The 72,089-nt window shown below is 41.9% G+C and overlaps 1 protein-coding gene across 2 annotated transcripts; it reads right to left on the bottom strand.

The window, feature by feature from the left end:
- Positions 1-8,292: 8,292 nt before the first annotated feature.
- Positions 8,293-43,545, bottom strand: WDR35 (WD repeat domain 35). Of its 2 annotated transcripts, XM_060272431.1 has the most exons (28): positions 43,430-43,545; positions 41,227-41,344; positions 40,491-40,562; positions 39,038-39,130; positions 37,420-37,548; positions 36,172-36,302; positions 35,410-35,575; positions 35,105-35,250; positions 34,495-34,620; positions 33,510-33,695; positions 31,846-31,878; positions 31,135-31,195; positions 28,099-28,243; positions 27,104-27,173; positions 26,788-26,841; positions 24,785-24,894; positions 23,129-23,339; positions 20,976-21,056; positions 20,726-20,862; positions 18,661-18,864; positions 17,510-17,656; positions 16,631-16,763; positions 15,239-15,349; positions 14,234-14,398; positions 12,355-12,495; positions 11,433-11,589; positions 10,822-11,062; positions 8,293-10,027 (listed from the first exon to the last, which is right to left on the bottom strand). In XM_060272431.1, exons 1-28 carry the CDS (start codon positions 43,451-43,453, stop codon positions 9,874-9,876), a joined length of 3,546 nt encoding a protein of 1,181 aa, XP_060128414.1. In that variant the 5' UTR covers positions 43,454-43,545; the 3' UTR covers positions 8,293-9,873. The 2 variants fall into 2 exon arrangements, with proteins under 2 accessions (XP_060128414.1, XP_060128415.1); XM_060272432.1 differs by lacking the exon at positions 31,846-31,878.
- Positions 43,546-72,089: the final 28,544 nt, after the last annotated feature.

Genomic DNA, 72,089 nt, shown 5'->3' on the forward strand with positions numbered 1-72,089 from the left:
TTCCCAGAGGGGATTTCCTTCTTTTTCAAAGGTAAAAGAAGAAGTTTTAATACCTGGGCAGACGCTGACAAGTACTGGAGAAAATATAAAGAACAACGAGGAGGTAAAAAGCAAGTGGGTGGAGGGGCAGAGGAGAATGAAAACCATCTAGAACCAGAAGAGGAAGAGTAAAGAAGGAAGTAGATGTAACAAATTATAAGGGACTTAACCATCTGTCCAATTAACCATCTGTCTAATTAACCTGCCAATTATAAGAGAGATTTTAACCAGTATATGAAAAATTTTCAATAAACGCAGATAATAAAAATTAATTATGAGTTTAAAAACAATTACGTGGAATGTTAATGGTTTAAATGAAAAGACTAAACGCAACAAGATCGCACACGTATTGAAAAAACAAAAACTTGATTTGGTGTGTCTCCAAGAAACACATGTTGCTAAAAAACATACGAGAATTCTGTCCAATAAAACTTTGGGAATAGAATTTGTATCCTCAGATGAGAGTAAAAAAAGAGGGGTGGTCATTTATGCCAAACCTTATTTGGAACCCAAATTGATATACAAAGATACACAAGGTAGAGTGATTGTGATCGAAATAACGATACAAGGGGAGAGGATAATTGTAATTGGCATATATGCACCAAATGAAAAAAAAACATGAATTTTATCAAAATCTGGAGGATAAACTAATAGAAAATGTGGGAGAAAAAGTAATTTTATTAGGTGACCTAAATGGAGTTGTAGCACCGGAATTGGACAGATCAGGGAAAATTTCTAAGAAATACAAACAAATTAAATTGCCAACAACCTTCTTTAGGTTGGTGGAGACATTAAACCTAGAAGATGCGTGGAGACACCAAAATCCATTTAAAAAAGAATTTACATATTTTTCCTTTCCAAAAAAGTCAGCAGGAAGAATTGACGCAATTTGGTTATCTAAAGACTTGACTCTAAAAATATCTAAATCAGAAATTCAACCCAAAACATTGTCGGACCACAATGCAGTTATGGTCTCACTACAATGGAATAGAAAAATAAGGAGATGGAGGCTGAATGAGTCTCTCCTAAAAGACGAAACTATAGTAGAAAAAGCAAAGGGAACCTTAAAAGAATACTTTGAATTAAATAACACAGAGGGAATGGATATAAAAACCATATGGGACGCCAGCAAAGCAGTCCTCAGAGGTTTCTTTATACAACAAAACTCGCTCCAAAGGAAAGAAAAAGAAAAAACGAAACAAGAGGTGATAAAAAAAATTAGAGAAGCTGAGAAAGATCTATACAATAACCCAGACAACGTAGAAAACAAAAGAAATCTTAAAATATTGCAATCACAATATTCAATACTAATCTCTGGAGAAATAGAATGGAAGCTAAAATTAATGAGGCAAAGAAATTTCGAATCTGCTAACAAACCAGGGAGAGTCTTAGCTTGGCAACTAAAGAAAAAGGAAAGTGAAAAATTAATAAACAAGTTGAGAATAGACGATAAAATAGTATCAGATCCAAAGGAAATTGAAAGTAAGTTTGGGGAATATTATACTATACAAAGAAGGGAAAGAAACCTCAGAGGAGATAAAAGAATACCTAGAGAAAAATGGCCTCCCAAGGCTTGAAGAAAGGCAAAGAGAAATATTAAATGCCCCTATCACAATAATCGAAATTCAGGATGCTATTAAAAAAGCTAAACTAGGAAAGTCGCCAGGACCAGATGGTCTCTCGGGACTTTACTATAAAAAACTCGAAGAGGTACTTTTGGAACCTTTGCAGGAAATTATGAACAGTATACAGACCCAGGGAGTAATGCCCAAATCTTGGAGAGACTCCTATATTACGATTATACCAAAACAAGGGAAAGACAAACAGGAAATAACAAATTATAGACCTATTGCTCTTTTAAACAATGATTATAAACTATATACAACCATATTGGCAGATCGAACAAAAAAGGTCCTCAAAGACATTATCCATGGGGACCAGGCAGGTTTCTTGCCAGGTAGACACATCCAAAACAATACAAGGACATTAATAAACATCTTGGAATACCTGGATTTACGCATTGATAAACCGGCTGCCATAATGGCAGTCGATGCAGAAAAGGCATTTGATAGGGTCTCGTGGAGGTTTATGAACAGCATTTTTCACCAAATGGACTTTGGGATACGATACAGAAACAGCGTGCAAGCGATTTATACAGAACAAAAAGCAAAAATTTTGATTAATGGTTCAATAACGCAAGAATGTGATATTCAGAAGGGGGTGAGACAGGGCTGCCCGCTATCCCCCCTGATTTTTATATTGGTTTTGGAAGTGCTCTGCAATAGAATTAGAGAGGAAAAGAACATTAAAGGTGTCCAGCTGGGGGAAAATAAGTACAAATTGAGATCTTTCGCAGACGACCTTATCATTGTTACAGAACAGCCAAAGGAAAGTTTAATTAGAGCAATAGAAATTATAGATGAATTTGGGAAAGTTTCGGGTTTTAAATTAAATATAGACAAAACAAATTTATTAGTGAAAAACCTAACAAGTGTGGAGCAACAAGATTTGGAGAAAGTAACAAAATTAAAAATACATACCAAAATTAAATACCTCGGGATCTGGATCACCTCAAGAAATATAAATCTCTTCGAGAACAATTATATAAAAGTCTGGGGAGAGATTAAAAGAGATATGGAGGTGTGGACCAGACTGCAATTGTCTTTTTTGGGACGGATAGCGACGGTAAAACAAAACATCTTACCTAGGTTTCTCTTTCTATTCCAAACGATACCTATTATAAGAAAATTGGATTGTATAGAAAAATGGCAAAAAGAAATATCGAAATTCGTATGGGCTGGAAAGAGACCCAGAATAAAACATAAGGTCTTAATAGACACCAAGGAAAGAGGTGGATTTGGTCTGCCGGACCTGAAAACATATTATGAAGCTGCTTGTATGTCCTGGCTAAGGGATTGGTTCCGTTTAGATAATTCGACCCTATTAGATTTGGAAGGGCACGACACCCGCTTTGGATGGCACGCCTACCTTGCGTATGGGAAGAAACAATCTCATGGGGGCTTCACAAACCATATAATAAGACATTCACTATACAAAGTGTGGGAAAAATATAAGAGGTTCTTGGAACCTAAGACACCAAAATGGATATCCCCTTTAGAAGCGCTCGCGGTAAAAAGGAGAAATACGAAGAGACTGGGCGACATACAATACTTTATTGTCAGTATCTGAGGGCCAAATGAAAATAAAAAAATATGAAGAAGTGAAAGCTCACTTCACAACGTGGTTGGAATATCATCAAACATATGATTTGTATAAAAAAGATAAAGAAATAGGGTTTGACGAAAAACCATCAAAATTAGAAAGTGAGTTGATCAACAATAAGGTTAAATTGATATCAAAAATGTATAGGCTCTTACTAGAAATCGTAGTAATGGAAGAAGCTACCAAAGTGAATATGATAAGATGGGCCCAGGATATTGGTCGGCCCATCCTGATGGAGGAATGGGAACATCTTTGGAAAGTGGAAATAAACTTTACGGCGAGCTACGCTATTAGGGAAAACATGCTAAAGATGCAACACCGATGGTACCTTACTCCCTCCAGACTATCTAAGATTTATAAGAACTTATCAAGTCTGTGCTGGAGGTGTGGGGGGAGTAGGGGTGACCTATAGCACATGTGGTGGACGTGCGAGAAAATAAAAAAATTCTGGGGACTAATATATGAGGAAATAAAGAAAATGCTAGGAATAACATTTCAAAAAAGGCCAGAGACGTTATTGTTAAGCATAATAGGGAAGGATATACCAAATCCAGTAAAGGAATTATTTTTGTATACTACTGCAGCGGCCAGGATTCTGGTCGCCAAGAGTTGGAAAGAAACAGATGTCCCCACAATTTGGGAATGGCAGTGCAAAGTACAAGAACTGGCGGAGATGGCCATTCTGACTAACAACATACGAGGCAAATCAAAACAAAATTTTGCGGCAAAGTGGGAAAAATATAAGATATATATGGAAAAACATTGTAAAGGAATATCACCTGTATTAATATTGGATTAAAATCGAATAGGGCGGGGGGGGGGAACAAATTTTTCGAGAGCAAAATATTGGTGCACTAAGAAATAAGAACGAATTTGATAATTGATACAGATAAAGGTATTGTGTTATGTACGTTCAAGGTTAAGACGAATAAATGCATCGGGGAAAGGCAGGAAGTCTGAAGATTAAATTAAAATTAAATATAAGAAATATCCATTAGGCCCATCTTCCCAACCCATTTCTTACCCAATAATGATATAAAGAAAGAAAAGAATATAAATCTTAATAACAAACAATAACAAAACGACTTGACCAAAAGATTACTTTATTGAGGTGGATGACATTAAAATAGCAAAGACTATGGAATAAAAGGTAAAATAAGGAACTATGGATGAATTAGGTGAGAGAGGGAAGGGTAGACGGGCGGGGAGGGGGGAGGGAAAGTGAGGGATGGGGGTAACAATTATCTTTCATTGGACTGATGGCTGAGCTTTTTTCTTCTTTTTTCTTCTTTTTGCACTTTTTCTGTTCTTTAGTCTTTTCAATTGTGGTGATTTGTATTAACGTTGTAATTTTGTACTGTTCTATGTGTTGCTTCTGATCTGCGAAATTTCAATAAAGTCTATTTAAAAAATAACCAGGGCATGCACAGGCTAACAGAACCCTGGAGATGGGGGCGCAGAAGAAACCTAATGAAAAGGGCATTCAGGGAGCGTGCACAAAAAGGAGGTTTCAGCTCTCCTGCATTGACAGTTGTCTAGCTTACGGCGATACTGCAGAGGTGATATGAGGAGTCTCTGCAGAGACGTAAGCAGAATGCATGTAGACACCTATGCAAGTTTTTTAAAAATAAAAATAAAAGGAGCAGTCAAAAGGTGATGATAGGAAAGTTGGAATGCGAGGAGGTGTCCTTGTGGCAAGGTGAAGCAAGGTGAGGGAAACTTTAAAGCATAGGCTTCAGCCTGGGCATCTGTTGGGAATTTTAATCTTGGTTTACTTCAGATATAGGCACAAAACTGGAAGACTTCAGGATGAAGGCAAGATGAAAAACCAATTGAGCAAAATTGCAAATAGCTGTCTGCCAAGACACCATTAGAAACGGATTATTTAATACATGATGACTCTCCTGATTAAACAATAAGACGGGTTTCTAAGATACGTCTGTTCATTAATAGTCAGAATATTAAATCACCGGGGAAGAAAGTGATTGAAATTAGGATGTTATCCCCACAAAGGATGCATAATAAAGCACCCATTTAAAGCACTCCCCAACCGTAGAATCATGGAAATTGTAGTTTCTGCAGAGCTAGAATTCCTAGCACCCCTGGCAATCTACTGGATTCTTTTTTGGGTGGTGGTGGTGCTTCAATTACATGTTTTAAATATGTGGTGTGTGCAGGCAAAGCCTGTAGTAGGCTTTATAATTCAGTTACGAGTCCTTCCAACATTTTTTGTCACTGGCTGGGGGTTGCGGGAAAGGGTAAAGGTGACGCTCTCATAAGGCAGAATGAGGTAGCTGACTTGGCAGCAGATTTTGAATGCCATTATGGGCAGTAAAATGGTCCATTGGATGCGATTTATGGTTTTATATATGTATCTCCATGGTGTGGCTGCTCTTCAGATATTCTTCCTAATGCCCAGAGATTTCTTGGGCCATCCCTGGGCAGGGATTGTTCCCCTTTCTCAAAAATGTTTGCCTTAAATTTAGCTGTGTTGCCACAAAATATTGTTTCATCTCTCGATTTACAGTTCAGCTAACTAAAACAAAATGGATCAAACATGTGCATACGCATTAATGGTCACAATGTTCAATCTCTTATTGAAATTGGTGCTTGGAGAGTAGTTCATGAATAAGTCATTAAGAATCATAAAAATGAAACTTAGGTAATAATGGATCTTAAGACTGCAAACCTGACCCACTTGCCTGGAAATAAGTGATGCCGAGTTTAATGAGCTGTACTTCTAAATAGGCACTACCTCTTTCCCTGGAGGTGAAAAGAAAAAGAAAAATCTGGAATGTGGAAGAATTTTCCATTCCAGCATTTTCTTTTTTTCCTGCCTCTGAGGTAGCTCCCACCCCATCAGCTTCCCCCTGAAATTATTCCTCTAATCTCCACTCCAGTAAGAGAGCAACTTTAATCTGTACTGATACCAGGTGGGGTCCACCATAGAACTGTTGTAGGCAAGGGGGCAAGGACCATAATAGGGCCTGCAAGACCCACCTGACCTACACCCAACATCATATATGCAAAGTGCCCTGTGTGGCTCTTTGCAAACTGACTGCTGATTTGCAGTGCTTGAGAAGAGCAGCTTGTGGCGTTTTGAAGCCCCAGTAGCCAAGCTGATTGTCGGGCCTTCAAAGCACCATGGACAGTCTAATTTCAAAGTCTGGGTGAAAATGGGTCTCCTGAATTCAAAAGTGATGTCAAGTGATTGACAGGCGAGTATCCCTCCATACCTTTCAAGCTTGGCCCACAGAAGTGGGGGAAGATAAGGATTTAATCTGCTGCCAGGACCCAACCCACTGTCTTATTTCAGATGCATGCCCATAGCCTTGTTTAATTGAACACATTTGGTATATAGAGCCAAGATTCAGCGTTGATTATTTGCCATCGTGTTTCTTTAATAAGGCTCCTGGAATGGGTATATCAACTGTGAGCTGAAAGTCAGCACAACTAACGATAGGGTTTTGTGATTTAGTGGCTCTGAGCCTGTGTTTTATTTTGGTGGAGACCGTCAAGTTTAACAAGTAGAAAATCTATTCACTCTTCCTGAGGCCAGGGAAGGGAGAGTAATGACTCCTTTACTGTCTCAGAATTTAATTGGCGCTTTTAAACTAAAGCTTAATTCAACTTTTTCTATTAAAGGATGAATAACCTATGCAATTAATGGCTGCCCGTTCAACAAGCCGACGGTTATATTTTGGCTCCTTATTTATTGTGGGTGAGTGTTTAGCTACTGACAGACGGCCTCCAACAGCTTAATTTCAGGATGCAGGCCAATTTGAAGATAGCAGATGACAAGAGTTTTGCCATAAATTACGGAAAGCAAAAAATATTTCTCCTCTTTCATGGAGTAGGGGGGAAAGGAATTGCGGCTTAGGTAGCCTGTATATCACATTTCCTGCTGATGCAGTTTTTTAATGGCTTAAGTTATTGACCTCTGGGAGGTGTGTGGGTGGGGGGGTGTAATGGAAATGCTGACAGACTGGAAACCAAATGTGTATGGCTTGGGTGGTGAGGACTGTAATTAGGGATACATAAATGTGCTTTAGCTATTACTTGGCAAGAGCAAACAAACTGCCAGGGAATTGTCTATCGAGGAAGAGTGACCTACCCTTGAATTCTGCACGATGCCCCTCCTTTAGTTTTTGAATATTCTCCAAAAACATTTTAGAAGTAAAGAAATTCACCACTATTACAGAACTACAACATGTTACCAAAGAGGATGATGATGATAGCAACAACAGCAAACAGAGGTGGAGCAATACAAATCCCTGATCCGCCATGCTGGAGAGGCAAGAAGGTAAAGGACCCCTGGACGGTTCAGTCAAAGGCGACTATGGGGTTTCAGGCGGAGGGAGCCGGCGTTTGTCCAGACAGCTTTCTGGGTCATGTGGCCAGCATGACTAAACCGCTTCTAGTGCAACAGGACACCCTGACGGAAAGCAGAGCGCACGGAAATGCCGTTTACCTTCCCACCGCAGCGGTACCTATTCATCTACTTGCACTTCGTGTTTTCAAACTGGAGGTGGGACGGAGCAATGGGAGCTCACCCTGTTGTGGGGATTCAAATCACTGACCTTCTGATCGGCAATCCCAAGAGGCTCAGTGGTTTAGACCACAGTGCCACCCTTTGCTCAGCCCTGCCTGACTCTGATAGCGGGGAATATTTGCTATTGGCAGAGAAATCAAGCCTGCAAGGAGTATCCCAATACAGTCAAGTGTTGGGTGGGCAGAAGCTACTCGCAGGGGCACCCCCACTAGCAAAATGGCTACTGCTGGGGGCATGCATGGGGGGAGGGAATAAAAAATGGCACAAAAAAGACATGCATGGGATAAAACAGCCATCAATCCCAGCAGCCATTGAGAGTGTTTGGGAGCAGAAGAGATGGGAGGAACTTGGAAGGTGGAAGAGGAGGCTGGAGAAGGTGCTTGGAGGAGGCCAGAGACTTGCAGAGGAGTTTGGAGAGACAACCTTTGGCTGAAACTATCTTGACCACATGCTGGCAAAAAGGCAATATGCTGCAGGAATATTAAAGAAATACAATAATTTATTTCCTTAAGAAACAAATAACCATATTGGCGTTATCCATAACCATTTTAGTCCACAAAGTGGTTCACTGTTACAAAATAATACACGTTTTCCCATACAGAAGCAGAACGCTAAAAAGAACTGCTACACCTGCATATATATAATTAAATGTCCAGGTAAATATGTTTTTTATTGACCTCTAAAGTGATAAAGTCGGTTGACGCACGTGGTTTCTTCTCGGTACATTTTTTGCCACTTCTGTATTTCCCATAGCTCTTTGCAACTGCTGCCGCTGGTGCTGCAGAAGGAATTGGTCCAGGAGGAATTGAGATTGCATTCCTATACTCAAAGATACACTTGCCGGAGAACTGCAGGATTAATTGCAAGCAGCGCTGAAACTTGAGGTATGGCCCATGTAACTCTGCAGAGGAGGAGGTGCAATTTCATGCACATGTGGATTGGGTGCAGTGGTGGATGGGGCCGTCAGTTTGTGGGGAAGGAACAGACAATGAAGTCCGCTGAATGATAACCTATCAGGTGAAAGGGGTGGGATGGTCGCCACAGGCTGGCAGGGAGAAGGGTCTATGCAGCATTCTCTGATTGGCTCCTGCAAGCCTGCCTGGGTGCATGGGAGATCACATGCTATTTGAAATGGCAAAGGGTTGCACGCAGAACCTGAGCTTTTGCACAGAACTAAGGTCCCTCCTCCAGCAATTGTGGTCCTGGCATATCCGACTGAGTTTTAAGGTGCTGATAGAGCATATGATTTGACTAAGCTGTGCCAAGGCTGCAGTAGCATATGTTGTCTCTTGGCACAGACTGGATCACTGAAGTTTTTTTAGATGGACACAGCCTACCAATTGCTTTTTAACTGTTTAGATCAGTCATAGGCAAACTCCGGCCCTCCAGATGTTTTGGGACTAACAGGACCAGTGGTCATGGATGATGGGAATTGTAGTCTCAAACATCTGGAGGGCCGGAGTTTGCCGATGCCTGGTTTAGATAACAAACTTCCGTAAGTTCATGGTGTGGGTCACAGCAATAATTGATCCATGCATGCTCCTTTGGATAAACATGATACCCATGTTTAAATCTCAGTAATCTTTTCAGTATTGTGCTTAGAAAGGGACATCTGTGCAATAATTTTATGTGAAATGTAATTGGATTAGGACATTTTTACCAAAGTGCGAAAGTCATGCTAGATTTTTGTTGTTATTGTCATTGTCATAAAATCAATGCTATTTTTTACATTGGTTCCCCATCACAAAATCCTTTCCTTTAAGACTTCACCTCCACCGACCCCCTACAAATCTTTTTGGAAGCTATTCAGCTACACTAAAATAATAATAATAATAATAATAACAACAACAACAATAAAATCCACTGTTTTCCCAGGCTGAGGCTATTTTAAAGAAAGGATTTGGAATAGTTCAACTCTGCAGAGGATGGGCGAAATATTAGATAGCTTTTGTTTCTCTGTTTATTCCCACCATAACAACCTCAACAGGGTTTCTAAGCATTTCATACTGCATACATTTGCACTTGTGCATACCGATAACAGTGCAGACATTTCCCTATGATTAATAGGCCACTGAGCTGTGGCAGAGAGGGCAGAAGTTGTAATTGCTGATTTCTTGGGCTTGTACACAGTGCTTGCAAATATTGCACATCCAAAACTGATACTCTGTGATGGCCCTTCCTGTAGCAACACAGGTTGGGAGCTTCCCTTCTCCCCTGTTAAAAGAAACACAAAGTGGAATTTTATTTTTATCTTTTTGAATGAGCGTCCCTCATATTCAACAGTGATATTGCTAGTAAAATATGATCAGTTCCATTCAAAGCTATGTTTGTTCACAGCACCAGTGTACAGCTATTTATTTTTTAATTTAGAAAAATTACAGTATAAAACTTATTCGATTTGTAAAACATTGTAAATATCTTAAGCAAGCAAGGATAAAGAATGAAAAAGAAGAAAACAGAAGGGAAATAGATAAAGCAAAAATATAAGGGAATGAAAGAAGAAGAGAAAGTTTGCATCTACATGGAAAAAAATATGTGCATATTCTCCTGGTGCATAGCTGGTTATCATAAGACAGATATATGATAACTATTAGCAGATTTAGTCATGATATGTCAGAAACATCTTATTAGTGAGAACAACACAAAGGGCTGAGTATTGTATTGAAATTTCCAGTGGTTTATGAATCAACTTCAATACTCAGTGGTCAAATTTGAACATCCTTGAAGCTCATGCCTTGTTACTTTTATACTAAGCAAACTAAGCTAAAAAGAGAGATTCCCAAACCAGTTGCACTATTGCATTTTGTCATGTGGTTTAGCAAATTTCCAATTAAAAGCGACCACTTGTCCAGGTGCTACTAATGAAAAGGAATGAATTCGAGTTTCAGCCTCTATCAAAAATTAAACATGAATTGCAACATACAGCATAGCTACTTTTAGCAACATTCGGCTCAGAGACAACATAAATTCTATTTTAGCCACAATGGGAATAAAAGCAGGAATCTTACTCTTCAAGAAGACCCTCCAACTCTGACTTCTTGTTATCTTTAGGAAAGTGTTTTGTGAATATCTGCAGGGCAAGCTCTTCATACTGATGCTTCTGGTCTGGGAGAGAGTTTTCCAAAGATTCCAGTTTAACAAAAGCTTTTGAACAGATAGAAAAGGCTCTATTGGCACATGCGCAAAGAGCCAACAGGGAATAGATCTCTACTGCAGGAATGATGTCTTCATAATCCCTCAAGTGAAGGGCTGCAAAAAAGAGAACGAGATCTCAGCATACTTGCTTGCTACACTAAAATAGGCAGTAGTACGGTAGTACATAAATCCTGTTATTTTAATTCATTCACCCTGATCCACACTCTTTGTACAGAAAGTTCCCTTTGTGCTAATGGGAATGGTTTGGTGCAAACAAAATGGAGCTGCATGCATGGATCGGCTCCTCCAGTTAAACAAGAAAATGCTTTAGTAGGTGGGAGCTTCTGAGAACATTAGAGCTGTCGTAGTGGCATTGAACTGCAAGACCGAAGTATGTCTAATCCATTCAAAAGCTTTTGGAATCCCACAAATGATGGATCTTAAACCAAACTACCCAGCGATCCATAAAAACAAGTAATCCTACCAGTCTTCATTGCTGTATCTACATAACCCTCATAAAGCTGCCTTTGGGCAAGTATAAAAAAATGGTAAGCCTCAGCTCCTCGCCAAGCGTTATCGATCAGGCGACTGTCTGAAGAGAGAACATCTTCCTCGAGCAAACCAGCTAATGCTGAAGTAGCCTGGAAGCAAAGACAGAAGAGAGAGAAGAAAGCATGAAGGCAAAATAGTTGTCGATGCTATTAATTTATAATGCCCATTTTCAGTTTTCACTAGTGAAGATGGCTGCTTCAAAGTGAATTTCAAACAATGTACGCAATACCATTGTCAATGTCTTTTGAATATAGCAGCAAAGCATGAAGTGCAGAGAGCTCTTAAATAACAATTAAGTTACCTCCTCCAAACTCACACTCACTGAATAGAGGTATTATGTGTATCCTAAAACCAAACACATTTGTTTGGATGTGGAGCTCTGATGCAGAGATTGGCTTTCCCATATTCCACAGGTGAGAAACTAGATGTGGCCAGTGGCCTTTAATCCCCTCTGACCCTCAGTGAGCCAATTCTGACAGGTGTGTGGGGCCTGTTCAACAAGAGGAGGAGGCGCTGTGCACAATGAAATGGCAGCAAAGGTTGCCCTTTCTCCTGCTTGCTAAGTGAGATGTGTCGCTGGGATTTTTTCGGGTGAGCTCTTCTACCGGAGTTGTTAGCAGAGGAAATGACAGCATGGGGCTTCTGCGGCTATCCTTCCTGTAACCCTTAAAACCCTTTTCTGGATCTTTTACCTTTGCGAAACTATTCTCTACATACTGTTGTGAACAGCAATTTTTAAAAAATATATGAGAAAGATCGATTTGTTGCCATCTGTCCTAGAGATATTTTTCAAAAACGTCGTCTTGAAAAGGTACGACTTGCTTTCATGTTTGGTGGGCGATCAGGCACCATACCTCTGAAACTTTCCCCTTGACTTTCCCTCTCTGCGCGTTTTTCATTTGTTCGTGATATTGTTCTACGAGTAAAGCTGACATCACATAGAGCTTTTTAACACGCAAAGGCTTGGTCCTCTTTTTAGCCTCTTCATCTGCAATCTTTTTAAAGAGAAATTTCAAAAGAAATGCACCATTAAAAAATAATAATGATTTTATTTTTGTTTTCTCTCTACAGTTTGAAAGTGAAAGCCTAAGGCTCATGAAATAGAAAGTATGACACAATATGCAATTTATACCTTATTTATAATCCCCAGCCAATCTTGCTACTGATCGTCTTCCCCTTTACCCTGCTGGAAAAAGGCAAGAGCAGCTGCATCACCACTTTTGGAAGCAGCCGATATGGTGGAAGAGTAATGCTCTGTTGCCCATCCAACAATGGTGTTGCTGCTGCTTCCTGGGGAGATGCAATTTCCTGGGGGTGAAGTTGGATGTGTGCAAGCGCACTGACAGAACCAATCTATCACTCCTGTTGGTGCTCCCTGGCAGCCCAACCTCGCCACTGCCCTGGTAAGTGGCAGCAATGCCGCTGTTGGAAGTGCGGTGGAGTGGCATCGCTCCACCATGCCTGACCACTGCGCTGTACTTCCCATGGCAGCTGGCTACCCCACAAGAGGAGAGGAAACAGGACAGGATCAAAGTTTCTTCTGTCACTTTTGGTTGAGGAGGCTCTCCAGTCCAAGAGGCACCTTTGACATTTAGCCAGCTGCAGTTCTTCCAAAGAACTGATGGAGCCCGCAAAGCCCTTTTATAAAGCTGATTGACCCTCTCCTGGGCTCTTCAGGGATGATCCCTCCCACTGGCCAATAGTATCAAGGTAAATCCCCATGACGGGGTGGGCTCCCGTTGTTCGGTCCCAGCTCCTGCCAACCTAGCAATTCAAAAGCACATCAAAGTGCAAGTAGATAAATAAGTATCGCTCCAGTGGGAAGGTAAACAGCGTTTCCGTGTGCTGCTCTGGTTCTCTAGAAGCGGCTTAGTCATGCTGGCCACATGACCTGGAAGCTGTACGCCGGCTCCCTCGGCCAGTAAAGTGAGATGAGCGCCGCAACCCCAGAGTCGTCCATGACTGGACCTAATGGTCAGCGGTCCCTTTACCTTTACCTTAAGCTTCAGCTGGTTTAAAGATGTCAACTGATGGGTAGTAGCTAATTTTGAGCAATGCAGCAGCCGTGAATGCCCCATCCCACTCTGTTGTTGTGGGTCTGCTGGCATTCAATAGGAGGGAACAGGGTGGATAGGAAGGAACCTACCTAACCCTTACACTTGGTTGGATGCAACCCATGTTTTCACCCCAAATGCAAAATACCACTCCCTTTTAAATATGAACAGGATATAAACTCCATTTTTTACAACAGCAACAACAACAAAACCTGAAACAAAAAAGTAACAAACATATTAGATACAAGCTGCAGTTCTGTGCAGCTTTCCTTCGGTAAGAGGCCAAAGTAGTAATCTTCACTTGAAACTTAAATGTATTGAGCTACTGATGTATTGCTGAAAATATTGAAGCCTTAGTATACCGATTATGTGTTTGTAAGTTCTCATCTAGAGAAGTGTGTGGCTAAAGTCTCTCACACACAGTGAGGAGCTGCTGTTCAGAAAATACATGCCATGCACACCTGTGTGCTTGAAAGCCCAGATAAAATGCTTCACTGGATAAAAGCTACAGCATACAATTAGAAATGAATACATTTATTCCCAGAAACAGAAGCAGCATCGTTGTGCAAAGTTAAACCAAAAGCTCCTATATAAAAAGTAAATCGTCTTAATTAATTAGCATTGCATATTATCAAAAAATGCATGCATATATTGGACAGTTCATCCACAATAACCGTACCTTGAACATGAGCTTAGCAGCGTCAAAGAAATAGTTGGCTTTACGATACAACTCAACAGCATCAAGGGGCTTGTTCTTTTCTAATAATTGAGATGCATATCTAGCTAGCAGAGAGCCAATCTCTTTCATATTGTGTTGCTTAGCCAGTTCAACAGCTTTACTCCACTAGAAGCAAAGGTAACAAATGTTAAGTCAATTAAATACAATTTTAAATATATATATCAAAGGTCCACTCTCTCAAGCAAAAGAGCTCTGCTGCTGGAGAAAATTGGTTCAGGCCTTAGGGCTTTGAGGCCACTGGTAAAACCTATTGTGGTGGAATATTGGGACACAACTCAGGGACAGAATCAATGTAGCTTCTGTTGGTACTCTCAGTGGCAAAACAGTGCTAGATAAAGGTGTTGCACTGCCCAAGTTTCTGAAAGACTCTATGCATCAGGGTGAGGAACCACTTTTGGGCAGAGAGCCACATCTAGCACTGGGCAATATCTGGTTTTCAACATCAGGATATAATAATATATCACATTGTTTGAAATCAAGAGGGAGCTATGTAGAGGCTGGTCTAATCCCTTCGCCTGTGCTAATTACCAAAATACCTGCCTAGATTCCAAGGCAGATAATAGCAGCGTGGGGAGTCTGCATAAGGGAATTGGAACTGGCACAAGGGAAAGTAGAAACACCTTCCATCGCAACATCTACATTGTTGTAAGTCCTGATCTGAATTGTGTTCCTCCACTCTGCCAGCTGCTTTTAGGAAAATTAAAAGGCTGCTGGGAGTTCTGATTTCAAATCTCTTATGCAATTTGTGGCTTGGCCCTCAGACACAGAGCATAGGAGGATGTAAGCAGCTGGTCAGTACAAATCAGTTGATTATTAGAGGTTATTATGTAAAAGCAATTCTGGCTATTGGGGGGAAATGATATTAGAATGAACCACTATTAGGTATTAGAATGAAATTAATGTGCAAACAACCTTCCAGTTCAGCAACTGGGCTTATATTGTTACCTGGTTGAGATTTACACAGATATCTACTGCATCCTTGGGTCTGTTACACTTGAGAAAGGCTGCTACAGCTTGTTCACACATACCCACAGTAACGAACTTGTGGGCTATGTCCTGCAGGAGACACCAAAAGCATAATTATACTGCAGAGCATTATTAGGGTGATTGCCAATTCAGTTGCACTCAAGAGTATATCCTGACTTTAATGGATCTGCTCTGAGCATGACTAAATTGGCTATCACCCCATGTCTGTATTGTCTAAACTACAGATACCAACTGCAGATACTTCAACACTAATAAATTCACCATGACATATGCTAACAAGGAGACTACTTTGTCAGATGCATCTGTTCATTTGATGGATGCAGAAGCACAATATCGTTACCATATGTAGTAACTTGCAGAAACTCTAACGTCCTTACCATCTTCTCCATATTTTAGGCACATCAATAAAATTTAATTCAGCGATCAGCTGGGATATACTCCCCCCCCCCTTATGATAACAATGTGCCACTTTTCTTCTTGTGTCTGTTTTAAAAAATTTTTTTACAGCTGACATTCTTTCTACCGGGGTTTGGTATTAGAAAATTTAGAGCTCTGAAGAGTGTTGAGAAAGAACATGACCAAGGATACTTTTGTGTTAAATATCATTCTCTCTCTCTCTCTCTCTCTCTCTCTCTCTCTCTCTCTCTCTCTCTCTCACACACACACACACACACACACACACACACACACACACGACACTCTATCAAAGATGTGTGTGTTGTTACAGTCTTCTAAAACTCAAAATGTGGTTTAGGATGAATAACATAAAGGATCTGATTTGTGTAAACCAGTGGTTAGTTGCTGGATGAAGTCAGGTTGTTCTGACAAGCAGAACCGTAGGCCTACATTGAACTAACCTGGCATGCTAGCAGAAACCAGCACAAACATTCCTGCTGGTGCAACAGGGCTTTCCACCCCCCTCTCTCCCCCCAAAATCCACCTTGGAGGGTTGGGGAGAACCCCCAGAACACTATGAAGGGGGGAGGAGAGGAGGGGTTGTTCCATCTGGCTAGCAAAAATGCTTGTGCTACTGGAACAAGCAGAGATGAGCGATGCTGTAGCCCTCCCACAAAACGTCATCTTTTGCATGTTTACTCAGATGGCTATGCTTTGCTTCCAGTTGGAGGCAGCAATGCTTCTGAACACCAGCTGCTGGAAGCCACAGGAGAGGAGAGTGCTTGTGGGTTTCCGACAGGTGCCTGGCTGTCAACTGCGAGAACAGGAAACTGGACTAGATGGGCCACTGGCCTGATCCAGCAGGCTCTTCGTATGTTCTTAAGTCCCAGGTAGTCATGTACAGGATTACAGCCTGAGGATGTGAATTCGCAATAAGTAGCTTTCCATACTTACAGGAAGCAATTTGTTGTTTTCTGGAAGTGAGTTAGCTAAATCCTCTAGCGCTTGATAGTCTTCCAGCATATAGTAACATTCAGCCAAACGTTCATGGTTTCTGCCTTGTACATAATATGGCACGGCATTGGTCCTATAAGAAGTTGGGCATGGGTGGGAGAGAAACCACATCTCTGATTATCTGTTAACATTACCTGCTTGCTGTTGTCAGATTGTCAATGTGTTTAATTTCCTAAGGTCAGTGCTACAAAAGGATCAATAATTGCACCAGCAACGAAGTAGGGAAACCACAGAATATATCTTATGCTTAAGTTTTCAAAACGGAATGCTTTTTGTGTCTCTTTCAAATAAATTCACTCTACACACACACACACACACACATTTACATTTCAAAATATTCATTTAAACAACCTTAAATCACTGATTTCCCTTCTCTTTTTGCGGTTCATTTTGCATACCACACATCCCTGCATATTTTAAATGAACTAAACCATTCAGTAATCCATTGTTACATCCATCAAAACTTATTGACACTGCTGAATTTTTCTTAATGCTAACAGCATTTTTTTTATAAACACAATTTTCACCCATACTTTCAGTAAACAGTTTCCAGTCTTCTTTAAACATACATTCAAAACCATTTTTTCCTGTCTGTTTTTAACATTTCATATAACTGATGATACTGTACAATATCATCAAATAAATTCATTAATTAATGTAACTAATTCATCAATCAGAGAGTTACATGGAGGTTAAACGTTGTTCGATATCCATTCCCTGCATAAGGCAATTAAAAAAAACTATAAAAGAAACTAATTAAGTCCCCAGTTTGGACAGGAGGCAGCAATTGTCACTTATAGTGTCAAGTTATGAACATACCATTTCTGTCTATCAGCAAAGTAGTCCCCAATTTCATTGTGTGCCATTTCAAGGAGACTGTCATCTCCGTGTCCCGAGCCCGTTTGCAAAAGCTGCACCACTCGAAATCCGTTCCCTAGTTTCATTCGCAAATCAACGGCAAGGTCTCTGCAAATATAAAACCAAAAATGCAGCTTCATGAAATACAGAGAGCCAATTCTAAAATCCTTTATTCATTTAAAAGTACATTTAGATCACCTTTAAAAGGCAGAAGCGTCTCAAGGTGGCTTATGAAACAAAAACATTCTACATTCAATGGTCCCTGGGAGGACATTCTGTGGGCGGAAAGGTATCACAGAACTCCTTCTCCACAGGGGACAGCACTTTCTGCCACCATGCTGGGATGGTGACGAAGATTTCCACTGCCATGGTTGTCCTGCTGGCGCTCCTCCTTTGGTGGCAGGGCCAAAGATGGGGTGATTCAGGTGTGTGTCAAGGATGGCCAAGGGTCTGCACCCTCTCAAACAGAGCCAGAAACTATGTCAGCCTGAGAGTTGGCATAGTTAATTCCCTCCCACTGCCTTCAAAAAGAAAGAAAAAAACTCACTCTTCTCACTCCAAATTCACTCCATTATACTCACTCCTTTCACATTCTTTCTCCCCCCAGCCCTGTAGGTTTCTTAAAGTACAGAGCTGTGGACCAAAATGTTCAAATCGTATCTCAACCATGAAGTGAACGGGTGGCTTTTGGCGAGTTATTCTTGCTAAACCTCAGCCCGTACCTGGAACAATACTGGCCTGCCTCATATCAGGTTGCTATAAAGATGAGGAAGAGCATGTTTGGAATTGCTTTGAACACTGTAAAGTGTTACATAAATGCACAGCATCACCCCCAAGGCAGCTTACTAGGCCTCAAACAGATGTTTTAGTCTGTACCTGCATCACTTCTCAGTTCTGTCCCCATGCCTAGTATTTTCTTTTTTCATTGGTCTTCCCCCTTTTGAGTTATGTGGATTTGAAATTTAGAAACGCAATATGGCTTGTGCGGCGCTCACAATTCCTAAATTGACTCACTCAAGAGAAACAGCTCTAAACAGCTCTCCCACGATCAATTGTGCTGTTGTGCACTCAGGGGATTCTCTTGTCAATTCAAATTTATCCTAGAAAATTACCTTCTGTCCATGTCCAAATACATCCTTTCAGCTTCTTCAAATTTGCCGAAGTAAACTGCCACTTCGGCTTGCCTCAGTAATTCACTCTGGAGGTTGAGAAGACGCTTGACAAACTTGATACCTTGGTAATTTTTGTAGCGCACAAATGCTTGCTCAGCAGTGTCAAGATCCAATCTCTGGAGAGCTGTTTCAGCCAACAGTCGCCTGTATAAAGAACACAGATGTCTTACCTGGAAAAAACAGCTTCATAAGGAACAGGCTTAACAAATATTCTTGGCCGAATTGCAGAAGGAGCCAAAGCAGTATATGGAAGAGAAGAGGAGAAGGTGGATGCGACGCCCAAAAGATCTCGTGGTTTGGGGGGGGGGGGTGAGAAAAGCTTTGGGTGTGCAGATGAAGGGTCTCTGCAATACCCAGAAACCTCCAAAGGTTTCACATCATCCCTGATGGAAAAATCTAAGCTTATTTGAGAAGGACATCTAAAACCCTGAGAGGACAGTGATATATCCAATTCGGGAGAAGTTGCTGTGTGAACACCTTTGCTTGTCTGTATCTCTAGATGGGTTATGGGAGAGAGACTGAGGCCTCCTGAATTCCTGGAACGAGTGCCAATCTCTTGGAATCCTGGGAGGGCAAAAGAGGAAGGGAAGTGATGTGAAATATGTATCATTCAAGGGTAAATATGGAAACCGTGGAAGGGGAGGACAGGAGGTCAAATGTTCGTAGCTTGGGGGTACTTCTGAATCCTTTGCTGTCACTCGAGGCTCAGCTATGCCACTATCTGGACAGCGATAGCCTAACTACTGTTGTCTATGCTCTGGTAACCCCAAGGTTAGATTATGGCAATGTGTTACACATAAGGCTGCCTCTGAAGACGGATTGGAAACTTCAGCTGGTGCAGAATTCAGCCAGACGGTTTGAGCCTATTACACCGATCCTGGTCCAACTGCACTGGCTACCAATTAGTTTCCGGGCCCAACTCAAAGTGCTGGTTTTGACCTATAAAGCCTTAAACGGTTCAGGACCGCAGTACTTCAAGGACTGCCTCTTTCCATATGAACCTGCTTTTGGACGTGCCAGGCGTTTCTGTGGTTGGCATCTGTCCAGGCAGGGCAGAGGTATGGCTTGGGGCTCTTTGGAGCTTTAATTGGAGTTGCATCTCCAGTGACGGCCCAAATGTTCCTCTGACCTCCTGCTGCCTTTTGCTTGGTGGGAATGTCCTCTGTCTTTCAGCAAAAGGTTGCCTCAGCTATCGCCTAGATGGGCTGCTCCTTTCTGAAGGTTCCCCATCTAACTTCTCCATTGCTCTCTGGTTCTTTTCTATCTCTCCCTTAAAATAGGCTACCTGGGCTTGCTGAAACAGCTTACCTACCCATGTTGCAGGCCAAAAGCCGCCTGAGGATTGAGAAGGAAAATGTATCACATGATCTTCAGTGTCCTTTTGCATGCACCAATTCTTACACGACCTATTTACACTTTTGACATATCATGAGCAGCAAATGTTTATATTTGACCTTCAAAGGGGGTCAAATTTAGCCAGCAGATCTTATTACTATTGGATGTTTTCACATCAAACTGAGATGAAAGGTAAAGACCATTAGGTCCAGTCGTGACCAACTCTGGTGTTGTGGCGCTCATCTCACGTTATTGGCCGAGGGAGCCGGCGTACAGCTTCCAGGTCATGTGGCCAGCATGACAAAGCCGCTTCTGGCAAACCAGAGAAGTGCACAGAAACGCTGTTTACCTTCCCGCTGTAGGGGTACCTATTTATCTACTTGCACTTTGACATGCTTTCGAACTGCTAGGTTGGCGGAGCTGGGACCAAGCAACGGGAGCTCACCCTGTTGCGGGGATTCAAACCTCCGACGTTCTGATTGGCAAGCCCTATGCTCTGTGGTTTAACCCAGAGTGCCACCCGCTGAGATTATTTTCCTATATAACAGATACCAGTCCAAATCCTCAGCTAATAAAACCTGTTTTATTAACCTAGATTTAACCCTGAAAAGCCATAAGAATATAATCCCTCTAACTAGGAAAGAAAACCTAGAAAAAAATGGAATTTTACCAAAGCCTTGGATGCGAATTTTCTTCAATGAACTGGGCAGACTCTGCAATGCCTGCATTATTTACAATCGCTTGTGCATCTCGTAGTGATCTAATCTCAAAATTAAGAATGCAATCCTTATTAGGATGTTCAGGATTCTGTAAAATACACAAAAAAATAAGTTTAGTGGCTGCTCATTTCCATTGAAAACCACTGTTTTGTAAATCGTATACATGGAATGTTTTTAGAAGGGGGGGAATCTAAAATTTACCTTTAATATTTCATCCAGTAAAACAGATTTAATTTCTAAATCTTCAAAGTTGCAAATGTATCCGGACGTTTGAAGGGGTTCCTTAAAATACAAGTTACCATATAATCAGCAAATCAAAATTATCCGGCAGCATTTCAGGCACAAATTTCAATGCCATTTAGGACGCAATCTTATGTACACTTCCTAGGAAACAAATCCCACTAAAATCAGAGACTTAATTGTGCTGTTAATTGTGCACAGGATTGTAGACTTTGGCAATATTATCACCGGTTTTCCTGCCTACTTTATTTATCTTACTCACGCAACCTCATATCTGTGCTCCCTCTGTATTTGCGAAATGCAGAGGGAAGCCTGTGGAGCTCCTTGCAGCTTTCAGAAAGCGTCAACCTATTATTGCTGTTGTTTCTGCATTTGCAGTTTAAATCCTCAAGGGGCCGGAACACCATTCCTACAGAGAACAGCTACATCATTTGAAGCTTTTAGACTTAACAGCAGGGACTACAGAGAGGCTTGTAACATTTTCTAAACTCTAATTAACCAAGGTGTGACATCTTTTAAGGTTAAGATGACTTTAAGCAACTCTCAGATAAATTCATGGAAGATATCTCAATTTTCAGAGAACTGCAAGTACAAAGGCACTTCATCTAGCGGCAGCTAGGCTGGTGACCGTAAAACACCGGTCCTAAAGGACCCACTTGCCAGAGTGGTGTATGCCCTGGTTATCTCCCGCTTGGACTACTGCAATGCGCTCTACGTGGGGCTACCTTTGAAGGTGACTCGGAAACAACAACTAATCCAGAATGCGGCTGCCAGATTGGTGACAGGGAGTGTCCGCCGAGACCATTAACACCGGTCCTGAAAGACCTACATTGGCTCACAGTATGTTTCCAAGCACAATTCAAAGTGCTGGTGCTGACCTTTAAAGCTCTAAATGGCCTCGGCCTTGTATACCTGAAGGAGTGTCTCCACCTCAATTGTCTAGCCTGGACACTGAGGTCCACCTCTGAGGGCCTTCTGGCAGTTCCTTCCCTGCGAGAAGTGAAGCTACAGTGAATCAGGCAGAGGGCCTTCTCAGTAGAGGCAACCGCCCTGTGGAACACCCTCCCACCAGATGACAAGGAGATAAATAACTATACAACTTTCAGAAAACATTTGAAGGCAGTCATGTATAGGGATTTTTTTTTTAATTTTTAATGTTTGATGTTTTATTGTGTTCTTGTATCTGTTGGAAGCTGACCAGAGTGGCTGGGGGAAATCAGTCAGATGAGTAGGGTTCAAATAAAATACTAATAATAACAACATTTAAATATTAGGTGCTTGCGATCAGTAATAGGGATCTTCATCACCTTCATTATAAGTGGTTTCCCCAGGGACCAGAAGCATAACATGGGTCAGTGAGAAGTCATGCTTTCAGTGTTGTGGGCCCAACTCTCCCACTAGTAAGAAGTAGGATATTCACTGTCTGTGATGAGTTTCAGATGCCTGGCTAAACCCATTTTATTTAAGGAAGTCTTCACATCAGGAATGCTTCTTTGAGGTTTTAAAATTTTCTGATTTTCTTTTGTTTTCATTTCTGAGGTTTAATTTACATTTTAAGTTTTGTATGTTTTTTTAAAAAAATCGTTGTAAGCTGATTTGAGACTGGGATGGTGAGAAGTCCGATCATTTTGTAAAAATATTGATGATGATAATTAAATAGTAAATATATAATACTCTGCTTGAAAGCTTCCAGAGGATCCTGTCTAGCCACTCTCAGAGACAGAATGTTGGACTAGATGAAACTTTGGTGTGACCCAGTATTTTTACTACTACTTATGTAGTTGTTCCACCGTAATGATCCAAGAGCTCCACGAGGAGCAAGGTGGGGTGGAGGGAAGGGGGAGAGGCATCCCACCCCAAAATCACTTTGTTCCCTTAATCCCTGTTGAATTTCCACCTATTTTCACTTTGCTTCCAGCTTGACAAAAACTCCTAGTCAATCAACCAAGGAATATATGTGACAAACAATGTGCTAGAAGAACATATGATCTCAAAGTGGATCTGCAGAGAACTTCGCCAACTGTCTTCCTCCTATTCCAGCCCCCCAAAATGCAATGGGAGGTCGCAGACTCCCAATTAAAATATTTGTATTTAATTATTGCTTATTGCTGTACCTCAGGATCCAAGTTTCTGAACACATACATTCTTGTTTTCTCCATCATGGCAAAAAGCTCTGGATTATCTCTGGCCCATTTCATATCCCAAACATCTTTGCGTTCCAGTTTGAGTTGTTCACCTACTGCTTGGCTTCCTGAACTGTCTGTTATTCGGGTGTCCAAGTCAAAGAAAATCAGCATTCCTAACATGTCTATGATAGCAAGACGGCTGAAAATGAAGGGAGAATGAATGAAAACAAAAACAGTCCTTCTTTATCAAATTTCTGTCTCATATTTGAAATGGTTTACCGTGAAGGTACAGTAGACCCTTGGGTTATGTTACTCTTGAGTAACGTAAACTTCAGGTTGCAAAAGCGGCAAACCCGGAAGTATTTTTCGCGGTTTCGCTGCTCGTGCATGCGCAGAAGCGCTTTATCATGCCACCTATGTGCGCAGAAGCGGCGCCCTGGATATGGATTTTTCAGGGGGGGTGCACAGACCCCTGGAACGAATTAAATTCATATCCAGAGGGTCCACTGTATTTCTTAAACCAGAATTTCAGCCACAAATAGCACAGGTAGAACTACATATTAACAGGTAAACAATGAATTCCCAAATTGGCGTTTCTTTCAACATCATAGTAATAATTAAAATAATTAAAATTTATAATACACCTTTCTCCAGCAGATCCCAGGACAGGTTAGAGCAATTTAAAATTCAGAATTACAAACCAGTTATCAGCTATTATATTTACAAAAAGAGGATGAGCCCTGAAGACACACATCTCAGGTGTCAAAGGCCAGGGTAAAGAGGCAAATCGTCACCATTCCCTGAAAGTTGTAGAATATAGAGAATTCCACAATTTAGGGGCTGCCGCAGAAAATGCCCTCTCCCACCCCACCCCACCTTTTGAGGGGGGTAGAACTACCCTTAACACCTGGGAGGATCTGTCAGGAATGAGGTGGTCTTTCAGATCTTTGCATCCAAAGTCTTTAGGGCTTTGAATGCTAACATGAGCACCGTGAATTGGGCCTGGAAACAAACTGGCAGCTGAGGCATCTGTTTTAGAATGAATAATCTGGCTGCTGCGTTTTGGACCACTTGGAAGCTTCCAAATCATCTTCAAGGGCAACATGGAGTAGAACACACTGTAATGATCCAATCTGGAAGTTACTAGAGCAGAATGCTAATATGAGGAAGGGAAGCCCTTCTCTCAACACCATTATCTGCCGGAACCTGCCCCCCACCCCACTTCAGTTAATTTTTCACCTTTCCCCCCCAGTCTATTAAAAGCCTTGGGTTGTACCCAACATAGTGCTCTGTGAACATTCCATCAGTGCAAGAATTTCTGCCTGTGCAATGGAATGTTCTCCCCCTTCCTCTTCCTGTTCACCCCCAATTCTATTCTAAGGGATTCCCCCCAACCCTTTGGAGCAGATTTGGGTAGGCATGGGTGGAGGAGGGGGGAGATGGCCCATTGCACAAGCAGAAATCCTTGCATTGATGGGATGAAATGGTTGAATGCTACCTCTTGTCTCCAATATAATATGTAATCTAATCTACAAAAAAATTCAGCCCCCTAGAATAATGTTTCAGCTAACAGAATGTATCCGAATTGGTAAAGATTGCGCCTCAAAGTTAAGAATATATTTTACAACCAAACTTCTATCTTACCTGGAGGTGCAATTCAGAGACATTTGATAAGGCCGACAGTTGAGGAGATACTTCCGAATCAAACCAACGTTGGGGAGCCTATAGCTCTGAATGGTGCCAGATTCTCGTCCCTAGAGAAAAACAACTTTTGAGAAGCGAGGAAAAATAAGCATAACACACATTTCTTTATGTGCTGATCTACGCCACGGGTAGGCAACCAGTAGTCTTATCAAATGAATGAGCCAAAGGCTTGGGAGAATAATAAAACTGTAGAGTTGGAAGGGACCATGAGGGTTCTCTAGTCCAACCCCCATTTCTGCTACTTCCTCTTCCCTTCAGTCCATTTGAAATTGCTGCGGCTGAGCAGGAATCGCTGAGCAGTGGAGAGAAAGGGGACTTAGGCACACCCCCTTTATTGGCAGCCCCACCCCTTTTCCCTCACTGCTCAGCTGTTCCTATAGTTCAGGGTGCATGAGAGAAGCTGGTGGAGGAGGAACAGAGTGATCTGTCTCCCTCTCGCAGGTTATTGTTGAGGTTTGCCCTTTCAAAAAACAGCAAAAAAATCCTTTGTAGGCACTCACTTCCCCAGTGTTGCATGAGGTTTCGTGTCCATATGTGAACAACCGAACCTTCACTTTCATGCTTGAAGCCCTTTGCTTCATTTTTTTAAAAAAAGTTTTTATTTATACTTTTCAAATTTATACATTTAATTAATTTTACAATCACTTTAACACAGGCATAGGCATAGGCAAACTCGGCCCTCCAGATGTTTTTGTAGTCCCAAAACATCTGGAGGGCTGAGTTTGCCCATGCCTGCTTTAACATTTCAAAGTTTGACTTCCCCCTTTCTGCAGTTTAAATTTATTTTTTAATATCTTCTGCATATCCAAATTCATTTAATTTGCTCATTTAATTATCTACTCTAAATATATACTCTTATGAAACTGCAAGTTATTACAATAATCCTGCCAATGTTTTTATGTTTGCAATTTATCTGTAAATAGTCAATAAACCATTTCCATTCTTTTATAAAAAGTTTGTTATCTTGAGTTCTTATTCTTCCGGTACGTTTTGCCATTTCTGCATATTCCATAAGCTTTTGTATCCATTCTTCCTTTGCTGGGACTTCTGCTTCTTTCCATTTTTGGGCGAGTAGCAGTCTTGTTGCTGTAGTCGCATACATAAATAAATTTCTATACAATTTAGGTAGTTCTGTCCCTATAATTCCCCAAAGAAAAGCTTCTGGATTATTATTTTACAAGGTTATTTTAAACATCCTTTTCAATTCATTATATATCATTTCCCAGTAAGCTTTAACCTTACTACAAGAAGACAGCAGCTGCGGCTGCTGTTTGTATATAATCTTTTGTGCCTGAGACTCGGATCAGCTTATCTCCTGTTTGCCACCTTCTCATGTATGCCCTGAGGCATAGTCAGTAGTGGACAGTGTAGTGAGACAGTGACACTCACCTGACCTCCAGTAGGTCATATCACTGCTGTTTACCAGCAGATAGCAGAGAGGGAAGCATACAGTGGTATCTTGGTTTTCGAACAGAATGTGTTCCAGGAGTCCGTTCGACTCCTGGAACCATTCAAAATCCAAAGCTGCGGAAGCCGCGCTAGATGTTCGGCTTCCGAAAATCGTTCAAAAACTGGAACACTCACTTCCAGGTTTCAATCGTTCAGGAGCTGATTTGTTTGGGAGCTAAGGCGTTCGGCTTCCAAGGTATGACTGTATTGGAAATACATTGGTGGGAGCACCAATTGGCTCTGCTGGCGCACTTGTACCACAACGACCTCCCTGCTCCCTCTCTACCTCCCAGTGAACAGCAGCAGCAAGACTGGCCAGAGGTGTACTAGTATACTGGTACAGCCTTTTAGATTCAGCATGGCAAGGGCAATATCGCCCAGCTATAAATTTATTCTTGTGCAGTGTTAAGAGAACCATGTGTGCTTGGAAAAGAATATGCAAATATTGTTAAATAAATGAATGAATTAAAATAAACAGCACATTTGGTACTTACAATAATAAGTGTCTTATCAGATGCTGTTATTGCACAAATCGGATCCCTCGTTCCCTGAAACCATATCAGATGTCAAGTTTAATCACCAAAAGCAGTTTTATTCTTTGAAACAGAGGTACAGAGCAAAATCGCTAGCAAGAATATGGTAACATTTAGAAGGGAAAATATTTCTTTTGAGTTGTATGACCGAGCAATTTTCTAAAAAAAATAAAAAACACAGAAGAAATCTAATGCACTTTCAGATTATAAACATCAACTCAAAACGGCTTTCCTTACAGACTGGCCAAACAAGATTCTGGTAAGAACTAGAACTTACTTGTAAAGCTTTCGCATAATCAAGTACTCCATCCCCTGCTCCAGAAGGGGTATCATCTACATGATAAATCCTGAAAGGAAAAATGGAAAAAGGAAATTGGTACTCTCTGATGTACAGGGATATTTTTTAGGGCTTGCACATGATGTTTCGTTTCCCGAATGTGTGTGTGTTTTCCTGTGGTTGTTCTTAATGCAGGAAGGTTTTTTAAAAAGTGGTTATAGGGTTGAGGAAGGCAAAAGGTTCTGAAGAACCTGTCTATAAGAATAAAACCCAGCGTGGGGAGTCATTCTGTCTAGAGCACGTCCTCCAGTGCACTCTTGCAAGCAGGAAAATACTGCACAGAAGGAGGATTGGATTTTGGAGGGAGCGGGGTGCCAGACTGAAATGAAATATGGCAATTTGATTGGGAGAAATTCTCAAAGCAAAATAATCCAAACTTCCCATTATTATTCCAGGTATGACACAAAAAATTAGGCTTGGGTCCTAAGTCAACTTAAGGAGCTTGACAGAAGCAGAACTCTTCCCTTTCTTGCCCCCTGCATCGCCCAAAATGCTTCTCTGGACACTCAGTGGGGGCCTGCCCATACAATGCAGAAAGGGAACAGAAGGGAGGTAGAGGAACAAGAAAATGGGAAACTTTCCTTCTATGAACTTCATTAAGCTAACTTATCTTAGGATCCAATACACAGCACTATAGAAACAGATATAAGAGGTGGGCCATGAAAGATCTGAATGACATCAAAGAAGAGAATCCATTGGTGTAAATAAGGGTCCCAGAAGGAGTTATAGTGAATTAGCTATGAAGACTATTTGGCATGATGAATAAGAGATGTTAGTCCCTTCCTGCCTGGAATATAGGCAGATATTATTTACAAATTAATTATTCACAAAGCAACTATTTTATGAATTTGCTTGCAAATCAAATGTCACAGAGATAATGCTAGGTGTTAAACAACATAGCACAGGAAAAGAAGCTGCAAAATTGGAGAACAAACCTCTCTTTGCCCTCTTTTCTAGTTCGTGAGACCTGATTAATTTCCATCGCAGTGAGCTTCTTGTCCACACGATACTGCCAGATATAAAATGCTTCTTTTGAAGCTGCTATCACCTGGGTTTTGGTCATGATAACGAACAGTGGTGCTATTATAAAATCCAAACAAGAAGCACAAATTGAATAGGCCTGTTGAATGTTTTGGTGCAATCTTATTTAGACCAAGATAAGAAGTAGGTTGTGTACATGGCATGGGTAGCCAACATGCAGGTAAGTCAACCTGAAGGTGTTGTTGTAGTAAAACTCCAATCAGCCTCAGTGAGCAGGGCCAATGGTCAGGGATGATAGGAGCTGTAGTCCGGAAACAATTGAAACTGGCTACCCTTGGGTGTCATTGCCAGGTATAAGAAAAACAACACAAATCTCATGGCCTGGTTCAAAGAGCTATATGTGCTGAACACAAAATGTGCCGGGAATTTCTAGAGAATAGATGCTGGCACACCCAAGTATACATTTCTCATTTATTTCATAATACATGTGCTTCGTATAGATAATTGTCTTTAAAAACTTTGATTTTAGAGTTATCATTATATCCATTTCCATTCCCCTACTTGACTTGTATTCATTATGCTATCAGTTTTACAAAACAATGCATTCCTAATAATGAAAAGTTTTCTGCAGAAAAAAGGTAGCAGTGGAAGTCTCCACCCCACTCCACTGGATTTGGGGCACAAGTGGAGAGTCTATGGCCTTCCTAGATGTTGTTGGACTGCAACTCCCAGAATCCCTGATCCCTGGCCATGCTAGCTGGGACTGATGGGAGTTGTAGTCAAATGGCATCTGGAGGGCCAACCATATCCCCCATTCCATAACAGTGTATGTGCTCTTTTGGGCTGTTTTGGAAGGAACAGTGGGCTATAAATTTTCTAATAACAATAAATAACAGCAACAAAAACAAATGAAAGGTAAGATCAATAATACCTGTACCACAGTATGTAACAAGGTACTTTGAAGTGTGATTCTTTCTGTTGTGCTGATCTAACATCTACCACCAACTATAAACAGTGCAATCAACAATCTCTATTGAGCTTTATCTATCAGTCGTTTTGATAGTTTAATATCTATGGCAGAAATAACCAATGAGCAATAGAACACTGAAATTGAGAAACGTTAAGTGGGAACTATGCTTCTACTCTGCCTACCAAGCTCTGTTGTTAGAAGCAGCGAGCATGGTAAATACATTTTAAAAGCCTCCCATTGAAACCTGGCAAATATTAGCCTTTGATGAACCTGCATGCAAATGCATAATTAAAAATAATTGGAACTTGATAAGGAAAGGCAGTTGCAAATTGGGCTCAAGTACTTGACTGAAACCTGGAAATTAAACAGTTTTTGAAGATTGGAATTGCATGAATAAAGTGCACATGCTTTAGTGATATTTGCAAAAGTCAGAACGATTGACAATATCCCCAATAAAACAGCAGATGTGTGGGTCCTTTGAAAAGTGAGCATGATCGGCACTTTTGAAAAGAGCAAATATGTTTAAATCACATGCACAGATGTTCTGATGTGGTGTGGGAATGAGGAACCTGTGGCCTTCCAGATGTTGTTGGACTCCAACTCACATCAGCCTCAGACAGCATGGCCAGTGATTACCAGTAGGGATACTGTAGTCTAGCAACATCTGGAGAATCACAAGTTTCCTGAGATGGAATCCAGAAGTTCAACATTTCAGTTCTCAGCCCAGCCACAAATGCACTGAGTGGCCTTGTAAAAATCCTTCATCTGCAATAAGATCCACCTTACCTATTTGAAAGGACAATATATGTGAAGCACCTTGAAATGTCAAGCATTACTCATTATTATTGTATTATTAGGTTGCATCCAATGCTGCATCTCTGCTGATGGAAAAGAGGGGAAGGCAATTTTCAGTGATTCCTCCTCCTTAATGGAGTCTTCCAAATCACCCAAATCTCCTCCAGAGGATTGGGCAATAGGGCGGTTCATAAAAAAAACTTCTTCTTTTTTTTTTAAAAAAATGCCTGCTCCAAAGGTCTTATCTTACTACACTAGGGATTATATAGCTATATTTGAAATTTCATGCATATCAGCTAATATCTTGACCCTGCTCCACTGAATTGAAATTTCAGCCTTCACGGAAAATGGCCAAGTAAACAGCTATTTTTGTGGAGATGGGTCAAGATATTAACTGATATGCATGAAATTTCAGATATAGCTGTATAATCCCTAGCGTAGTGGGATAAGACCTTTGGAGCAGGCTTTTTTTTTTTTAAAAAAAAGTTTTTTTAATGAACCGCCCTATTGGGCAACCTTTTGGAACGTAATGGAAGCTGGTGCTGGTGGCTTCAAGGGGTAGGGGGTGGGAATCACAAAATCACCTCCCTCCACATTCTGGTGACAGAAGCTCTTCTGGATCAAATAGCCTTTGTCTGCACTGGGCAGCACTGGCTACAAAACACTATGCTTTGTCAATAAAATAATATTGGCTTAAAATCCCATTCCTACCTGATGCAGCTGGCATTCTGAACAGAAATATCAATTAACAAGGAACTGGATTTAGACTAAACATGAGCACAGTTCCACTTATGGGATGCTCCCATGGGCAGAAAGTGGGACACACAGCCCCGAAACCCCCATAAAGGCTGAAGGATGCCCTAGAACAGTGTGGGAGGTAGTGGGGGGGGGGCTTCCTGGGGAATTTTTGTGGATGTTTCTGCTGCATCAGAATCCCTTCTGCAATCAAAGGGAGGGACATATGTCTGTATCCAGCCCACAGTCACTTTTGCAATTAGTTTCAAAAGAAGTGGACCTAGTAGGCCATACTAAAATGGCAGTAGTAGGTAGACCTACTTCTATTACATTTTGCTAATGTTTCAAGACACTAAACAGCAAAGAGTTTGCCAGCTCTGTCGCATAAGTAGTAGTTAGCCATTTTGGATTGCCATTGCAATCTGAAATGATTTGGGGCAAAGGCTCAAGAAGCATAATGAATACAATAAAACTCTGAACATCTGCTTACCAATGTCAATATATTTTGGATCCAGAGGAGTACCAATGGAATTGCAGAGAACAAGTACATACTATGGAAAAATTAAAAACAGATAACTGCCAAAGCAAAACACATAAACCACTATATTCGGCAATTCAAATTATATATTATTATTATTTAAATCTGTATCCTCCCAAGGGAGCCCATATAGATTAGGCAAGGAAATACATCCAAGATTTATGATTGCATAACAAGTTAATATTTTTAAATCATTTTTAAGGGGAGAAGAAAGTATCAAGCTAAATTCCTTTCCACTAAAACCACCCCCACAACAAGGAAACCACCCCTTTGCAACAAAATGTCACTGCTTATGAAAGGGCAAAGCACAAAATATTATGTTAGAAAGCACTACTGAATCCCTTTGACTAATCAATGAGTTGAGTCTAGATTACTTGAACTTGGATCCCACTGAAAACAATATGAAAAGTTAATCACAACTAAGTAAAATTCATGTTGCCTGTTTAGTGAGGTTTCTGAAGCCAAGATAGTATTTTTTGGGTTTATACGTCACTCAAAGGTCAAATATACTATCACTCTCTGTGAAACAGTACAGATCTAAAGAGGCAGTTCCAGAAATTATAATTCAATGAAATGGGTGCTGATTACATATACCTAAATGGTAAATCACATCATACCCATATAAGCCACCCATTAAAGCAGCATATAAAAGAATTGTTTTACCATTGCACCAAGAGAGTCAGTTTCGTGCTCCTCCTTTGTAAGCATTGTACAAGAGATATGGGAAATAATTAATTCTTTTGGCAAAGAAAAGAATACCAATTAAACTAAGTATATTGTATGTAACAGCAAAAAGAAAAAGTGAGGCTGTTGGATTTCTTCCATATAGCTTCCAAATTATTAACAGTGATGTAGAAAAATTTACTTGCACCATAGCATTTTGCTCTATGTCCTTCCCAGTGCCTTTTTTCTGGAGGGACGCAGGGGTACGCATAGCACTAAACATTTTGAGAATCTTTCTACTTTTGTCCATTTACTGTATTTACTTCCCCCTGATTTGAACTATAAAATGGTGATTTTCTTGAGTCAAAATGAGAGTAACCCTAAACATTCTAAAGAAAAAAGCACTGGTCCTTTCTAACTGCATCTCATTTCAAAATACAAAGCCATGTTCTCAACATCAAAGGAGGACTGTTCCTTGGGTTTAGTAATGTTAGAGAGAGTTGGTTTACATAATCAAGCAGACTCAATGGAAAGCTAAAAAGCAGGTGCTCCATAAGTACAGTATTCAGCGTGACATTAAGGCTGCAAAATAAACTTAGGTACATATCCAAACTCTTGATTGTTCCTTTGCTGGAGCAAGGCACACTCCCAACTGCCCATCAGCAGAGAGGTTGCAGGATCATGGCTTGCTCAAGGAGTGGGGAGGCAATTTTCAAGTAATGGAAATTGCTTCTGCCCCCCAGCACAGTTTTGGAATCACCTAGGGGAAGGGAAGGCTTGCAAAGCCCTTTCCTGTGCTGCTCTCTGTTCCAACCTCTGATGTTGCAGGTTGAAAGGCTCATAGTGGGGAGAGCTTTGCAAGCCTTCCTATGCTCCTCATTTCAACGTCTAACACTGCAGGTTGAAAGGAGGAGCGAAAGAAAGAAAGAGCTCTGTAAGCTTCCCTGCACCACCACAAGTTGAAAGGATCAGCGCAGGAAGGCTTGCAAAGCACAGGGCTTGTCAACACTCCTTGCATTGTGCTTCTCATTCTTGAGAACTCTGTACAATGGATTGTGACTGGTGGGTTGGCCAACGAATTGGGAGCCAAAAACATTCCCCACCTGTTTTGAATATAAGCCTGCTGGGAGGGTTTTACTGTTGTTTAGTTCGAACGCACATCAAAGTGCAAGTAGATAAATAGGAACCGCTACGGCGGGAAGGTAAACGGCGTTTCCATGTGCTGCTCTGGTTTGCCAGAAGCGGCTTTGTCATGCTGGCCACATGACCTGGAAGCTATACACCGGCTCCCTCGGCCAATAATGCGAGATGAGCGCGCAACCCCAGAGTCGGTCACGACTGGACCTAATGGTCAGGGGTCCCTTTACCTTTACCTTATTTTATGTTCTAGGCAGCACCTCCTGATGTTATTGACACTTCAGAAATAACAACAACAACAACAACAACAACAACAAATCAGTGCTTTGAAGATTTACAACTTGCAGCAGAGCTTTCAACTACAGCTTCTAACTAGTTCTTGCCACAAGGATGTTAAGCTCCTATATCTTTGAAGGGAACTGAATTGGTAATGAGTGGACCTTCTATCAGGGCTCTGCAAACAAATTAACTGTCCCATTTTCTAATTCAAAGTGATTCATCAAGAGTTATAAGGTAACTAGGGATACCTGAAGTTGATTTTCATCGGCTTTGGTTGCCAAAATGCAGAAGTCTCCACAGGTTGTAATGGAAATCAGACTCTTGACATATTTCAGATACTTTTCATTGTTTTTTATGTCCCAGAAGACCACACAGTACTCTGGACGGTCAGGTCGGGTATATGCATAAACCACTGTATTAGTGCAGTAACCCCACTGTCAACAAAGAAAACATTATTTGTTATTCATAGTAGAGAGTAACATAGAGAGAGATTATTCATAGTGTAGAGCAGGGTTTCCCAAACTTGGGTCTTCAGACTTTTGGGGGGGACTAGAATTCCCATCATCCCTGACCACTGGTCCTGCTAGCTAGGGATGATGGGAGTTGTAGTCCAAAAACAGCTGGAGACCCAAGTTTGGGGAACCCTGGTATATCTACCACTCATCATTACTATTCTCCTCAAGAGAATATAACTAACTCTAATGAACATGGTGAAGAGCTGCTGCTATTTATTATTATTATCATTATAATATACCAATATATATACCGCCCTTCATCCTAGACCATGGGGCAGTTTACAATACAAATACAATACAATACAAAAACACAAAAATACCACAATAACAAAAAAAACCCAACCAATTACACCTCACCCACCTCGGTTTAAATGGCCATAGGTTGCTTAATTAGCCAAAGCCCTGGGAGAAGAGGAATGTTTTTCCTTGGCACCTAAAGATATGTAATGAGGGTGCCAGGCGAGCCTCTCTGGGAGAGCATTCCACAAGTGGGGAGCCACTGCAGAAAAGGCCCATTCTCATGTTGCCACTCTCTGGACTTCTCATGGAAGAGGCAAATGAAAAGGGGCCTCAGATGGGGAGAGGCGGTCTTCGAGGTGTTGTGATATCACAGAGAGATGATTAATTTTAATATCATAATTTCCGGCTTCTCCTTCTGTAATGCTTGCAAATGGCGCTGTAAGCCTTCCAGTGAAAGTGGCATTCTGCAGCTACTTACCTTATAGTCTGGTCGGATATTTGCAAAATAAATACATTGGTCAACGGCTAGTGATATTTTTAAGCCTCCTCCTTCCCAAGACAGAGCTGAAACTTGTTTGCCTGGAACCTTCAGGGTACGCAAATGCTGAAACGACACCATCCATTCATTGGTTACACGTTATCTGTAGGAATTCCAATCCTACTGCAGAATATATTTTGCAGGTAAGACTGGAAGAAAGGTGTACATGAACTCAAGAAGGCCTGGGCCTTCTTGCCAATCTAATAGGTTGACTTGAGAGAGGTAATTTGTGTGCAATAAGGGTTAAGGTATAACTGTGATAAAGAGCTTGGCATCCCCCCCTCTTTTCTTTTTGTTTTCTCTTTTCTCCTCTTCTTTTTTGGCTTCTCTCTCTCTCTCTTAGCTTAGCTTGTCTTTTATTGTATATTATGTTGAAAACTTTCAATTAAAAATGATTACGTAAAGAGAGAGGTAATTTGTGATACTGTATCTCCTGAAATTAAATTCTTAAAAAACAGGAACAGACAACATTTATGGAGAGAGCTACTATTTAATTTTAGCCAACCAGAGTACACCACATCAAATAGGAAAATGAAATAAATGCATTTACCTCACCAAATGGAGAGTAGAACTGTACCACGTTTATATCTTTATCTTGTCCAGCTATTTTCTGGAAGCCTGCAATAGCCAGGACATTTCCACAGTGGTTCCACTGGAGAGTCACAACATTCAGAGCAGCGTCAATTAAGACAGGATCTGGTTGTTGTAAGTTTGGAAAAGAAACGTTATAGACAGAGCTCTTACAAATAGCTTGTCTGAAAAAAAAAAGATCTGAGTTACATCCCCCTCCAGCAAGACCTCCAAGCCTTAAATTCACAGTGCTTCTTTCAATGAGTAATCAGAAGTTGTGCTTACTTTGATCATTCTCATGTCTCATTATTTGGCATCTTCCATTGTCAAAACAAATAGCAAGGCAAGGACAATCTGGTTCAATGTAGCCCTCCGTTCCAGGGTACCAGTGGATTCCAGCAATACTGAATGCTCCAGTTACATTCACCAAACAGTTCATTTTCATTTTCATCTAAAGTGACCATTTAACATATGTAAGTAAAAATGAACTTGACAAAACTATCACCAGTGGCTTAAACAGATGTGCAGGTTGATGCTGTGCAAGTTTATTTGAAAGAAAGACCCACTGCATTAAATTAGTTTTACTCCCAAGTAAGTTTGCTGAATGGAAGAACCAATCTTAGCTTAAATATAAACCAATGCAAACCAAGATATTTTTTTTTTCAAAAGTGAAGTACATAAACGAATGAAAGAATAAATAGGCAGCTAACTCTGGCTGGAATCCACATATCAATTAAGTCAAAGTGCTGGCATTCCGTCCAAGTTGATGGCACTGGCTTCAGTAAAATCACCTTCATTGGTTGCTGTAACCAGCTGCCTCTGTATTTGTGCTCTATTAAACACCATTACATGTTCCTGTTTTCAATTCCTGTGGTGATTGCAGAACAGTTTTTAAGCACATCATTACAGAAGGATAAGCACCAGTGACTTTATGCAGCACCAGTGTAGATCAGGCAGAAAAAAATCTTCCCTACTGTGAAAACAACCAGACAGTGAAGGCACCCAATAGTAGACTATGGATTATACTTCTTACACTTCTGAACTTACCATAAAAGTCCCATTCTTGTCATAAATGTGTATTTCACCATTTGCCATTCCAAAGAGCAGAGTCCTGCCATCTGGAGACCATGCAACATGATGGAGTTGTACTTTCAAATCCTTTCCCCAAATACGATTCCCTTTTAAGAGAAAATACGTTCAACACAGCCTACAACTAAAAATAAATTTTATGACACTTAAAATACTAAAGGATTGCTGCTGCGAAAGTTCAAATGATGAATGTTAAGTCAGGCAAACATAGACGGCAAAAAAGAGAAATGTATTCTGCTCTCTTTTCTAGTTTTATATAAACGTTCCATGAACACAGCTTTGTTCCATTCATGGAATAAAATTGAGAATCTAAACCAGGCATCCCCAAACTTCGGCCCTCCAGATGTTTTGGACTACAATCCCCATCTTCCCCAACCACTGGTCCTGTTAGCTAGGGATCATGGGAGTTGTAGGCCAAAACATCTGGAAGGCTGCAGTTTGGGGATGCCTGATCTAAACCATTGTAAACATGACAGTATGTCTTTACTATGCTTTTGATAGTATATGTGTTCAACTATTAGCAGGCTATAGACACATGAGTCTAATTGCATATCATCATACATTCCAATAAATCTACTTGACATATTAAAAATAATATTCATGTATTAAAATTATTGGGTAAGGTGACATACAGACATATCCTGATTTCAATGGCTGTTTATATAGTATTCACCAAACAAAGAATGTGCTTTTATCTCAGGGAATTTAAGCTCATTTTTATTAGCTTTCATTTTCATATGTAAAAATGTAGAAATACAGAGCGTAAAAACCTCATGGGCGAGTTCTAAAGTAGCACAAACAGGAATCCACTCTTGCAGTGGGGCTTCTCCTCCCTCTCCTTCTCCCTGTGTCCGTTGAAAATCTGCATCAAATTCCAGATTTGGAGGGCACATGGGGAAAGGAAGGAGGAGAGAGGCCTAAAGTACCAACATACAAGGGTAGGGGGCAGACATCATTGGCTGTCACCCCCATATTCCTGTGGTCAGATATCATCAACACAGCAGTTGCAAACTGAAAAGGAGGACAATAAGATTTTGGCAAACAAAAATACAATTTTTAGGAGTCACAATTCTATGAGAGCAAATATATTCAAATGCAAAGTCATCTGCAATGTTTGTGAATCATATCCACTGTGAACGATGCTACAAGAGTCTTTCATTTAGCACAAGAATACTCTGTGTGCTAGTAATACAGGAGATACTTTACCATCCACAGAACCAACAATTACAGCACCGTCTTCATAGATAATGCAAATTTTTTGTCCATCAGCATTCCATCGCATGCTTCGAACAACAGATTTATTTCTGTTGTTGATCATTTCCTCATACCAAGAACCTAAAGCCAAAAAATAAATGTTTAGCCACACCTTCAACACTGCTGTACTTCATCTGAACTATTTCTATTAGAAGTAAACCAGTTGGAATTATCTGCCAAAAACATTGCACATTACCTGGGGAGCATGTTAAATCATAGTAAGAAATATTTTAAAATAATTTACTAATCAATACAAAATAATGATGACTTAAATCCGTGCTCATCTTTTGATTGATGGCATTGGCCCTGTATACCTGAAGGAACATCTCAACCACCATTGCTCAGATTGAGATTGAGCACTGAAGGCCTTCTGGAGGTTCCCACACAGTGAGAAGTGAGGTTACATGGAACCAGGCAGAGGGCCTTCTCAGTAGTGGCACCCGCCCTGTGGAATGCCCTCCCATCAGGTGGCAAGGAATTAAAAAATATTTGACTCTTAGAAGACATCTGAAGACAACCCTGTATTGGGAAGTTTTAAATGTTTGATGTTCTTATCAACGTTTTGTCGTGTTTTGAATATTCTGTTGGGAGCTGCCCAGAGTGGCTGGGGCAGATGGACGGCATAGAAATAATAATATCATCATCATCATCATCCCAGCCCCCCCCCATATTTATAGGGAAGATACTAAATGATTGGTGGAAAAACTCTTATCTATTTTTAATTGGAGCAAAAAGAGCTAAGAATTAACAACAAAAGAAACACTGCCTGTTCTATGAAAAAGATGGTTTTAGAACTCCAAATTTCAAACTGGCTTTATTAAAAATCGCAAGCTTCCAATGAATTTAAGAAAGCTTAATCCATGAAATAACAAAATCTAAGCACATCAGCTGCTGTGATTATAAATAATGCCAGCAAACAGCCCTATTACACATGGCAACCTGTCAGAACAAAATACATGTAGGCTAAAAGGCAGATATGCTGTTGGTGAGAAGAGGGGCAAAAAGGCAAGATGTAAACTTAAGAATAAATCAAATAGCCCTGTGTGCTTTATTGCTGGCTAAGTGGCTGGCTTTACAGCACTGGAAGGACTGGACAGCTCCCTCCAGTAGCTCAGTGGCTGGAGGAACTTCCTCTCTTGCAGCATATCGAAGGGCTACTTTCTCTGTGAAGGGGCAAAGAGCACAACTATTCTGAGATCTGGGACACCTTTTTAGAGTTATAGGCTCTCCCTGAGTCTTGCCCTTCCCTTCTCATATTTGACCCCCTCCCCCATTATTCTATATACATTTAATATTTAATTAATATTTAATTCTTGGAAAAACTTACAACTCAATCTTCTTCTTCTCTCTTTTTTTAAAAAAAGAATAAGCATCTATTCTAGGTAAGCACCTAGAATAATTTTTAAAATAATTAAATAATGCTACTCGCGGCTTTGTAACCAGCAATTAAAAATCTGGAGAAGCATTGTACAAATCTCAAAGGCATCTATTATTTGAGATTCCACAAAGGTACAATAAAGACTTGGGATACCACTGTGATATTATTGCCAATCTCCAACAAATCGTCTACCTTTATACAGCATCCACACAATAATAAGTCCATGCTCATCACTGCTAGTTAATTTCTGATACTGTTCATTCCAAGTCACTACTTGCACAGCACCTAGAAAATTATAGATGATTATATTATTGGATCACAACAGTTTTGTTAATAACACACAATTAAAATGTTATTAATTCATAAAAATCAATTATCCAGAAACATCAGTCATAATAATATACAGCCGTACCTCATTTTGCAGCTGGGATCCATTCTGGAGCCTCGGCTGCTAGCCGAAAAGGACGCAGGGCAAAGCACTGTGTTTGCGCACGCGTGTGGAGCGGTTTGTGCTTCTGCGCATGCGTGAGCGGCAAACCCAGAAGTAACCCGTTCCGGTACTTCCGGGTTTGCCGTGGACGTTCGCTGGAATGGACGCTAGATGAGGCGGACGTTTGTGGAGGTATTACTGTAACAGTATTTGTGAGCTCTCCCAGTAGTGATGTATGGAAGTGAGAGCTGGACCATAAAGAAGGCTGATCGCCGAAGAATTGATGCTTTTGAATTATGGTGCTGGAGGAGACTCTTGAGAGTCCCATGGACTGCAAGAAGATCAAACCTATCCATTCTGAAGGAAATCAGCCCTGAGTGCTCACTGGAAGGACAGATCCTGAAGCTGAGGCTCCAATACTTTGGCCACCTCGTGAGAAGAGAAGACTCCCTGGAAAAGACCCTGATGTTGGGGAAGATTGAGGGCACTAGGGTCTTTTAGCATATTTTGGGGATATATGGGAAATTTGGAATTCACCTTCTCCCGTGTCCACTCACAGGAGTCTTTGCTAGATTCAAGACCCTTACATGATGCTTTTCACTTATTTTTCTCTTTGTATAATTGAATTTTAACATGTTAATCTTCTATACCACTTTGGCATGCTGAAATGATAAGCGATTTATACATACCCTTAATAAAGTGACGTGAAATTGCAGGAGGAAAGGGGTGTATTGGAGGTACAAAGACTACAAACCTAATGATATATTGAATGTAACATTTTAATAAAAATAAATAGATGCAGGCAATTACATCTTTTAAATCTTGAAGAACTGTGGCTGATATTTGCCGTTGCTTATCTAACAATGTACCCCGCCTGAAACATTAATATGCTGTTAGATGGTACAAGGAGAAAATAAACTGAAAACATGATGTCGAAGATGTACAACACATATATTTTTACTTCACTTGTAATAATTGCACATGCAGTAGCAGATGCCAAACAATGAACTCTAATGTTTGTTTTCTTGCATAAATGAATTAATAGAGGAAAACAGATCTTTTCAACACCCTTCATATTTGAAATCCTTTCCAAGTATAAAGATAAAAAAAATATCAATGGAAAGTGCATTGGTTTCTGAACACCTTATTCAGCATGCAATTTTAAACTAGTCTATAATGAATGTATATTAAATACAGAATCATAATGACTCTCACCAGTGTGACCTTCCAGGGTTTGATTCATTGAGAGATTGCTAGGTGCTGCAAGCCCCTTTGCTTTGGATTCATCTAAAAAAGAAGTTTAAGTATCATTTTAAAACAAAGGCTGGGATCCTAAATTGTTCTCCCTGTAGCACAAAGCCTCTGCAGTTCTTAACAACATATCCACATATACTCAGGGGTACCCAACCATCAGAAACAGGGATGCAAAATGTGGGGGAAAGGTGGACTAAAGTCTAATTCCTTAGAGCTTCTCCATGGCTTGCCTGGGCTGCCCACCCATCTCCCTCTCGCTTCCCTTCTCCCCAGCCTCCATCCCATAAATACGTACCATTCCACTTCACCAAACCTATCCACAGTCCCCTTAGAGCTCACAAAACTTGCCCCATGAACCCACTTTCTGCATGTTTGTATAGGATTCCCTGGTGTTTGCATCACAGGACCAGAAAAATGGTTGATTGCACTCATCCATATGCCTATCACGCAATGAAAATGTCAGATCAGATTGAGTGTGTTGCACTGCGACAGCAAAACATCGAGGGCATTGCACTGCTACAATAACTCAGGATAGTGTGACCACACTATCAGCCATAGAAGGAGCAAGTTGACAGACCAGCTACAGAGCAAAAGAGAGACCATCATATGCCACCACAGAATGGGAACCAGATTGTACTGATGCAATGCTAGTAACTGTTTTCAAATATCTGATAGGTGCAACGGAAGTGTCACTTACCTGTTTTTGTCTCCAATTTTAAAACTTTCAGCAGACCATCTTCTCCCCCACATGCTATATAGCCCTGGTCCTTGCTCCAAGAAATAGATCTTAGCCGAACATTGCCAGGAATTGTAATCTGAAAGGAAGATGGTTTCGTTATGGAAATTGAAACCAAGTTCAAAATTGCTGACTTCAAAATATGGACCGGTTGCACATCATAAATTCAAAGCGCATACACCCCACCCCTGGCAAGAATTCTGGGAACAGTGGTTATCTTTTTGCAGTGCCACAATTTCCAGCGCCCTTAACAAACTACAATTCCCATTCTTGGAGGGTGAGGTGCTTTAAATGTATGGTGTGACTCACATCGCTTCTCCAGTATACATGGTGCTTTAAATGGTAATACAGTCATACCTTGGATCTCAAACTCCTTGGCTCCCGAAAAAATTGGCTCCCGAACGATCAAAACCTGGAAGTGAGTGTTCCAGTTTTTGAATGATTTTCAGAAGCCAAACATCCAGTGCGGCTTCCGTGGCTTCTGATTGGCTGCAGGAGCTTCCTGCAGCCAATCAGAAGCCGCACTTTGATTTCCAAACGTTTTGGAAGTCGAACAGACTTCAGGAACGGATTCCGTTTTATTTCCAAGGTACGACTGTATAAGCAAAAGACAGGCCCCTGCCTTAAAGAGCTTTATAAACTGTAAGAAGTTCTATTCAGGCTATACGACTGAAATGAAAAGGTTTCTGGGGCAACATGGGGGTCAAACAGAGGGGAAAATAACACCAAAAGTGGTAAAAAAATAACTATTGAAAGCTTCAAACGTTGCTCCAGTATCAGAAAGGTTTAATGTATTAGTTAGTGGCCCAGAGGGAATAGCTGACACAATCTGGAGGAATTAAATGAGGTGGGGTTTTACTGTTGTAGTTTTGACACAGCAGACCCTCCAAGTGTCCCTATTTTCCAGGGACAGCCCTAGATTTACAGCAGCTGTCCCAGTTTCTGATTTGATCCTGGAATGCCCCACTTTTTCTTAGGTGGTCCCTATTTTCATAGGAGAAATGTTGGAGGGTATGGAGTTATGCACACCTCCATCCGTCCCCCAAAACCAAGGAGATAAGTAACTCTACTTTAGAAGACATCTGAAGGCACCCCGGTATTGGGAAGCTTTTTTATTTTTATGTTTATATGTTGGGAACCACCTGGAGTGGCTGGGACAAGCCACTCAGATGGGTGGGGTATAAATATTATTGCTATTATTATTATTATTATTATTATTATTGAATAGGCTGTCCTTATTTTCATCAGAGAAATGTTGGGTATGACAGCAAGGTAACAATATTCAACATGTAAATCAATGGGACTAAGCACCTTTCATAAAAACAACAAACAACTGTGTAAAAAATAATAATCTTATTGTGGTCATGTCCCACTTCCCTCCTGGCCTGTGGTTCACAATGTGGGGGCACATGCACCATAGGGGGGCAATTTGCTGTTTTTTGGGGGGGTAATTTGAGAATGAGTTATTAAGTTAATGGCCTTTTAAGCTTCCTCCACTTGAATAGTTCACTTTTTGAATAATAAAAAATTATATGTCACAGAATGGAGGCATCAGGATTTTAGAGATGCTTAGGTGGAGCATGGCCCAAAAAAGGTTAGGAACCACTGCTCCGTCCTGGCGCTACGTGCACATTCAGACGTTCCCAACCAGGGTTTCCCAAACTTGGGTTCTCCGGTTGTTTTCCGGCTACAACTCCCGTCGTGCCTAGCTAGCAAAGGTTCATGGAGGATGAAGACTGCTGTCCGAAAACAGCTGGAGTCCCAAGTTTGGGGAGCGTCACCCTCGACCTACACGGAACTCGCGTCTAAACCCTCGGGCGACGAAAACGCGCGGCGGGTGTCCCGTGTGAGGCGCTTCGACACGTGCCTACCACCACCACCACCACCACCAACAACAACAACAACAAACGAGGATCTCTTCTGACTGCAATCCGAAAACAACAACAAGCGCAGGCGAGGGAAAGCAGTGATGGTAGCAAAGGGGAGGGTCGCTCTCGGGGGAGAAAAAGCACTTTTTAGGAGGAAAGTGAACTTTTGGAGCATGCGCCTTGCGCCCCCCGAAGGTCCGGGGGATGTTTGTGTGATTTCAAGGCAGCCCCGCTTTAACCGCCTCCCCAGATTTCGCCTCCCCCCCCCCAAAAAAAAACCACACGAAAGCCTTTACCTTCTTGCTTAGGTAGACAAACATCCTGCCGAGAGTCTTCCTCCTATCGATTCACGCGCGCGCCGCCGCCGTCTCCATGGCAACAGAGGCCTAGCGCCTCCGGCTAGCCTTAGCAACCCGCCGCTGCCTCGGAAGAAAAGCTTCCGGGTCAGAAGAGAAAGGAAAGGAAATAAAATTTAAGAACAGCAACAGCAGCAGCAGCAACAACAACAACGACAAAAAAGGAAAGGAAATCCAAGTCTCCCGCGGCATTTCAAGCCTTGTCCACGCGCCCCCTGCTTCCTCCTCTTCGCCTATTCTGCGGCTTCGTGCGCGCTGCTGCAAAACAACAACAACAACAACAACAACAACAACAAAATGTCATTGCTCCTCCATAATTCGCGACTGTTTTGCTCCCTGGTTTCCGTAATAAGAACAAGAACAACGACGATGCATTGTTTATATGCCGCCCATAACCGTACAAAGTAATAATCATAGATAAATAAGAATAAAAATGGTCCAACGGGACCATTCCATTGTAACTATTCAACCTCCCAGAATTTCAACACTCCTTGCGATGGTTTGAGCCCTTTTCCGTTTTAGCAGTATAAATTCTACAAATACCGTACCTTCCATAACTCCTCCAAATCATTTCTCCTGCCCATTCCCCGTCATACCTTAATGACACATGTTTGTTGTTTAGTCTTGCACTGCCTCCCGCAGTTTGGTCAAACATGTTCATAGCTTCGAGAACACATGTTAGTTTATCATTAATACCGTAGCTAAATCTCACATCTCTGTATTCCTTTGGGTTAACTCTTCTAGCACACACACACACCACCACCGCTGCTTAAAAGTTTTGGATTTTGGAAGCCGGTGAACAAAGGGAAGGGCAAAAACGAATGGAAAAATAGGATCAGCCAGCTGAGCCAAGTGCACTCCTGCTCCTATAAAAATTGTGCAGAAAGGGTCATTGCAGCAGATTATTATTATTACATTTATATGCCCCCTTTTCCTTCAAATGAGCTCAAGGTGGTGTACACGGTTCTTCTGCAAGAGGACTGCGCTCCTGCTCCTATAATAATTGTGCAGAAGGGAGCATTGCAGAAGATCATTACTGTACTATTATTACTACATGGTTTTTTCCATTGCGTTCAAGGTGGTGTACATGGCTCTCCCTTTCCCCATTTCATCCACACAACAACCCTGTGAGGTAGGTTAGGCTAAGAGAGATGGTGACTGGCCCAAGGTGAGCTTCAGGCTGAGTGTGGATTTGAACCCAAGTATCCTTGGTCCTAGTCTAACCCAGAGCCTTCCAAACTTTTCGTGTTGGTGACACACTCTTTGGACATGCATCATTCCACAACACAGTAATTCAGTTATATATAAATTTCATTAAATTTTCTGTTTTACAATTTGGAATACTCATTTTACAACCTTAAGATATCAATGACTTGCCTTCTCTTTCCATGGTTCATTGTATATATCATAAATCCCTGCATTTTTTTTTTACGAAAACTATACCATTCAGTATTCCATTATTGTATCCATCAAAACTTATTCACACTGTTGAATTTATCTTAATGCTACCAGCATTTTCAGCTGTACACAATTATTTCCCATATATTAAATAAACATTTTCCAATCTTTAAACGTTTCTTCTTCTTCTTCTCTTGTTCTATATGTTAATGTCTGCAAGTTGTGCATATTCTGTCAAGTTGCCATGCTTCTTTGGTTGGGACCTCACTCGTATTCCATTTTTTTGGCTAACAAAACACAGGCTGCAGTAGTAGCATACATAAATAATCTTTTTTGACACCTGTCAAAGTAATTCAGATTTGCATCATTTCGTGACACAGTTATTTGGTTTTACTAGCAAACCAGAGGTTCAACTAGCCCCTTTCCAGAACTGGGAAAAGGGTGGGGTGTGTTCACACGATACACCTATGCATTACAGCCGACACACTAATGCAGGCATCCCCAAACTCGGCCCTCTAGATGTTTTGGGACTACAACTCCCATCACCCCTAGCTGACAGAACCAGTGGTCAGGGATGATGGGAATTGTAGTCCCAAAACATCTGGAGGGCCGAGTTTGGGGGTGCCTGCACTAATGTGTCATGACACAGAGTTTGGAAAGCTCTGCTCTAACCATTATGACACACTGGCATATGTAGATTGTTATGCCCTGGTACCTGGCTATCTTGTACCTAAGTCTATGTAGGCACCATGGCTTTAAAGCACACACGCACACCCCAAATCCTGGGAACTGTAGTTTACCCCTCAGAGTTACAATTCCTAGCACCCTTAAACTACAGTTCCTATAATTCTTTAGTGGGTGGGTGGGAGGCCATGTGCTTTTGACTATATGAGGTGCATGCAGACTGAATGAAATCATAGAAATCATAGAATTGTAGCATCGAATGGGACCTTGGGGATCATCTAGTTCAACTCCCTGCAGTGCAGGAATATGCAGCTATCCCATGCAGGGGTCAAACTTGCAACCTTGGCATTATCAGCACCATGCTCTAACCAACTGAGCTATCCAGGCTGATGAGCACGACTGGTTTTTGCCGTGGCAAGCGCTACCCACCACCAGGCTTTTTCTTTGGTTCAGTATGAGATGAGTTGTGAACAGTTAATTCCAGAATCTCAAACCGAGCCAAGGCATCCCACTTGCAAAAGAAAAAAAAATCTTGGTGAATCTCTGTGCATCATACTTTTGATGTAAGGCTGACAGCATGATATGTCAAAATAGGGGCCTCTGCGTAATATTTTAGGCATCTATATTAATAGTCCCCCAATGGTCCCATCTTGAAAGGAACATGACGGAGCGAGTGCTGAAAGAAGCATGTCTGGACCTGGCCTGTGACTAAACGGGGGACCATTTGGGAACCTCATGTATGCTGTCTCGAGTTCTGCGAAAAGAAAAAGTTATAAAGGAATACATAAACTAAGTAAATAAAAAACAAGCCCATTAATGCCTGTGGGCACATGCCATAGAAAGGTATAGTTAATTTGCTTTCTTAGCCTATTTATATTAAATTATTCAATCACTGATTGCTTGCTACAATCAAATATGAAATGCAGAAATCAGTCTATTAATATCTCTACCAAAGAAATTGGTTCCAGTTCCAGTTATAACATAGAGATATGTTTGCAGTGAAGCAAGCTGTCTTACTAATTTTTTTTCTGGGCTTCTGTTTGTTCACAGAAGAAGAGCCTGTGCTAATAACACCAGCATGACTCAACAGCATAGCCAGTCCTTTTCATATTTACATATGAAAACCATAGTTTACCTATTCAGATGTCATAGCAAGAGAATTTTTACTTACTAGTTCAGCATTACCATTGGTCCTGGTTGGATATTTAGAAGTGGCCTAGCTATGTAAATAAATGAGTCCACTCCTGCTACACTTCTGTTGTAGAAAAGATGGATGTTGTTAGCCAGAATTTATCTCCATTCCAATTAAAGGAAAAATGGCTTGCTGACTTTATAGGAAGCATTATCTCTAGATTGCAGTTCTTAATATCTCCACCTAACCTTTTGGAAAATTACTGGCTAACGTTTCCATTAAACCAAATTATAATTAACAGATAATGCCCTATAATAGCTTTAGATAGTTTCATTTAAATAGATTTATGGACAAGCCTGTCTATTACATATTTCTATCATGTAGGCTTGAGAGGAATTAGATAACTGACTGCAGCTTCAAGAAATCTAGGCATGCTACTTTTTTGGTCATAGCAATAGATGAAAGTATCCTGTTAACATTGTATTCTGTTTTGTTATCCTATTAAATTTGTATCCTTTTAACTTTGGAGATGTTTCTAATTGTCCAAACTTACTTTCAGAGTCTCTAAGTCACATTTTATTTATACAGCATCTAATAAATTGTATTGTTTCTGTTTCTTGCGTTTATCAATTCCTCGCCTGTAACGTCCCAAACCACCAGCCTTGCATGCAGATTTCAAGAGAGATTCAATAAATGAATGTGACTCTATCTATGATTATGTTCCTTGTTTCTGTCTTACCTGTGTATTACTTTATAGGACAGATAGATCACTAGAGACCAGCATTTGTTTTGTAGCTACTCTTTATGGTATCATTTAGATTCTACAAAACTCAATAAAAACTTTTTTTAACGAAAAGAATAATCACTCTGTTTCCTCTAGTGATCTTGGTCCCAAAAGAGATGAGTCCGTAGGTAAATCCAATATTGATTAGAAACACTTGAAAATAAGTTTTGCCATCTAGCTTTTATAGTGCTATCTAGTGATTTTAGATGGTGTATGAATACAACTTCATAGCAAACCAAGTTTATAAAATGATGCAAAGGCCTCCACCCCAGGAGGGTACTTACTCCCCACTTAAAACTGGTTTCTGAATCTGGCTTGTTTGAAAGCCACTGACCAGGGGTGGGGAATGGGATTGAATTTCAGGGATTGGCTGGATGCTGATGAGTGTATACCGGGGAAAGTGGGGCTGGAGTCAGTCTCGGGACAGGGGGGCAGGGATTTTTGGGATCTGTACCAGCCATGAGACAAGAGTCAGGAGCAGGGGAAGGTTCAGAGTTGGAGGCTGGGCCAGTTGCTTCCCCACCCTCTCCTGCACTACTGTCTCCCAGAACCAGGAAGGGACTGAAGAGGGATGAGCGGAGGAAGTTGCCATGCAGGCGCAGTCTCCAGCTGCATGCACACAGCCTGTCGGGCGAAGGTACAAAAACTGGTGGTGGAAGAGTGGACCTTGTCGCTGCAACTACTCCATAAAGCACAGATCTGGAAATAGCTGCCTAGTCGTTAGATTGGTGTGTGTCGGTGTCCAGATTTGTAGAAGCAACTGCGTTGTCTTTGACCACGAAGAGTTAACTATCTGCCATGTGTCTAGGAAGTGCCCTTGATATTGAACCAGTGGACCAGACCCTGGGTTCTCTCAGCCTTGGTGGTCCATTCTGACAACGTCATTTCCCTGATGCAGCTATAATGGCAGGTGTGCCGTTTTCCCTCTGTAGAGCCCAAACTGTGCTACAAAGGAAAATCTAAGCCCAGTCAAGTGGGGCTTGAAGTTATTGCTGATTGGTGCTTACTTCAAGTTCCATTTTTGGTGGGTGGGGGGCAGGGGGGGTGTCTGTGCTGAGTTTTAGATACGGTGCTGGGTTCTCAGTAGCACAGCTGATCCCAGTGGGCTTGAAGATGGAGCCTATCAGTTGATAGGCAGTAACTTCAAGCTCCGCTTTCTGTTGAGGTCGGCTGCATCATGGGGTTTCCCACTCAGAGAATTCTGTAGTGCAGCCCATCCTCTGCCAGTCAACTGATTGCCAGTGCATAATTCGCAGCTCCCTTTAACGTTCCCACTTGTGTACTGGCAGTCATGTCTCCATCTGCCCCTCTCTTGACATGGCATCTGCTCTGGTCGGACCTCACCTGGAGTACTGTGTCCAGTTCTGGGCACCACAGTTCAAGAAGGATACTGACAAGCTGGAACGTGTCCAGAAGAGGGCAACCAAAATGGTCAAAGGCCTGGAAACGATGCCTTATGAGGAACGGCTTAGGGAGCTGGGTATGTTTAGCCTGGAGAAGAGAAGGTTAAGGGGTGATATGATAGCCATGTTCAAATATATAAAAGGATGCCATATAGAGGAGGGAGAAAGATTGTTTTCTGCTGCTCCAGAGAAGCGGACATGGAGCAATGGATTCAAACTTCAAGAAAGAAGATTCCACCTCAACATTAGGAAGAACTTCCTGGCAGTAAGAGCTGTTCGACAGTGGAATTTGCTAAATACACCTTGATGACATCCAGATTGGGATGATCTGCAGAATAATAATCAGCAAATGTTTGACGGATATCATTTCATTTGTGGCAAAAGTTAGTCTCTTGACATTTTTGAGTTGTGCATGTGCAACCTGGTGCCATAACCATAAGGCTCTTGTTGCCAGCCTCCATAGATTAGGGGTCAGCAAACTTTTTCAGCAGGGGTCCGGTCCACTGTCCCTCAGACCTTGTGGGGGGCCGGACTATATTTTGAAAGAAGAAGAAGAAGAAGAAGAAGAAGAAGAAGAAGAAGAAGAAGAAGAAGAAGAAGAAGAAGAAGAAAAAGAAGAAGAAAAAGAAGAAGAAAAAGAAGAAGAAGAAGAAATTCTTACGCCCCACAAATAACCCAGAGATGCATTTTAAATAAAAGCACACATTCTACTCATGTAAAAACACCAGGCAGGCCCCTAAACATAACCCAGAGATGCATTTTAAATATTGTAAAAGCACACATTCTACTCATGTAAAAACACACTGATTCCCAGACCGTCCGCGGGCCAGATTTAGAAGGCGATTGGGCCGGAACCAGCCTCTGGGCCTTAGTTTGCCTACCCATGCCATAGATCTTTACATCATATCTCAGGAGTTGACAATATATTTTGGCATTGCCGGTTTGTTTGTGGGGAGCTATATATTGTGAAGGTTCAGCACAGACAGCCTCTTTTCACCTTTTCAACCTAAAAGCCTCTTTAATGCTGGGGAGGCCAGGCCAGATGGGCGGGGAATAAGTAATTGATGATGATGATGATGATGCATGGTCCTCAAATTACAGCCTTCACTGAATCCCAGAGCAAGTGAGACAAGATCTCAGAGAACTCATTAAACTTGAAATATGCACCTAGTTGTTCCTGCACTAGTTGATCGAGCAGAAGCGAGGGGCTAAGGTTAAGGCACGAAGTCCTTGGAGTCATACTCTGGTCAGCAAGAAAAAATGTCATAGAATCATAGAATTGTAGAGCTGGAAGGGCCCCCCGAATATCATTTAATCCAACCCCCTGCAATGCAGGAATAGGCAGCTGCCCCTTATGGGGATCGATCTTGCAACCCTGGCATTATCTGCACCATGCTCTAACCAACTGAGCTATCCAGTCTGGCTCACTGGATGACTTAGCACCAGTCACTGTCTCTCAGCCTAATCAACTTCACAGGAAGGGCAGAATAAATGTTGCTGTAAAAAATAATAATTAATAAATAGCTCATCCTGTGGTGAAGCTGATTCTAAATGGTATTGGGTTCTAGATGTGGGGTGGCATGTTTGACTGCTCCCCATGAAAAAAGATTCCTATGCATAAAAGTATCCTTTGGGAGTGAAGCTAGCACTTTTCTGCCTGGCATCTAGCATCCGGCACCATTTATGCATGAAAAATATGTACAGTAACTATTATCCATCCTCCAACAGTCCCACATGCTTCCTCCATTTGATCAGTGAAGAGTTCCTTTATTGTTCATGCTGCAGCGGACTATTAAAGTGGCGATTCTGAAAAATTCAGGAATGGTGTCCAAAAGCTATTTGAGGTGAGGAGCATTGGTGACTGGGGCTGATGGGAATGGGAGCTTTGTAAGGTCGCAGGTTCCCTAATCCCAGAGCAGACCAAGCCCAATTGAGTTTCATCCAGGTTGATTCCAAAACTTGTTCTGCATCATGCTCAACAGACAATTCAATTTCAAAAATAGCTGAGGATTTACTGAGGACCATTACGTACAGATATATTATGCTGGCGCTATAGGAGCTACAGCGATGATTTTAATCAAATGCCCTTTTATGTTACTTTTCCGTGTTGTCTTGCTTAACAGCTTGAAGAGAACCGGTTTGAGTAAATGGCTCCTTATTAGCTTAGTGGATGTCAGAAGGCTTGAATTGGCACTGTTTTACACTCTGAGAATGATTAGATCAAACTGTTGGAGTTAGAAATATTCAGTGGATGAGTATTCGTCTTATTTCATGTGATGAGGGAACAAAGCGAGAAATAATGAAGATGTAGGAGTGAGAAGCAATATATCCATCATTTGCTCAAGTACAAGTCAAGATTTCATTTCACCTTGTTTAATGGAATTGGGAGTTGAAAGGCAATAAGCACCGGTGGCTATTAAGGTGAAAAGGAAAAGGTATAATATGAGAGCAAAGGACAGATTTGATTGCATGAATATGACAGAGCAAAGGGATAGAGGGATAGAATAATAGAATTTTAGAGTTGAAAGGGACCACAAGAGTCGCCTAGTCCAATGACCTGACATGTAGGAATCTATTGCCCAACATGGGGCTCAAATCACGGTCCTGAGATTAAGAGTCTCGTGGTCACAGGTTGTGTGTGTGTTTCAAAAACCTGGTCCGACTTTGGATTTGGTGGTTTTTCTGCCAGCAGTAAAAGGCCTTTAAGAAAACAAGTCTCTCCAGATGGTAAAAGTCCAGGAGGAAATAAAGGCCTTTGCTTGTTGTTGGAAAGACATTAAAGGGAGGCCGAAGTAAACTTCCCTGTGAAGAGAGTTCCCCAAACAGTGAAACCGCAACTAAGATTGAGGAAGCGAGACAGAAGGAACCGTCTCGCGCCATGGTTTAAATGGGTCCCAGCCACGCCCCCCAGCCAGCGGATTGGCTGGCTGGATCTATGACGCGGCCGGGACCTCTGAGTGATAAGGGACTCCCCACCCCACCCCTGGAGTGGATTGGGTGCCACATTAGGGGTCAGCAACCTTTTTCAGCCATGGGCCGGTCCACTGTGCCCCAGACCATGTGGTGGGCCGGACTATATTTTTTTGGGGGAAATGAACGAATTCCTATGCCCCACAAATAATCCAGAGATGCATTTTAAATACAAGCACACATTCTACTCATGTAAAAACACACTGATTCCCAGACCGTCCATGGGATGGATTGAGAAGGAGATTGGGCCGCATCCGGCCCACAGGCCTTAGGTTTCCTACCTCTGGGCCACATGGTCCACTGCAAGTCCTCCCCACTGGGAAGTGGAGCGGATTTCCCCAAACAGTGAAACCGCAACTAAGACGGCTGAACAGAATTGAATTGTAGGGGTTTAATATTTATATATAGGACATGGGTGGTGCTATGGTGTAAACCACTGAGCCTAGGGCTTGCGGATCAGAAGGTTGGTGGTTCAAATCCCCACGATGGGTGAGCTCCCGTTGCTCGGTCCCAGCTCCTGCCAACCTAGCAGTTTGAAAGCATGCCAAAAAGTGCAAGTAGATAAATGGGTACCGTACTGCTCCGGCGGGAAGGTAAACGGCGTTTCCGTGCGCTGCTCTGGTTTCGGCAGAAGTGGCTTAGACATACTGGCCACATGACCCGGAAAAACTGTCTGTGGACAAAAGTCAGCTCCCTCGGCCAGTAAAGCGAGATGAGCGCCGCGACCGCAGAGTCATTCATGACTGGGCTTAACTGTCAGGGGTCCGTTACCTTTACCTTTTAAATATTTATATATATTAAAGTTTAAAAATAAATGATTGAAAGAAAGTAACAAACAATTAGTGTTAAGTTTTAGAAACTTTTAAAACTTTTTAATTTAATGTAGCTGGAACAATGCATAAAATGGAAATAGCCCTGCTCTCTCAGAAAAGAATGGCTTTCTCCATCACCTGTTAAAAAAAAAAAAAAAAAAACTCGAGAAAGGCCAAGGAAGTCATTGCTGCCTCATGACAGGCACTTAATCTACTTTGGCCCCAAGCTACATTAAACTCAATTATATTCACCTTCCTCTTGACTCTTGTAAGCTGCAGTACATTTATTTAACTCAAGTGTAATGGCTTCTTTTACTTGGGGGGAAATCATATATCCCCATCAACTGCTTAGCTTTTGTCTCTGTGGCAAAAGTCCTGAGAAGGTAACAAGGAAATACATTCCTTTTTTAAAAGAAGAAGAAGAAGAAGAAGAAGAAGAAGAAGAAGAAGAAGAAGAAGAAGAAGAAGAAGTTGAAGTTTGCATCGTATCTTTGTAAGGATGTCCACAGTAAACCTCATGCTTTCTTAATCCTGGCTACCGTAGATACTGTATAAAAAGAACTGATTGTAACATGTGAACCACAGAGCCCCCAAATAGTGTCCTGATTGTTTTGGTATGCATTTCCCTTGCGTTCCCCTCACTTATTGTTCAAAGAGGACTTAGTAAACACAATCATGAAGATAATGTATTCATAATCAGTTCATCAAAACTGGATTTATTGCTCAAATCCTGTGTTTGGACTATTGAAATCACTACATCGACTTTATGACTTAAAGCACACGCCCAAAGTGGTTGAGAGATCAGTGTCCCAGTGAACTGTGAAACTTGCCGATATTCAGAATACTCTGCAACATTTTGTTGCAGTCTCGTGCTTTCTCATCTTTTAGTAAAGGCAGCTTTAATGAAGATGTTCAGAGGAGTTTGACGCTTTATAATTCCTTGCCCGGTTGGAATATATAAAACTAAGTTCATCAAGTAAAATGGCTTAGATTTTATGACATCAGTAAGTTGCCACCGAATGATTTAGAGCAGAAAATGGATGAACTTTCGTCCTTCGTGAACATAAAGAAAAAAGAACATCCATCTGATTTGTCGAAAGGAGAGCATTAAGACGTCCCTTTGAACACGGATCTCAACAGGTCATGGAGAGGAATGGGCAAATCTGTAAGTTCTGGCTTTTCTCAGTTTCCCATTCTTAAGTTCCATTCTCCACATTTACACAGCAGCTTAAAATTTATTTATTTATTTTTGTTGAAAAACCTCATGAAAATTCATCAACAGTTTGGTGTGAATTTCACCTAATATGTGCATTTTTGCCAAGCACATCCCCCCCTAACTTTAGGTAACCCCTAAGTAGGGAACCCTAATTTTGAATTAAGTTCATAATGCTTCTCTTGTTCAATTTAGTTACTATGCATGAAATGGGAAGCAGAACAGCTTAGACAGCTTGGAGAATAGTTCACTGGGGGTGGGATACAGCAGAATAGCGTCTTGTGGCATGAAAGATTGGCCAGAACCAGAGTGCCAGGCTTCTGATACTAGAATTGTGATGGGTCTTAAATATTCAAGTTGAGCACCAAGGGCCTCCATTAGTTCCAGGATGGATTTAAGCTACAATTCACCAAATGTGCAGAGGACAACCATCCATCAAGTGTTGTTTTGCTATAAATCCTCCAGCACCCTTCTCAAAACCCATTATTGCATAAAGCCCCATTAAAATGAATGGAAGCTATGCAGTAGTACTTAAAAGTTGAAGGGTATGATACGACGTCCCTACTTTCACTGGAGAAAAGTTGGATGGTATGGAACTGGGCTCCAATCTGTCTGTATGAAAAATCAATAAACAGAATACAAGACGCAAACAACCAGTAAACAATTACAATATATATCTTCCCTCCCAGTTTATTCAACTAATATTCTATTTGAGGAAGGCAGGGCAGCTGTCTAAAATCCTGGAGGATCACTGAAAGCTTTTAAGATGAGGGGTTCAGAACCTCCAAACAGGGGCCCCACTTCATTTAGCCTGCGAGGCTGTTTTTGGCCAAGCTATGCATGCCTGCCCTACATCTAATATATATGACATCAGGTATGGGGCAGGTAAAGACATGGAAGGAACAAAGGGGTGTTGAAAGCACAGCTAAGATCAATCGGCACCTGCAAACTCCAGTGCTCAACATACCCTCCAACATTTCTCTGATGAAAATAGGTGCATGCTATTCTAATAATAATAATAATAATAATAATAATACACCCACCCTTTGACTGTGTTGCCCCAGCCAGTCTGAGTGGCTTCCAACATATATAAATACATAAGAAAACATTAAGCATTAAAAAAATCTTCCCTATGCAGGGCTGCTTTCATATGTCTTCTAAAGGTTGCATAGTTATTTATCTCCTTGGCTCAGGGGTCGCATAATTATATACCTTCCAATTAAAATAAGGACTTCCTACCATACTCTCCACCATTTCTCCGATGAAAATAGGGACATCCTAAGGGAAAGTGGGATCAAATCAGAAACTGGAACGTCTTCTGTAACTCTTGGACTGTCCATGGAAAATAGGGACACTTGGAGGGTGTGTGCCCAGCTCTATGCAAGCTCCAATGGTTAGTTGATTGTCAGGTCTTCCATAGCTCTGTGTGCAAAGTGCCCAAGGCTCAACAATCTTGCAAGTCCTGAACATCAGCTGAAACAGGTCACTTGACATCACTGTGATGCCAAATGATTGACACATGTCCTACATGCCTGCTTGTCAAACTTGGCCCATGGCATTGGGAAGAAAAGGATCCGACCCTCCAGATGGATCCAGTTCCCAAACCCTGGTGCAGACAATATTGAGCTAGATGAAGCGATGGTCTGACTCAGTATAAAGCAGTTCCCTATATTCCTATAACATTTAACCTGTGGACCTGTTAGAGTACAAAAAGGGTCAGAGGGAAAACCAGTTGTTGGAGTTGGTGGAGGAGGAAATGTGTGGTCTTGCCCTGACTCGGTAGTCCTATTTTTAAATTTCTCGCCGCTATTAATAAATAATTTCAGAGGTCCACTGATTACACTTGTATAAAATATTATATTGGCTTGATCTTAGGACCACATTATTTATATTTATATTTTCATATCCAGGCATACCTGCCAAGTTCCTGCCTGAAAAATAAGGGACCGGACCGGAAGTAGCAGACCGGAAGTAGCGCTGCCACCATTTTGGAACTGGGCGGAGCATGCTCGGAAGTAACTTTTGATGCTGCTCTGCCCAGGTCCAAAATGGCCACCACACCAGAAGTCGCGCTGCAGCCATTTTGGAACTGGGCAGAGCAGCATCAAAAGTTGCTTCTGAGCATGCTCCACCCAGTTCCAAAATGGCCGCCACACCAGAATAAAGCGGGGGAAAACAAAAAAACACACCAATTTTTCCGGCTGGGAACAGCTGGAAAAACGGTGGTTTCCCGGGGAATACGGGAGACTTGGCAGCTATGTATCTAGGTATGGACATGAAATGTACCTGTTGAAGAAGATTTATCTACAGAAATTACAAGAAAATGTGGCAATAGTAGAGGTCACCTGACTGGGGACAAGGTGTACTTTGCTATTAAAATGAAGTCTGTATAATTGCTGTTATAAAATGTAAATATCTCAGAGAAACCCTATATTCATTTTCCTGTAGGCATCATAAGTTTTAAGGCTCTGTCAAACACGCATTCCTGTTTGCCTGAGCCTGTAGCAACCCAGCTATAAAGTCAATTAGCTCTAGTGGAAACTCGAAATGCATCTCACAGAGCTCTAAATAATGCAAAGAACCAAATGATCTTATGCAGTTTCCTCTGTTCTGCGACAAGGCTTGAAATGAAGAAATTTTCTTTTATGGATTTTCTTGCAAACATCCTATCAACACTTCAAAATGCAAATCCTGGCTCACCATCTGAAACAACGTGAGTTTAGCTTAATCTGCCCCTCCTTTGCATAAGAATTTAAGAAGATCCTGCTTGCTGGATCGTTTGTAATCCAGTATCCAGTTTCACACAGAGCCCAAAAAGACAAACACGAGAATGAATTCCCTGACCGATACCAATAAATATGAAAACAAAGGCTGGTGATGAAAAGACAAATCATTGTTATCGGAAAGAGTTTGCAATGAAACTTTATAAAGATGCAATCTTACAGACAAATGAACAGTAAAATTCCAGTATATGATAAAGGTAAAGGTAAAGGACCCCTGGATGGTTAATTTAAGGTTACCAGATTTTTTTCAATGAATCCAGGGATTCAACTTCCTATTAAATACTGGTAGATGGATTTTGTCAAGGGACTGATTTGTAAATCGGGTGACTATCCCTGGGAAACAGGGATGTCTGGTAATCTTAGGTTAAGGTAAAGGTAAAGGGACCATTAGGTCCAGTCGTGACCGACTCTGGGGTTGCACGCTCATCTCGCATTATTAGCTGAGGGAGCCGGCGTATAGCTTCCAGGTCATGTAGCCAGCATGACAAAGCCACTTCTGGCGAACCAGAGCAGCACACAGAAACGCCGTTTACCTTCCCGCTGTAGCGGTTCCTATTTATCTACTTGCATTTTGACATGCTTTTGAACTGCTAGGTTGGCAGGAGCTGGGACCGAGCAACGGGAGCTCACCCCGTCACAGGGATTCGAACCGCTGACGTTCTGATCGGCAAGCCCTAGGCTCAGTGGTTTAGTCAAAGGCAACTATGGGATTGCGGCGCTCATCTCGGTTTCAGGCCAAGGGAGCCGGTGTTTGTCCACAGACCGCTTTCCAGGTCCTGTGGCCAGCAGGACTAAACTGCTTCTGTCTGGCGCAACGGAACACTGTCACAGAAACCAGAGCGCACAGAAACACTTCACATTCCTGCCGCAGCAGTACCTATTTATCTACTTGCACTGGCATGCTTTTGAACTGCTAGGTTGGCAGGAGCTGGGACAGAGCAACGGGAGCTCACTCCGTCATGCGTATTCGAACCACCGACCTTCCGATCGGCAAGCCCTGGATCCTTTCTGGAAGCAGATAGCAGTGCATTTTCTCATGTTTGCTTCTCTGTGAGGTTTAACTTCAAAGTAAACATGCATCATCCATCCCCAGCTGTTTAGTCCAGCCCAACATCCTTGTGCTGAAAAGCAATTGTTACTTATTTCTTGAAAAATACTCTGTGTGCATGTATGTAGCAAATCTATATGCTCAGCCAGAAAGTTGTTTGAAAACCATTCCCCACCCATGTTTTCTTCCACCCATGTCTACGTATATGAAGCTCTTCAGAATTTGCAAGGTTTTGATTTTTTGCCCTCATAATTTGGATCATTTATTTTGCTTGTCAAAATTGTAAATGTTCATCTTTCTATCGAGCAGGTGGGAGATGGCTGAACTGGGTCTCAGAATGTCTATATAACGTAGCCCATATGCTTGCTTTTCTGTCTGGACAGATGTTAAGAGAATTTCATAATGTACAAGTGATTTGCTGGCCTCCAGTCCCTGAGTTGTACTGCATAGAACACATTCTACACATTCATTCTGGTTATAAAAAAATTAAAAAACCAGTGTAAGCAAATTGCTGGCTACTGATGATTGATGTAAAAAAAAATGCTCATACACATTCAAGCAGCTCAAATGAATGGCTTTCGAAGCTGTCACTAATTAAAATTAGTCTCCTTTCACAGTTTTTTTTGAGTCTGTCATTATAGAGATTTGAAAAGTCTGCAAATTAAAACTGATTATGATATTGTGAAGGTTGCCAGAAGCCCCGAGGCCATGAAGTAAAACTTAAGTGGGTATTACTGGTTTTCCATAGACTTTTGGTAGAAATCAAAGGCGAGCAGCCATATCTTCCTATATACATAAAAACGTAATGTGTCATCACGCTCAGCAGTTTGTGGCAGCCACACCAACTACTGTGTGAAGGCTGCCCAGCCCAGGTGATCTGTTTAATGAAGAGATAAGGCACTATGAAGCATCCTCCTTCTGTTAATTGTGCCTGCAGCAAAGTTTGATGTGTAGTGGAGGCCTTTGACCTAACATTTTAGCAAGTTTCCATATGAAGCGCATCCCCCTTCATTAAAGCGATGGCTCTTGGGGTAGGAGGGGCTTGGAGATTGCAATGTGGGAGGGGTGAGGTACAAATGGGGCGGGTTGGTCAGATGTGAGCAGAATGAGAAGGGGTGGCAGCCGCTAATACTTTATCATTTGAGGCATGCTTGCAACGCCTCATGTTGGGAATGGAGCCATACTGACTGCTGTCCATATGTTGAGTCTGTTCCAGAAGACCGATTGACTTCCGATATGTTCGGCAACTGAAAACTGAAAGCAGAAGCCTCAATACAATAGGGAAACTCAAAACAGAAGCCCCGTAGCATGTTCGGCTTCCGAAAATTGTTCAAAAACTGGAGCAGTTACTTCCGGCGTTCGGGAGCCAAAACGTTAGAAAACAGAGCCATTTGAGAACCGGGGATTGACTGTACCCAACCAAATTCTATAGATTTTATTCTATACTTCAAATGTATGTTTATTGTGTTAGTATTTCTATGTGCGGTTCCATGAAAAACAGTATATTAATATCCAAAGTAAATGCAGTGGTACTTCTGGATACGAACGAGATCCATTCCGGAGCCCCGTACGCATCCAGAGTAGTACTTACCTGAAGCGCCGAATCTGCACATGCTCCCCGCACGATTTGGCACTTCTGCACATGCGCGTGATGTCATTCGTCGCGTCTGCGCATGCACGAATTGCCGAACCCGGAAGTAACCCGTTCTGTTACTTCCGGGTTCGGCACGTATGTATCCCGTGTCGTACGCAACCTGAAGCATACATAAGTAGAGGTATGACTGTAAACAAACAGTCTACCTCTGCTTTCCATCATTTCTACTGTTGCTCCTCCATGATTTGAGATTTTTTAAAAAGAAACTGAACCCCTCCAAATGTCCATTTTTATTATTAAAAAAAGCATTTGTCGTGATTTATGCTTGTGATGTTATCAGATCAGTTTTTGTGGTGGTTATAATTTATTTTGTTTGCAACAAGTGCATTTCCCGTAGTCTCCTGATAACATCCTGTAACTTTTCCAATAACAATTTTATTATTTATACCCTGCTGCTCTGGGCGACTCCCAGCAAAATATAAAAGCATAATAAAATGTCAAACATTAAAAACCTCATACATTAAAAACAGAAGTGTTCTGCCCCCCCCCCCCGCTATAGTGCAAGAGTTCTCCTCCAGAGGGTAACAAAATAGAGTTGAGTGATGTGTGGATGGCCCCATACAAAGAAAAAGAAGAGTTTGGATTTGATATCCCGCTTTATCACTACCCGAAGGAGTCTCAAAGCAGCTAACATTCTCCTTTCCCTTCCTCCCCCACAATAAACACTCTGTGAGGTGAGGGAGGCTGAGATACTTCAAAGAAGTGTGACTAGCCCAAGGTCATCCAGCAGCTGCATGTGGAGGAGCCGGGAATCAAACCCGGTTCACCAGATTACAAGTCCATTGCTCCTAACTACTACACCACACTGGCTGCAATAGTGCTATTGCACTATTATTGAACCAATTGCAGAATCCACTTACACAAAATAACCCCAGTCTGGGGAGGCCCATTGCTGTTCAAATCTGAACAGGAATCAGCTTCAAAACCAAGTGGAAATGTTTTGCTTTCCTGAAAGGACGAAAGCAGGCAGAGTAGGTCATCATAATGATTAATGATATCTACTTCAGCTTTTCAACTGTTAGTGTCAAGTTGACAGTCGTTTCCCATCATTTCTCCTAAAAACTCAAAAGCAAGACCTTGTTTAGAAAAGGCCGGAGAAACATATCTCTATTGTAAGCATACCTTGAGGAACTGAGTTATATGACATTCAATCATAATACTATTATTAAAGCTAAGCACACATTCTTGAAACATGTTTCAGTGAAATCTAAGCAGCAGGTAAGGTGATGGCACATTCTGCGGAGTAAGGAGGTGGATTTTTTTTTTGGGGGGGGGGGTTAGTGGCAATGCTGAAAGACATGAGCTGCTAGTGGTGATCTATTGTTCTGCTTTTGAATCCACTCTTCTCTCTCTTCTACATGGCAGGTATTCAGATAACTACTATCATGCCTCACCTTTACCTCCTCTTCCTCATGCTAAACTTACCCAAATATTCCTTAACGGGTTTCCAGACCCCCTCTCCAGCCTCCTACCTGTCTCCGTCCAATTTGTCAACATCCTTCTAAAAACCTGGCACCCAGAAGTGGAGACAGTACTTAGCTGTAGCAAAGTGGTGTGGCTGTAGCCTCACACTGTACTTTGGTGATAAAGGTCTAGGCATCAAAGTTGACCTGGCAATCATAGTTTGAAGATGCACTCTCAGGCAAATCATATATATATGTGCCTTGCTCTCACCCTGGGAAGTGCTTTTTGGTGGGGTGCAATCCTGAACGGTACCAAAAAGTGTGGTTTTTGCTGCGAGGTGAGATTGTGCCCCCCAAACAATTTTTCGGGGTAATAATAATAATAATAATAATAATAATAATAATAATAATTTATGTATATGCCACCCAGCTGACTGGGTTGCCCCAACCACTCTGGGCGGCTCCCAGCAAAAAACAGTAAAAGCACAATACAACACCGCACACCAAAAACTTCCCTGAACAGGGCTGACTTTAGATGTCTTTTAGCAAGAGCACAGTGTGGGAGTGCGAGAGATTGAGGCACCCAAAATGGCTGTGAGAAAACAGGATGTCCCATTTTTACAGGGCACTTGGCAGGTATGCCACCGCAACAAAACAGCTGTTGTCCTCTCCAATTAAAACTGGCCCACATGAATATGTCAGTGGAAGCTTCTAAACCCCATCAGCATTGTCAGGGGGACTCCCTACAGGGAGCTTCCCGCCATCATCCTGACCAGCACTTCGCCCAGCGACAGCGCTAGCAGCGGGTCAGGGGGAAGTGGAATGGAGGAGGGAAGGCTCAGTGAGGCATCAGAGCCCTGGCAACGCTCTGGGGAACAGACGGTGGAGGAAGGGCTCAGCGACGTATCAGAGCCCCTGCACCACTCTGACCAACTAGGGAAGGAGGGACGGCTCAGGGAGGCGTCTGAGCCCAGGCACTGCTCCAGACGGCAAAGGGAAGAAGGGGCACCACTCCTTCCGGTGCCCAAATTGAGGCGCCCGCCCAAACGCAGGGCGAGGGGGTGTCGTTTCGGGGTGCCCAGTTTATTATGCTGGCCCCGAAGCCGACGGGTGCCATTGCCGGGTTCTGAGAGTGACTAGGAGGTCATGTTTTCTGCTATCTCTGCACTGTAAATAGTATGCACAATAAAACCTTTAAAGACACAAGGGACTGGAGCATCTTTACTCGGGAGTAGCCGCAACAACTCCCTGACTAGCATGTATTTTTATTCAGAAGTATTTCCTCTATGCTCAGTGGGCTTTACTCCCAAATAAGTGTGTATAGGCCTAAAGTGTTAATGATCTGTCTCTTATCTTGGTGTAAAGATACTTTGGTGCAAGTAAAGATTGGTATCAAGAGAACCAAAGATGAGCTTTGCCAGTTAAGATGAAAGGCCTTTCTAATTCAGCACCCTGTTTTCGCAGTGGCCAACCAGAGGCCTATAGGAAGTTCACAAGCAGAACCTCAGAGTTCATTTTGAATGTTACCCAGACACCAGGTCTAAAGACAGCTTTTTGGTATAGCAGAAAGTTATGGCAAAACACTAAAATGTGATTTATATATGGTCTCCAAAGCATTTCATGGGGGGGGGGGGATATCTATAGAAAAAGTTAGAAAACTCGAGAGTTATTTTTTGACGGATGGCATTGATCCACACTAATCTAAGCATGTATAACTTTCATTGACGTCAATAGCTGAAAATGAATAGGAGTTAACTTTCAGCCGGAATGCGCCTAGAATAAAGAATTGCCTATAAATGCTAGGAATCTTGGAAACTCCTCTATGAGATGCATATCAAGAAAGTTGTCGTATCAGTTTGGTTTTTGCCATCCAGGGCTGCATTAGGCACTAATAGACATATATTAGATAGAACCGTCTCTAAATGCCACACAGCACCCATATCTCTTATATAATAATTCTGACTGGTTTATGGCTGTCATATATCAAAACTGCCATGACGACTTGGCCTGTAACTCAGCCACAAGAATGGCAAAAACTTAAATAAGTCGCATAAACAGAACACAGCTACAACTTCACCTGCCTAGATAAACTGCAAGCTATTAAGTGTAAAAAATTTTTTTATTAGTATCCCAATGCAAATAATGTAAAAATCTGAAGAATCCCGGGTAAAATGTATTGCCAGGTTTTTGATCATTGTCTCCCTTACTGTATTTCACAGAAGAGACAAAATGTCTACTGGGCAATAAACCAACTATGGTTGGCATTTTTAATGTGACATGTATTTCCCCTCCTGACTGATATGCAGTCTTGTTAATTCTTTTCAGCATGATGGGAATACATTGATGGTGGAAGGTTTTGTATGAGCTGGCCCATCAATGAGGTAGAGTGAAGCAACCACCAGAATGCTTCCTTGTTCTGAGCCTTGGAAAGAGGTGGGCGTTCTAGTGCATGGCATTGCTGCTCATCTTCCCCGTCGCCAGGGTGGCGAGGACAAACATTATGGCCTTGTGGGACGCCCTACCTCTCGCTGCCTTCAACAAGAGGGGAGGCTTTCTGGGGCACAACAGAAGTGTGGTTGGGGCAGGGCATTCTGTCTGGGGAGTCAAGGGCAGCACATTCCTGTTTTGCCTCAGGTGGCGAAATGTGCTGAGCTGCCCCTGCTGCTACTTTTGAAAGCATAGAGGCTGCCTTCATTTTAGCTTTATCTGCTGCAGCGGTAGCAGTGAGTAAACTTGTTTGTACAGGAGTAGAGGTGAAAGATAAAATCCCGTGGAAGTTTAACCCGTTTCAACGTGAATTGAATATTTTACTTTGCCAAGTAGCCCAGTTTATCTATTCATTTCAATGGGACTTAGGTGCCTCTGATACACATGGACACATTGTTCTAACCTCTAGGCAGAGGTACACGGGTCTGGGCCCTATGGAGCAGTTGCAGCAACAAGGAGACCCTGCCCCTCTGCCGGCTTATATACTCTGCTCTGACAGGTTATGTGCCCGCAATCTGAGACTTCTCCTGCATGGAACATGCTGTTGTTCTTCTCACTTCATGCCCCTCCTGGTTCTAGAAAACAGCAGGGTGGGGGAAGGCGGGGAATAGAATCTTCTTTTGCCACATCTGCCACACCTTCTTCCGTCTCAGTCTGCCCTGACTCTGCCTCCTCCCTGGCTCCTGTCTTGATGGCAGTGTCACACCCCATAAATCACTGGCTCCCCTCTCCTGGGTCACTCCCCTGCCTCCGCCACACACTCTTTGGAGCCCTGCCAGTCCCTGACATTATTGTTGTTTAATGGTTTTCTAGTTATCTTGACATGAGCTCAAGGGTCTCAGCCAGGGTTCTTGCCAAGTGATATTATTGATGACCCGTCACTAATGGGCAAATCAAGACAGAGGAATTTAATCAAAGCTTGATTGCATAAAAGACAAAGCACAATGGAAAATAGTTGGGTAACTTGAGAAAAGTGTTTGTATCCTAATTCACAATGTTGTTGTTGTTGTTGTTGTTGTTGTTGTTGTTGTTGTTGTTGTTGTTGTTGTTGTTGTTATTTCTGGCTAGTACATAGTTCCTGGAACCAGTGGTGATTATGTGAATGTCAAATGTCAATAATTACTTTCCAATTTATGGAGGGCATTTTTCTTTTCTTTAAATCATTGCATGTACATTATTATTGTTAATAATAATAATAATAATAATAATAATCATCATCATCTGGGCGGCTTCCAACAGAAAAATGAAATAAAACAATCTATTAAACATTAAAAAGCCTCCCTAAACAGGGCTGCCTTCAGATGTCTTCTAAAAATCTGGTAGCTGTTTTTCTCTTTGACATCTGATGGGAGGGCATTCCACAGGGCGAGCGCCAGCACCGAGAAGGCCCTCTGCCTGGTTCCCTGTAACTTGGCTTCTCGCAATGAGGTAACTGCCAGAAGGCCCTCAGTACTGGACCTCAGTGTCCAGGCAGAACGATGGGGGTGGAGACGCTCCTTCAGGTATACTGGACCGAGGCCGTTTAGGGCTTTAAACGTCAGCACCAACACTTTGAACTGTGCTCGGAAACGTACTGGGAGCCAATGCAGATCTTTCAAGACCGTTGTTATGTGGTCTCGGTGGCCGCTCCCAGTCACCAGTCTAGCTGCCGCATTCTGGATTAGTTGTAGTTTCTGGGTCACCTTCAAAGGTAGCCCCACGTAGAGCGCATTGCAGTAGTCCAAGCAGGAGATAACTAGAGCATGCACCACTCTGGCGAGACAGTCCGCGGGCAGGTAGGGTCTCAACCTGCGTACCAATAGGAGCTGGTAGACAGCCGCCCTGGACACAGGATTAACCTGTGCCTCCATGGACAGCTGTGAGTCCAAAATGACTCCCAGGCTGCGCACCTGGTCAGGGGCACAGTTACCCCATTCAGGACCAAGGAATCCTCCACACCTGCCCGCCTCCTGTCCCCCCCCCCCAAACAGTACTTCTGTCTTGTCAGGATTCAACCTCAAGTACATGTGGAGTGAGATGCACATATTCACACACATCTGCTCAGGCAGAATAAAGAGGGTGATAAGACTCCCACTTCTTTAATTGAACAATAGGTCAGATTGCATTCCCCCCCCCCATCATATTGCTTGTTCTCACTCAGTTGACAGGGTATTTGGAACTTTGATACATGACTCACAATTTCCTCTTAAATTATCATAATTTACCATTTATGGCACAGAAATGCCACTTGCTATGAATGTTTTGTATAATAAGTGCACCAGGAATTTTTTTAAAATTACTGTAAAATAACTGGACACACTTATTATACTAAAAGTCCATAGCAAGTCACATTTATGTGACATACAGCAAATTATGATGATATAGGAGGAAATTTTAGTCATATTTCAAAATCAGAAAGAACTTGTGTGCATTTACTGCTCTCATTTATTTTCATGTAAATTTTACAGCCTGTTAACACATAAGTGGTCTTTAAAACAAATTTAGCATGCGGAACTATAGTGGATTTTTTTTTTAAAGAATCCTTGTGCAACCTCTCTGCTTTTTAAAACTGGTGGGGTGGGGGACAACTTTACCCCCCCCCCATCCTGAGTTTACAAAATAGTGTGTGGCTTTGGCAATTGTTGAGAGGGAAACAATGTTTTGTGGCCTATGTGTTTAAGAAAGGAATTAATATTTTGGTTCTGTAGATGTCTACTCAGAAGAAATTGCTTTTGAGTTCAGAGGGGCCTACTCCCAGAAAAGTGTGAATAAAACGGAAGCCTATATAACACTGCATGCAATTGAACTTGGAAGACACTACTTTAATAGCACAAGTATACATAAATTGCTTATTTTCACATGGTGGTTCTTGTTAGAGAAACAAAACTAGGTTTCCATGATGAATGAGCCCTGGGGAGATCCATTCAGGCAGCTAATGGCTCCCAAGGGATGGGATTTTCTGAAAATCTTGATTTGAAACTTATCCACTTGGGTTTTTTTTACCTTATTAATTTCCATATTAGTCCTTGATCTCAATGAGAGGCAAGTTATATTTTTTTACTGCTTCTGTTAGAAGTACAAACAACTTTCGTGTATTATATGCATAACTAGACATATAATACGACACACATATACATTCTGGACCCTTGGTTTCTGTCTAGACCCTTGGCTTCATGACAGCTTGGATTTTGTAACCCTGGATAGACAGACTACATGGATTGCTGATTGCCTGACCCGCGTAGCAAACTTGACTACACCTGTGGATTCGGCTTAGAGGCAAGCTCATCTCAGAGACTCTTATCTCCGGTCTGTTCGGCCTCAAATTCCACCCAGCTCTGCACTCTGTGGCTTGACAACGGGACTTGGGATGGGGCTACGGCACTGTGGCATCACAGGGGATAAAAGGCACTTCTAGCTACCTGGGCATCCAGTGAGAAAGCTGGATACAGAAGCCTGCCCAGACTGCAAACCTGCTCCTTCAAGGGGAGTGCAATCCCCCATGCAGGGTAGGCAATTGATCAATTTATTGAACCCAAGAGCCACTCACTCGCAGGGCCTCCATCTTGCCAGCATTCAAGTTCATGACAAGAAGTACAAAGTTTCAATCTGTTTGCTGTAGGCCAGGAACGCCCAACTCTATAGGGACTGCAATCTAATCCCAGTATAATTAAACTGGCAGTGATCTACCAGTTGTCATTGCCCATAGTTGAGCTTTTTTGAGGGGGGGGGGAGACTTCTGCGATCGACCTGCAGATCCCTGGTGATTGCGGTTGACCGGTTGAACATTGCTGCTGTAGGCTATACTAATTTTTTAAAAAAACCATTTTCTGTGTATGCAGTGAAAAGAAGAACTGGCATAGCTGCACAAATCTAAGTCTAGTGCAAAGGAGAACGCCCAGGTTCACCTTTCTAGCCATTCTAAGAGCTGTGGAAAGAGTTTTCCAATTACACGAGAAGCTGTGATGTGGAACTGAAGTCTTCTTGAGTCACTTCTAGCCCTCAAATGAATTGTATAGTTCAGACCAATTCCTAGGATTCAGAATGTTTCTTTAAAGCAATGCAACAGGTCAGGGGGATTATTACTAGAGTGGTACCTCGGTTTATGAACACAATTGGTTCCGGAAGTCTGTTCATAAACTGAAGCGTTCATAAACTGAAGCGAACTTTCCCATTGAAAGTAATGGAAAGTGGATTAATCCGTTCCAGACGGGTCCGCGGAGTACTCAACCTGAAGCGTACTTAACCCAAAGCATGGGTGTAATTGGTTCTGGAAGTCTGTTCATAAACTGAAGCGTTCATAAACTGAAGCGAACTTTCCCATTGAAAGTAATGGAAAGTGAATTAATCCGTTCCAGATGGGTCCGCGGGGTTCATAAACCGAAAATTCATAAACCGAGGTATTCATAAACCGAGGTTCCACTGTATACTGATGTAGTATTGTCATACATCATCACAGTACATTCGAGTTACATAGTGGAAAAGACACATCTATAAATATCTGGAGACTTCATCCAGGTTAGATTGTGTGTGTGTGTGTGCATGTGTGTGTGTGTGTGAGAGAGAGAGAGACAGAGACAGAGAGAGAGAGAGCTTGCTTACATGTGATTTTTCTACATAACTTACAAATATAACTTACTGTAGCACGACTACAGTTATTGTCTTGATGACATTTATTGTGATACACCAGGGATTTTAATATGCAAAACCCAATTCTCCTTGTTAACATTCTCAAAGAACATTGGCACCACACTGGCAAATGGCATCAAGGAATTGTCAAACTGGATTATTCGGGCAACAGGCAACATTCTCCTGTTTTTGGAATGACGACTGAGAGCAAAGTCGTTTATACCTCTCCTAGAGCAAATGCGTTGCAGTAGCTAAGTGTCTGTGTTGTAAAAAGGTCAAAAGCTCACTTTGGCCACAACCACCAGCTACCTCAAAATAGCTATGAAATACCCTGAAAAGTTTTTGAATGGCATTTCCTGTTTCCCAGTGAAAGCTGGTCCTTTAGGACAGCGTTTCTCAACCGCTGTTCCACGGCACACTAGTGTGCCGCGAGACGCTGACTGGTGTGCCGCGACGTGCGGCGGCGAGAAGGGCGATTTGCATTGTCACGTGCCTGGCGGCCGCCAATAATCACCGCTAACCTGCCGGAAAGCAATATTTCTCCTCCTCTTTCCCAAAGCTCAGTGCAAACGAGCCTGGCGGCCGCCAATACACAACACTAACCCGCCGGAAAGCAATATTTCTCCTCCTCTTTCCCAAAGCTCAGTGCAAACGAGCCTGGCGGCCGCCAATACACAACACTGACCCGCCGGAAAGCAATATTTCTCCTCCTCTTTCCCAAAGCTCAGTGCAAACAAGCCTGGCGGCCACCAATACACAACACTGACCCGCCGGAAAGCAATATTTGGCAAGTGTTTCTTACAGTCATAATTATAATATAGGGCGGCACAGAGTTAAATTTTTTAACTTTTTTAATGGTGGTGTGCCTCGTGATTTTTTTCACGGAACAAGTGTGCCATGGCCCAAAAAAGGTTGAGAAACACTGCTTTAGGAAATATGGGGCACTGGCCCATCAACCTCTGTCTGTCCTTAGTCAGCCCTAACCTGCCAACTGTCTTAGGGCTCATCCACACTTTTTTGCTCTGTGCTTTAAAGCACCAAGTCCGAGCATTTTCTTTTTCTTTCCCAGTGGTTCCCCTTTGAAAATCTGCTCTTTAATGCTGAATCGGAACTAATAGCAATTCAAGTTTTCAGTGGATTGCTGTTTGCTCCGATTCAGCAGTAAAGAGGGAGTTTTCGCAAGTAAAGCACTGGAACAAAAACAAAAGAAGTGCTCAGACACTGCACTTCAAAGTGTAGACCTGTGCGTAGAAATGCGACACAAAATGATGTCAGGATAAGCCCTTCCTTTTACAACTGGTCAGAGGATGGTTCTGCCTATTAATTGGCTCTGGTTCCACCTGCTTTCTATTCCACATCCCAATGAATGTCAGCTGCCAATGGTGACTAAGCCTCTCATTAAAAAGAAAGAAAAAATGGCAAGGGAGAGGAAGCAAGAAGAAGCAAATTCATACATTTAATTTTTTTTTATAAAAAAAGTATAGCTCTCAAAGCAATCTTCTCAGATAAAAAGACTGAGTGTTTTTAAAAGGCAGTTCTTTACATCTAATCAGCAGTTCTCAGACATACACTGTGAGATTGAAAGAATATAAATAAGAACAGTTTGGCTCTAAAACGATTCCTTGCGTGGGCCAGCATAAGTTCCAGAGACTTTGCACAAATCTAATCTGCCCATCAATCAGTTTCTAAATTGCTTTCCACAACCTCAAGTTAAACAAACTTTTCAACTCCACAGAAGCTTGTTTGTATTTGATTTCACAAGGGTTTTTGCAAACAATGTTGCATTTAAAGATGTCGGATCTGAGATTATTTTGGTAAAATAAAATCTGAAAGCTTGATATGAAGTAATTCCCCTTGACAAGAAATAATTCATACTGTTAGCTTGCTCATGACTTTGCATCTTTCTAATACACAATCCGGTACAAAACTTGTTACAAAAATTAAATCCTCTGATCCAAGCTTATGTAAAAAGTGGGTATACTTTTTTTCCTCCCCCTTACTCACCTGGAATCCATGAAAATTCCAGTGTTGCTTTCCAGTTCCATATGCTTTAGAACAGTCCTCTCCCAATTAACTTATAGCATATTGTATCACTATCCTTAATGCAAAAGGTCTCTCTTTTTTGGTGGTGATGGTGAGCTTATTTGTTGCACTAAAGCTCCAAATCAATTTCGATTGCACAGCCTGAATTTGCATATGTGTGACTGAATTTCACCCCCAAATAGAGGCATTCTGGAAGGACACTTAGTTGTGTAGGCTCCTATGATGTAAGTAATGGGCCCCGCCTGCTAGCCTGCTCCCTAAAATATCACTGGTTTACTCATTTCTATATATAGGGTGCCTACAGTCTGCATGGACTGGTTGCATGGCAACACGTGCAGATGGCTTTAGACACCCAAGGAGAAGGGGACGACAGAGGACGAGATGGTTGGACAGTGTTCTCGAAGCTACAAACATGAGTTTGACCAAACTGCGGGAGGCAGTGGAAGACAGGAGTGCCTGGTGTGCTCAGGTCCATGGGGTCACGAAGAGTTGGACACAACTAAACGACTAAACAACAACAACAAAGGTCCATAAATTACCATATAGCATATATTCAACACAAAAAAGCAGCGACAATTTGTTGTTGCAAATGACAGCTGGACATATAAAGGGCCCCATTACCTTCAGTAGCTTAGAGCCTCATCAAACCTAAATCCGTCCCTGGTCACTGCTTCTTAACGTTCCTGTATCATAAGTCTGGCACCACCAGACAGCACAATATAAATAATAAAAACGAAGCGTATATAGCAGAAGAATCGGAATCACAATTACCGTCTCCTTTTGCCTCCCCAAACAATTTTGTCTAGAGTGCATTAAAACAGTGTGTCTAGTCTGAAACCATGATAATTTGGCTCAATTGTACTGAATAATTGAACGTTTGGAGAAATCGATGCTCTCCAAAGCATTTTTCGGGCACAAACAACTTACATCGTGTTGTGTACTTCTGCATCTTATACATGGTGAATAATTCATTCCCTGCTTTATAGCTTGCTCTGCCCCATAGCTTTATCTCATTTTTTATTTTATTTTTAGGATATCTGACCAAAGCTTAAAGGTTAACATGCCGAGCCCATTGAGCTCTTCAAATCATGCTAGTACCTGTTGATGGAGTGCAAAACTTCTAGCAACTTTAGTTTGAAATTTTCCCAGGAATTATCTCAGCGGAGCTGATTTCCCAAGCAAAGCGTTCTCAAGCTGTGCTGCAGAAACCAAGGCATCCTGTTCACAAACCAATTTTGAGCTTTAACTCGGGGAATATAAACAGCCATCTGTACCTCAATTATTCCACACAAGGCCTCTGCCCAGATTATAGGCAGGTATCAATGCAATATTGTTGTGAGACTAGAAAAACAAAATGCTTTTCTTGGGGCATAGACGTTCTTATAGAAGGTCACATTAACATTTAAAAAATCCCTCCCTCTATATATTTAGTGCAAAAGGCCCTGCCCCCATTAACTACGAAGATGCATTTGTCTCAGGTGGCAGATCTGGAGGAGCTGATCCAAAAAAGCGGCAGATTGGGATCCTGTCTTCCCTGGCTTGACCATTGCCAGCCTGCCACCGTTCTGTTTTCTTGCTTCTGCGTGGCATTTTTGCACTCGGCTCTCTGCAACTGCCGCCCTTCGCTGCCACCTGCCTTCTGGGAAAGAACTCTTAGGGGCGCTTTCTCAACACAAATAAATACTGTATCTTCTTTAGTACCTTAAGCCGATGGCGGTGGTATCATCATGTAGCTTCACCGAAACCATGAAAGTTAGAGCTGTGATTTAGATTTTCACCAAGGTGTGTGTCTGTATCCAATAGTTAAAGGTAAAGGTAAAGGGGCCCCTGACCATCAGGTGCAGTCATGTCCGACTCTGGGGTTGCAGTGCTCATCTCGCTCTATAGGCCGAGGGAGCTGGCGTTTGTCCGCAGACAGCTTCTGGGTCATGTGGCCAGCATGACATAGCTGCTTCTGGCGAACCAGAGCAGCGCACGGAAACGCCGTTTACCTCCCCGCCGGAGCGGTCCCTATTTCACTCTTAACTGTGCAAAGCTGCACTTCTTAGAGCAACGGAGATAACTGTTGGAGTCTTTGAACTTCAAATGAGCTTGAAAACTGGCTGCCTTTAAAAAGAAAAAAATTAATCCACACTAAATTACTGCTCACCTCTTTTACTGGAAAGGTATTTTCAAGCTGAA

The sequence above is a fragment of the Zootoca vivipara genome, chromosome 3 (assembly GCF_963506605.1).
Source record: "Zootoca vivipara chromosome 3, rZooViv1.1, whole genome shotgun sequence".
Lineage (NCBI taxonomy): Eukaryota > Metazoa > Chordata > Lepidosauria > Squamata > Lacertidae > Zootoca > Zootoca vivipara.

Excerpts from the sequence above, each read along its gene's own strand:
- WDR35 (XM_060272431.1), bottom strand. The coding sequence starts at position 43,453 with ATGTTTGTCTACCTAAGCAAGAAG. Across the intron at positions 26,842-27,103 it reads ATTATGCGAAAGCTTTACAA|GGAACGAGGGATCCGATTTG; the intron begins GTAAGTTCTAGT and ends ATATGGTTTCAG. Across the intron at positions 18,865-20,725 it reads AATTCGCATCCAAGGCTTTG|GCGACTGTTGGCTGAAACAG; the intron begins GTAAAATTCCAT and ends TTCTTTATACAG.